Here is a 72,089-nt window from a genome sequence, read left to right as displayed (position 1 = left end):
TTCATGCTGTGGTTGCGCGTCAACATTGCTTGGCAACATGCCACAAGGGCAGCCATGTGGTCGTCCGTCAGCATTCGTGGCACCCACCTGGATGACACTTTTCGCATTTTCAGGTCGTCATGCAGGATTGTGTGCACAGAACCCACAGAAATGCCAACTCTGGAGGCGACCTGTTCAACAGTCACTAGGCGATCCCCCAAAACAATTCTCTCCACTTTCTCGATCATGTCGTCAGACCGGCTTGTGCGAGCCCGAGGTTGTTTCGGTTTGTTGTCACACGATGTTCTGCCTTCATTAAACTGTCGCACCCACGAACGCACCTTCGACACATCCATAACTCCATCACCACATGTCTCCTTCAACTGTCGATGAATTTCAATTGGTTTCACACCACGCAAATTCAGAAAACGAATGATTGCACGCTGTTCAAGTAAGGAAAACGTCGCTATTTTAAGTACTTAAAACAGTTTTCATTCTCACCGCTGACGGTAAAATTCCATCTGCCGTACGGTGCTGCCATCTCTGGGACGTACTGACAATGAACGCGGCCTCATTTTAAAACAATGCGCATGTTTCTATCTCTTTCCAGTCCGTAGAAAAAAAAATCGGAGGCCTTAGAACTTGAATGCACCTCATATACTGTATGTCTATTCAGGTACCAGTGATACTCGTGAGTTGACTACTGTATCTGACGCTTTTCAGGAAGACAGAGAACCATCCGCCACTAAACTTACATGCATCTGCACTAAAGGATGATGGAGAGTGGACAGGGTAATCGATTGAGATGGAGCTGTAACGAGGTACAATTTAATGGTAGCCTGATGATACATTCTAGAGGGGGAGAAATTGCTGTTGGTCAATTTTTCCACTGTTTTGTCAGGATACCATGTGTCACGTGATATAGCCTGCATTCGACTTGTATACAGCTACGTGTTCTGTATGTGATTTAAGGCACTGTCTACTTGCGATCGTTAACGGTAAACCTGTTGGTCATCAGAGGACTTTCATCTCATGTGTGATGAAACGTGACACATTCCTCAAAACGAACTATGATTTGTGTGATGTACTCCATCCCCAGTCGCATCTTGGGTGTAAAATCAAGACTTCAGCTTCATAACTAAGCTATCGATACGTGCTTGTGAGACACAGCAATCCCCGTGTACACATTTCCATGACAGATGTGCTGTTTACAGATTTAGTGACGAAGTGACTTGCAATTTTCACCTGTCATACGCTGCTGCTATGCGTTTATCTGTTTCCTTGTAAGAGGCATTCCCTGATACTAGCAATAATTTTATATAGGGCTGATTCAGGCATAATATACGAGGGCGGTTCAGAAAGTAACCTCCGATTGGTCACAGTGCGGGTTGTGGGGGGAGTAGCGACGCCATCTGTGCGTTCACGCACTCAACAGGTCAGTCGGCATCAAGCCGTGGTCGAGTGAACGTCGTACCTGCGCTAGTTTATTTTTTGTGGCAGTTTGAAATGTGTGCTGCAATAGAAAACCCCGCCAAATGTGAAGTGCGTGCTGTCATAAGGTTTTTTACAGCCAAAGGATATTCTGCAGCAGCTATTCATCGTGAGCTTTGTGCCGTGTACAGTCCAAGAGTTATGAGTGAAGGAGTTGTCCGTGAATGGGTACGTTTATTTAAAAGTTGACGAGAAAACGTTCATGATGAAGAGAGGAGTGGTAGACCATCATTGGTGACTGACGAACTCGTTCAGACAGTTGATGCAAAAGTTCGTGAAAATCGACGTTTCTCAATGTCGGAGTCGTCTACTGGTTTTCCACAGATTTCTAAGACTCTCTTGTACGAGATAGTGACAGCAAGATTGGGTTACCGTAAGTTCTATGCACGATGGGTGCCCAAAATTCTTACCGACCACCACAAAACTCAAAGAATGGCCTCTGCATTAAACTTTCTGTCACGTTATGTGGACGAAGGAGAACCATTGTTAAACAGAATCGTGACCGGTGACGAAACCTGGATTAAGTACGTGAACCCTGATACAAAAGAACAATCAAAGATGTGGGCACATTCAAATTCGCCTACCAAACCAAGAAAAGCCTCGCAAGATTTTTCTGCCAGAAAACTGATGGCAACGGTGTTTTGGGATGCCAAAGGGGTGTTGTTGGTTGAATTCATGGAACGTGGTACGACCATTAATCAAGACGTGTACTGTGAAACAATAAAAAAGTTACGACGGGCTATACAGAACAAACACCGTGGTATGCTGACTTCCGGTATCGTTTTTTTGCACGATAACGCCCGTCCTCACTCTGCTCGCAGAACAACGGCCCTTCTTGAGTCCTTCAAGTGGGACGTTATCAACCATCCACCTTACAGCCCAGACCTGGCGCCAAGTGATTATCACCTCTTCATGCATTTGAAGAAATGGCTCGGGTCATAGCGGTTTGATGACGACGAAGAGTTCAAAGATGCGGTCACAGGCTGGCTCCAGGCACAAGCGGGTGATTTTTATGCAGACGGAATTTCAAAGCTTGTGAAGAGATACGATAAGTGCCTCAATCGCTATGGAGACTATGTAGAAAAATAGTGCAAAGATGTAGTTGTAAGATGTATATATTAAAATATTTTTATTTAACTTGGTGTATTTTTTTAAATCAACCGGAGGTTACTTTCTGAACGGCCGTCGTAATTTCTGAAGCGTGATTGGATGTTAACATTGGACGATACACATCTCTGGAAAGCTATATTGTGCTCATATCACACAGAGCCAATATTTTAAGGAAGTAGTTTTTTCGTTTTACGGTTTGATAACATAGTTTATCGTAGAGAAACCGGGAAGAAGGATGTATGCCATGTGCATAAAATATATTTCTTACATTGGAATATTAACAGCGCTACGCTCCATACGACTGATAGGTCGGAAACGCAAGCGATCTAACATTATAACCCGTTTTAAATGCAGAACGTTGTAGCCTTGGAGTGCGTGTGTTTATGTTCTCTCTTACCAATACCTTCCAGATACTGATCCTAGATTCTGGAATAATACTTTAAAAATGATAGCTTGGTTTATTTATGTAAAAATGCTTCACACTCCATCCGTCTGGAGCTCCATCGTGCATGAAAATCACCTGTTTCTTGTCCTCCTTCACCATCTGCTATTACATTTCAACACTTTCAAATCTGTCACTATACATCGATAAGGAGTGCTAATCACCTCAATATGGGCGCATCTCAAGGAATCTTGTGCACTTGGATGGGTGAGGACTCAGCAAGTTCCATTCATTGCGAGGCGTGGAATGTAGCGATCTACTTCTGGTCAATTGCAGCTTAAATATGTAACAGTGATGCAGGGCAGGTTCGTCAATGACAGTGTGAGGGGAGATTTCAGTCTCTAATTTTACCTGAAGACTGTGAGAATGCTCTGTGACTACGATCAGAATAGAGATGGATCGTAAATTAGTTACTATGCTTGAAGTGTTAGAAATATATAGACCACTGTCTGATATACTTTGATGATGGATGTGTTCAAGAATTAACAATGATGGACGTACAGCACAGTCATCTATGTACATTCGCAATGATACTTGCAAAGTGGAGAGGTGGTGGTTTATCTATGATACTGAAATTGGAAACATGCTGTCACACCATTGGTCAGTGTTAAAATTACTGCGAAATTGTTAAAATTGTTCACACAATCAACTGTAATGCTTATTATTTCAGTACATTGGGGGTGTCTGTTCCATTCCATCTGTCCACTGGTATGGTGTTAGTTACCACATAATGATTGACTGACACTACTTGTTTGAGCTGGAGAAAGAGTTTTGGTGGAGGGACAACACCTTCTGGGGACAGGCAGCACCGAAACAGTGATCACATACATGACTGCAATATGAGGAATCAGTCGAAAAGGAATATGGAGCCATCAACTATTCCGTCACTGTGACAGATGAGTTTAAATGTAGAGGTCGTCTATCACTTTCGGACAGCAGTTTGGAAACTCTCCACAACGCCGCCAAACTCTTCCAGTTTCCTTATGTTGTAATGGTCTTTTATTTAAAATGTTATGGTAGGCGCAGTAACAACATGATTTACACTGTGCGACGTCTAGTTTTCTGCGAGAGGCAGTGGATCAGAACGTGTTAATGTCAGTTTAGAACCTGACACAGACCTCGAAGTCATGGCAGAAAAACAAAATATATGGCAGTGTACAAAGCGTGCTACAGCAGAAAAAAAAACAATGTTTCAAACAACGACACAGGGTCACAGGGAGTGTCTCTTGTGTACTATGTGAGATACGGTCATCCTCGTACAGTGTGGGTGATGAAGCTTTAAACTGCTCTGTCCAGTGGATCAATACCTGTATATTTAATAGGATCATAACATGTGGTCGAAGCCGGCACGCATGTGGTATTTCTTTTTTTGTATATGGGAGGAGATAGATGCAGTAAAATTCTTATCGTGTTCTCTATCGGGTGAGGAGCTTTTATAGTTTGTAGTTTTTCTCTGGTGGACGGAACAGAATAACAATGATAGAATGTTGGGGTGATAGACGTGAATGGGCCCTGAGGGATGTAGATCTGTAGTACCTGCTTGTAGTTCGGAGAAGCACCACAATACAGTAGCAAAATCCATGTCCTTCCCCCAGTTCCCATACTGTCTTTTATACTGCCTCGTGTTGCAGGAGCAGGCTTCGTTTCGAATAGTCAAAACACCGTTCTGTCGCAGTAACTCAACTTCACCTGTTTCTACACGGGTTGCAGTAGGTAGTAGTTACAGCTTTCTCCGACTTCTGCTCAGTTCTGAATTACATTGGAGCAATCACATGTGCAAAGCTGCAGGGACGGTAGTGCACTGTCTAAGGGGTAGTTGCAAGATGCATACGGGCTACCTAAAACCATGTTGGAATTTTAATGTAGCAGACGGGTTCAAGAAAGGGAAATATGATTCACTAGTGGCTGTAATAATTAAAGGACATCTCCATAGGATCCAACATAGGTAAGTGGTTGAATGGAAAGAATTGATTCCAAATCATAGACATCATTTCTACCAAAAGTGTAGCACTAGAGATCTGTAAAGCTAGTGCACATTTCTTATGACCTCAACCATCACACCATCTACTACTGTTTTTGATCCTTCTCAATCACTCATCACCTATAACTCAGTGCAAATATATCGCAGAACCTCTGACATGGCACTGAGACAGAATGCATTACAAATACTGGAGAAATATCCAATGGCAGCAGTGTGAGGGAGTTGCAAATGCAGGTTTCATACCACATTTCTTAGCCGAATCACTTTCAAAATTAGGTAATTTTATTACGAGGGTGCACCGTCAGCTACATGGAACTGCACTGCTGGTGTGATAATATACACTCCGGCGATCACCGTCTATATTAAGTGGCATGGTATTTGTCTGGAAAAACCACGTCATTCGTAGGTAATGCCAAATGTGGATTTAGAAAGATGGTATAGCTTTTAAGATGGATATTTGTGTGCACCTGTGGAAGCAAGACAGCTTGTGATGGTAACATGTTTGTGTTTTTCTTTTTTTAAGATATAGCGGTTTGTAAGATGATTACGTCTTTCTTTATAAGACACTGTGGTAGCACTTGCAAGAAAAACTTATGAGACATGCCCACCAATGGTTGATTTTCGGTCAGTATTATTTCACATCGCCAGGAATCGGTTATTGGCTCAAATGGCTCTGAGCACCATGCGACTTAACTTCTGAGGTCATCCGTTGCCTAGAACTTAGAATTAAACCTAACTAACCTAAGGACATCACAGACATCCATGCCCGAGGCAGGATTCGAACCTGCGACCGTAGTGGTCGCTCGGTTCCAGACTGTAGCGCAATCGTTTGTTGATGAAATATTATACTTAGTAGTAGGGGGTGCGTGATACGTTCGCCTTGAGCATCATACTCGTAAAGTGTCTGTTTGTGTTCCAACAAGTGCAAATGAAATGACTACGTCCAGTCGTAATGACCAGTGAAGGTATGGATATGACGTGGAGTACTGTGATAGCAGAGGGAGAAGTATGTCAGGTCATATGAATGTTACCGATACTTCTATTTCCAGAGCCACAGCCATCAGCAGGGTGTATTTCCGATACTTCGCTCATTGTTGAATGTCGTTCAACTGAGACCATAATCGTAACATTTAGTTGTAAATAAAGGGATAAAATATGTATGAGACCTTTTTTTTTTTCCTAGGACGATTCTGTATATGCGTACTTTGCGTGCAGCGCCAGTGGCCTGTGGTGGGAATGATTCACGTTTCCCGTTAACTGTAGGAGCTGTCTGAATGCAGAGGCCTGTTGGAGTCTAGGAACGTAGCTGAGTTAACTGTGTTGTCCTCTAGACGACCGAATAGCGAACTAATACTTAGTATGTGTTGGATAGCTTTCGTGATCACATGGAAATTATTGAGAAGATTCTATGCAGACGTGTGTTCATGCTGGACCATAATTCCCTCCCATGTAGATTGTCTGGTTGACTGTTTCTGCGCATTTCGCAACTTTATTTAGTTGAGGGAACATCGATTGTGGTGTGTGCATCTAGCAGGTGACTTACATGTTTCCAAACCGCAGAGAGCGATGTGCAAGAGAAATCCAACCTGCACAATCTGATTTTTTTATAAATAAACAATACAGACTTGAATTTCCTTTAATAAGACCCTTCCTCTCCACCACCAGACCAACATCTTAGGTTACATCACAGAATGGACGACAGCCCATCTGCTGGCAATACTGTGTACTAGACCTGAACCTCGTGGGAAACACACTGTTTCCCGCCATTTTCCTCCACCCCAGAACGCCATTACGTCATGGGATGGACGACAGTGCCCTCTGGTGGTAGTACTGTGTACTAGGTCAGTTGGACTCTAGACCTCATGGCAAATACACTGGCTGGTGGTAGTTCCTAAAATTGTTTAAATAAAGACTGGATGCAAAAATAGACTTATGTCCAGCACAGGCTGAGTCCTCTTCCTGCTATTTCCTAGGAAGAGGTGGCAGTTAGATGACTTAGGATAGAAGAGGTAGCCATGGTGTACTGCATTGTGCTGATGGAAGCTGAGCTATCTGCAATTTTCTGGGGGAGGAGAGGGGAGGGTTCAAATGGCTCTGAGCACTATGGGACTTAACATCTGGGGTCATCAGTCCCCTAGAACTTGGAATTACTTAAACCTAACTAACCTAAGGACATCACACACATCCATGCCCGAGGCAGGACTTGGACCTGTGACTGTAGCGGTCACACGGTTCCAGACTGAAGCGCCTAGAACCACTCTGCCACACCAGCCGCCAGACAGGAGGGGGATGTGAGGGGATTCACCTGTGGGTGAGAGTTTACTTAATTGATGAATTTAATTAAGTAGTCAGTCCAATTGATAAGAGTGAGAGAAGCTATTCCAATAACTCAGACCTGAAAGTGTACCTGTAGCAGCGAGGACTGGGGGGTGGAGGGGTGGGGGACCAATAGGTTAAGTGCCTGTCAATCAAAAGGAAGGATCCTTTTAGCAGAACAATAGGTTAAGTACCTGTCAATCAAAGGAGAACAATAGGTTTGCCTGTGAGCACATACCTGGCCATGATGTAGGCAACCCGCACTAACAAAATGCTCTGACCCCAACCTAGCTCAACTACTGATGTTTATATCCTTTTTGGACTTAGAGAAAGCTTTTGATGATGTTGACTGGAATAGACTCACTGAAATTCTGAAGGTACTAGGGGTAACATACAATGAGCGAGAAGTTACTTAGAACACGTACAGAAACCAAACATCAGTTATAAGAGTTGATGGGTCCAAACGGAAACACTTGTAGACAAGCGAGTGAGCCGCGATTGTATTCCACTTTGATGTTATTTAATCTGTGTAATGAGCAAGCAGTAACGAAAATTAAAGAGAATTTCGAGAAGGAACTAAGGTTCTGGGATAGACAATAAAAACTTTGAGGTTTGCCGATGACATTGTAATCCTGTCAGAGACAGCAAAGGACTCGGAAGAGCAGTTGAACGGAATGGATAGTGTTTTAGAAGGATATAAAAGACGGATATCAAGAAAAGCAAAACAAAGTGATGGAATCTAGTCGAATTAAATTAGGCGATGCTGAGGAAATCAGGTTAGGAAATAAGACCCTAAAAGTAATAGATGAGCTTTTCTATTTGGATAGTAAAATGGGTTATGATTTCCGAAATAGAGAGGATATAAAATGAAGACTGGCAATGGCAAGAAAAGCGTTTCTGAACAACATAAATCTGAAACTTCCTGGAAGATTAAAACTGTGTGCCGGACCGAGACTCGAACTCGGGACCTTTGCGTTTCGCGGGCAAGTTCTCTACCACTTGTCCGCGAAAGGCAAAGTTCTCGAGTTCGAGTCTCTGTCCGGCACACAGTTTTAATCTGCCAGGAAGTTTCATATCAGCGCACACTCCGCTGCAGAGTGAAAATACCATTCTGGAAACATCCCCCAGGCTGTGGCTAAGCCATGTCTCCGCAATATCCTTTCTTTCAGGAGTGCTAGTTCTGCAAGGTTCGCAGGAGAGCTTGTGTAAAGTTTGGAAGGTAGGAGACGAGGTACTGGCAGAAGTAAAGCTGTGAGGACGGGGCGTGAGTCGTGCTTGGGTAGCTCAGTTGGTAGAGCACTTGCCCGCGAAAGGCACACAGTTTTAATCTGCCAGGAAGTTTCGTATCAGCGAACACTCCGCTGCAGAGTGAAAATATCATTCTGGAAACATAAATATGTTAACATCGGATACAGATTAGAGTTTTAGGAAGTTCTTTGTAAAGACATTTGTCTGGAGCGTAGTCTTGCCTGGAAGTGAAATGTGGACGATAACCAGTTCAGAGAAGAAGAGAATAGAAGCTTTTGAAATGTCATACCACAGAAGAATGCTGGTTAGATCATTCAACTAACAGGACGCATTGTATAGAATTTGAGAGGAGAGAAATTTTTGACATAGCTTGAGTAAGAGAAGGCGTATGTTGATACGACACATTCTAACACATCAAAGCATCACCAGTTCAGTACTGGAGGGAGATGTAAAAATACACTCCTGGAAATGGAAAAAAGAACACATTGACACCGGTGTGTCAGACCCACCATACTTGCTCCGGACACTGCGAGAGGGCTGTACAAGCAATGATCACACGCACGGCACAGCGGACACACCAGGAACCGCGGTGTTGGCCGTCGAATGGCGCTAGCTGCGCAGCATTTGTGCAATGCCGCCGGCAGTTTCAGCCAGTTTGCCGTGGCATGCGGAGCTCCATCGCAGTCTTTAACACTGGTAGCATGCCGCGACAGCGTGGACGTGAACCGTATGTGCAGTTGACGGACTTTGAGCGAGGGCGTATAGTGGGCATGCGGGAAGCCGGGTGGACGTACCGCCGAATTGCTCAACACGTGGGGCGTGAGGTCTCCACAGTACATCGATGTTGTCGCCAGTGGTCGGCGGAAGGTGCACGTGCCCGTCGACCTGGGACCGGACCGCAGCGACGCACGGATGCACGCCAAGACCGTAGGATCCCACGCAGTGCCGTAGGGGACCGCACCGCCACTTCCCAGCAAATTAGGGACACTGTTGCTCCTGGGGTATCGGCGAGGACCATTCGCAACCGTCTCCATGAAGCTGGGCTACGGTCCCGCACACCGTTAGGCCGTCTTCCGCTCACGCCCCAACATCGTGCAGCCCGCCTCCAGTGGTGTCGCGACAGGCGTGAATGGAGGGACGAATGGAGACGCGTCGTCTTCAGCGATGAGAGTCGCTTCTGCCTTGGTGCCAATGATGGTCGTATGCGTGTTTGGCGCCGTGCAGGTGAGCGCCACAATCAGGACTGCATACGACCGAGGCACACAGGGCCAACACCCGGCATCATGGTGTGGGGAACGATCTCCTACACTGGCCGTACACCACTGGTGATCGTCGAGGGGACACTGAATAGTGCACGGTACATCCAAACCGTCATCGAACCCATCGTTCTACCATTCCTAGACCGGCAAGGGAACTTGCTGTTCCAACAGGACAATGCACGTCCGCATGTATCCCGTGCCACCCAACGTGCTCTAGAAGGTGTAAGTCAACTACCCTGGCCAGCAAGATCTCCGGATCTGTCCCCCATTGAGCATGTTTGGGACTGGATGAAGCGTCGTCTCACGCGGTCTGCACGTCCAGCACGAACGCTGGTCCAACTGAGGCGCCAGGTGGAAATGGCATGGCAAGCCGTTCCACAGGACTACATCCAGCATCTCTACGATCGTCTCCATGGGAGAATAGCAGCCTGCATTGCTGCGAAAGGTGGATATACACTGTACTAGTGCCGACATTGTGCATGCTCTGTTGCCTGTGTCTATGTGCCTGTGGTTCTGTCAGTGTGATCATGTGATGTATCTGCCCCCAGGAATGTGTCAATAAAGTTTCCCCTTCCTGGGACAATGAATTCACGGTGTTCTTATTTCAATTTCCAGGAGTGTAGTAGAGAGAGACGAAGAGATGAATACAGTAAGCAGGTTCAGAAGGATGTAAGTTGCAATACTTATTCGGAGATGAAGAGGCTTGCTGAAGATGGAGTAATACGGAGAGCTGCATCAAACCAGTCTTCAGAGTGAAGGCCACAACAACAACAACAACAACAACAAGGCCCCGTCAGAGTGTCCCTACTAGAAAGCAAGTCCCTACTAGAAAGCAAGTCTCTCGCCGTACTGCTTGGCAGGCACGAAACCACGTACCGTTTACATTGTCCACGTATCAGAACCCAATCTTGTGTGGCGAACCACAACTCGTTAGCAAAGGAAATGTAAGCAAAAAGTTAGTAGCGCCAATATGAGGATACAAATTAGGTTTGTTTTTAATACACGTTAGGACGGTCGTGTGTGCTAGCTGCCTTTGAGATTGGACGAGGTGAGTTGCCGTTAATCAATAATGCCTTTAAGGCAGCAAAGAGTCCATTAGCAACACCTCACTGACTATGAACGAGGTCGCGTAATACAGCTACGAAAAGCCGAATGTTCCTTCAGCGATACAGCAGGATGACTTGGCAGGAATGTAGCCACTGTACATCACAGCTGGCAGCAGCGGCCACGAGAATGTGCGGTCACAAGAACACGGGGCTCCGGACGTACAACTGGCACTGCCGAGAGGCAAGGCCATCGTATTTGGCGTACATATACATCAACACCTACATGGCTAATCACACGTAAGTGCCTGTAGCATCCAGAAGAAACTTTTCGTACAAGCTATGATTTCCTTTATTTTTTTATGATGATCGTTTCTCCCTGCGTAGATCGGCGTCAACAAAATATTTTCACCTTAGGAGGAGAAAGTTCGACACTGCAATTTCGTGAGAAGATCCTGCAGCAATGACAAATACTTTTGTTTTAATGATGTCCACCGTAATCCTGTATCATGTGTGTAACACTCTCTTCTCTGTTTCGCGATAATACGGAACGTGCTGGCCTTCTTTGAAGTTTCTCGATGTACTCCGTTAATGTGTTAAGAATCCCATACCGCGCAACGGGCAAGCGTAGTGTTTTCAGTCTTTCTGGGATGTGTCGCATCTTCCAGGTGTTCTGCCAACAAATCACAGTCTTCAGTTCGCCTTCGTTGCAATAACATCTATGTATTACTTCCAGTTTAAGTTGTTTGCATTGTCATTCCAAGGCATTTCATGGGCTTACGGTCTGATTTATCGTGTAACCGAGCTTAACGGATTCCTTTTAGCACTTATACGTATGACCTCACTCTTTTCATTATTTAGGGTCAATTGCCAGTTTATGCACGATGCAGAGGACTTTTCCAAATCGTTTTGCAATTTGTTTTGATCTTCTGATGACTTTACTAGACGACAAATAACAGCATCATCTGCAAACAACCTAAGACGGCTGCTCGGACTGCGTCCTATATCGTTTATATAGATAAGGAACAGCAGGAGGCCTATAACTCGAACTTGGGAAACGCCATAAATCATTTCTGTTTTACTCGATGACTTTCCGTCAATTACTACTCCTTGACAGGAAATCACGAATCCGGTCGCATGACTGAGATGCTGTTTGTAACGTGCCGGGACATGTCCTTATTTATTAGTGCAACTTAAAGTTCACCTCACAACCGGATGTACCGGTATCGAAACATTTCCTCACCCAGTAGATAGTGCGCAGTGTTCTCGACCTACCTTGCTTTGCTTATTCATTATCGTCTTCCCGGTAGCTGCGTCCGTCTCACCTAAATCACACTGAAATTAAGAAGCCAGGATCCTAGATTAAGTTTTCCAAAATCAAAAGTCAATATCGTATTCATTGTTGAAAATTTATGTCAACCACAGTGCGATTTATTTGTTACCACTCGCACACACAATATTCATGTGACCAGGCCTCTTACACTTAATCGTCACATTAGGTAGGTCAAAAACTTCCAGTCTTTAACAAAGCTCACAATTGTTATTTAAATAACATGAGTGAGCTGTATCAATTTAAATACGTGGAACTAACTTATGCAACCGCCGTGGTAATTCCCGACTTATAACCACGGCAGCCCTTTTGAACAATAATTTTTACATTTTCAAATTTACTTAATTAATTAATTCTTAATTAATGCACTTACAAAGTTGAGAATGGAGTTATTTTACGTAGAAAAATAAAAGTAGCAAAAGTATCGAAACAGATCTCGGAATTATTTGGTAGTTTGGTCACAATTGGCACTGAAAGTCATACAGGCTACAGATTTTAAGTCTTAATATCTATTTAACTAATAGACTTCAGGTTAATTTAAACACTTTGCTGGAATCAGTAAAATTTAGGCTTTCTTTTTGATGCAGTCTCATAGCTGAATTTGATGTATTAGCTCACTCGAATTTTACTTAATATGTATTGCACAATATACGTTATTGTCCATAACTATTAATAGTATGCATTTCCAATAAAACTGATTAGCTCATAACTTTCAGAATAGACATTAGAATGTACTGAAATAACAGATTTTATTAGGGGAATTTTATTTAAACTATTTTGAATTCTGTACTATGAGGCTGAAGGCCACAGAATCTGTAGTCGGAATCTGAGTAGTGAAAATGAAAAATAAATGAAAGTTCATTGCTTAACTAAGTTACTGGAGGAGTGTAAAACCAAAACAGGATAGCAGTGGGCAACCCTGCTTCGTTACATGTTCTATAAGCACGCAATCTGATTGTCCTTTAGTCGCACTGTCGTCGATAACATTGTCGTGCATCCACTGCCCTAATATGAAAAATCGTTATGCTTTGTTATGTTAAAAATGTTTTTTCCTTTGTAGTATTACTTGTGATGAATACTCCGCTACTTTAGGATTACTTACTATAAAATTATATTATGATCATGTATGTTCGAGGTAGTAGTAACGACAATTAATCAGGAGTACTGCTCCTTTATAATTCTCGCATCACTGCAAGGAGATGTCTCAGTGGTGGTGAGAAACATTTGAAACCGCTAAAATTTAACAGAACAATGCTTCAGTACACGATGATTTCCTTACCAGATTCTGCACTAGATTTCTGAGCTAGCCTCCTTTTAACAAGAATGTGTCATTGACCCAGTACATAAACTGTTGCTCAGTGGTTGCAACAAAGCACAGGTCACACGTGTGTACAAGTAGCATATCAGAAGTGATAATTAAAGCCCAATATCTTGATTCATTTGTTGTAGAATTTTAGAACATACACTCCACGACAAAGAAGAGCCACCACAAACCAATTATCCGAATGGGACGGAAATCGGTAAATGTGATGTACATGCACAGACAAACAAATGATTACAGTTTCAGAAAAATTGGATGATATATCCAAGAGAAACGTGTTTGTCCACCTCTGGCCCTTATGCAAGCAGTTACTCGGCTTGGCATTGATTGACAGAGTTGTTGGATGTCCTCCTGAGGGACGTCGTGCCAAATTCTGTCCAATTGGCACGTTAGATTGTCAAAGTCCAGAGGTGGTTGGAGGGCCCTGCCCATAATGCCCCAAACGTACTCAATTGGAGAGAGATCCAGCGACGTTGCTGATCAAGGTAGCGTACGGCAAGCACGAAGACAAATATTAGACACTCTGGCCGGGTGGGAGCGGGCATTATCTTGCTGAAATGTAAGCCCAGGATGGCTTGCCGCGAACGAGAACAAAGCTGGGCGTAGAATACCGTACTGTGCTGTCAGGGTGTCGCGGACGACGACCAGTGGGGTCCTGCTGTGTGCTGGAGTGGCACCCTGGACCGTCACTACTGATCGTCGGACTGCAAGGCCGGCTACAGGCTGGTTCGTATCCCACCAGTGTCCGCCAAAGGCGTGTTCGCTGGTCATCATAGCTCATTTCGAAGCGGGAGCCATTATTGAAGGCAGTTATACTCCAGTCAGTGAGATTCTGGGCTGAAGACCTCTCTGGAGATGTCCCGGACAGTGGCGGGATACCAACTTCTCTGTCGCAGCCATACGGCTCGACAACCAGGAGTGGTGGTCTGGAGTGCCATTTCTTTTCGCAGCGGGACCCCCTTGGTTGTCATGCGTGGCATCCTTCCAGCACAGCACAGCACGCCCATTTTGGTTCCCCTTCATGTCAAGCTATCCTGGGCTCACATTTCAGCAAGATAATGCCCGCCCGCATACGGCGTAATTTGCTACTGCTTTTCTTCGTGCTTTCATAACCTGGCTTGGCCAGCAACTTGGCCAAATCTCTCCTCAATTAAGAACGTTTGGAGCATTATGGGGAGGCCCCTCCAAGACTCCCAGGATTTTGAGGAAGTAACGTGCTAATTGGACAGAATTTGGCACGACATCGCTCAGGAGGACATCCATCAGCTCTATCATTCGACACTAAGCTGAGTAACGGCTTGCATAAGGCCCAGAGGTGGACGAACGTGTTATTGAGTTGTTCAATTTGTGACGCTCTTTCTCTTGAATAAATCATCCAATTTTTCTGGAATTGTTGACATGAGTTTGTCTGTGCATGTATATCACACCTACCTATTTCCATGCCATTCGGTTAATTCCTTCGTGGTCATTGGTGGTTTTTTTTCACTTCTTGTTCTTCTGCTCCTTAGAGTGTATTCTGAGCTCGAACGTTATGCGCTATCGCCTCCACGCGAAACAGCATGGATTCCAAAAACGTCGACGATGTGAAACGCAGCTTGCAGTTTTCTCCATGATCTCCTGAAAGATATAGATCAAGGCAGTCACGCTGATGCAGTATTTCTCCATTTCCGAAAATCCTTTGATTCCGTAATACTATATTTACTATCAAGAGTGCGATTGTATGAGATACGGAGCGAAAATTGTGGTTCGAGTGATGATTTTTCCGTACAGTGGACGCAGCACGTGATCTGGTCTGGAGATTCATCAACAGATGTAGAAGTAGCTTCTAATATCCTCCAGGGAATTAAGTTGAGACCTCTATTCTTAAAATTGTATAGTAATGACCTTAAGGACAATATTTTCGTTAACTTTAGGCTTTTCTTGTATGACTTAGTTATTTATAAGGAAGTAATGTCTGAAAAGAACTGGACAAATATCGGTTGGATCTTGGTAAGATTTCAAATTGGTGAGAAGATTGACAAGTTGCTTTAAATTTTAATGTATGTAAAATTGTGCACTTCAAACTACTAAAACAACGTGGAATCCTATGACCACAATATTAACGAATCACAACTGGCATCGGATGAATCGTGAGAATAGCAGGGTGTCGCACCTCGCAGGAATATGGAACAGAACTATCACGTAGGCTTAGTCGTAGGTAAAGCAGGGGCAGACTTCGGTTCATTGGCAGGATACTAAGAAAATGCAATCAGTATGCTAAGGAGACTCCATACAAAATACTTGTGAGGCCTATCCTAGAATGTTGCTCCAGTGTGTGAGACGTGAACCAAACGGGACTAACAGGGGATACTCTACGAAAAAGAGGAAGGCAGCATTATTGATTACAAGTTTGTTTGAGCAGGGGGACAGTGTCAGGAAGATGTAGGCGAAACTGAACTGCCAAATGCTTGAAGACGGAGGCAATCTATTCCGAGAAAGCCTGGTTAGTAAGTATCTAGAAGCGGCTTTAAATGATGAAGCTAGGAATATATTACAACCCCCTACGTACCAGTCCAGTAGCGATAGTAAGGACATTTTTAAGAATGCTTATAGCACCCACTGAGGTGCTTAATCGATCTTTCCGTCCGCGCTCTATTCGTGAATGGAATGGAAAAGGATCCCAATAAGCGGTATAGTGGGAAGTACCCTGTGCCATGCGCTTCACAGACATTTCCTCGGTATGGATGTAGGTGTAGACTTATTGTCGTAAAGAACTTTTCACGTTTCTCAGTCTCATGTGGATGACGTTCAGAAATAGCTTTAGGTGTGGGAGAAGAACCTCCATGCAACTCACGTCGCTTGTACAGGGTGAGCCAGGACTACATCGACGAAATTTCGGTGTCTGCTCAGGAATGCCTTCTGAGTACTTTGGTATAAGTCCCTCGGTCTCCGTTGGCTCGATAAAAAGTAACATGAAATCGTCACAACGTAACAACACGAAAGGATCAGGTTATTCATGGGCGCCTATATACAGATGCGAAACTACTGTTACGCGGCCTTCGTCGCTGCGGAAAGAGCTCAGCGTATCGTCGTCGTGTCGTTTTCCTGTTGTTCTCGTGTGTAACTGTGTTGACGTGTAACTAACACTGCTGGGAAAACCAGCCCGAGACTGGACCGAGCAGTACTGAACGCAAGCTAGAGGCCAAAGAGTAAAGTAGGCTGTACTATCGTCAACAGCAAGTTCCGTGAGGGAACGGAACGAATTTATTTCCAAACGAGGCGCACAGCGCGTAGCGTCGACAGTTGCGCTGCTGCGCAGATATTTTCAACACAGTGCGAATACAGGGGATAAGAAATCGAACGAAGTGTTCAATAATTACTCGGTAACGAACCACAGGAGACCGTGGTTTCCTTACGCCTACATTTCCCTGGACAACGTCCGAAACTATGTCGGTGAAGTTCTGCTTCACGCTGTATAAATCAAAAATGGCGTTTTCGTTAGGACAACTCGTCTTATACACAGAACATGCACCATATGCTGATGCACAGGTATATATATATACATATATATATATATATATATATATATATATATATATATATATATATATACTCCTGGAAATGGAAAAAAGAACACATTGACACCGGTGTGTCAGACCCACCATACTTGCTCCGGACACTGCGAGAGGGCTGTACAAGCAATGATCACACGCACGGCACAGCGGACACACCAGGAACCGCGGTGTTGGCCGTCGAATGGCGCTAGCTGCGCAGCATTTGTGCACCGCCGCCGTCAGTGTCAGCCAGTTTGCCGTGGCATACGGAGCTCCATCGCAGTCTTTAACACTGGTAGCATGCCGCGACAGCGTGGACGTGAACCGTATGTGCAGTTGACGGACTTTGTGCGAGGGCGTATAGTGGGCATGCGGGAGGCCGGGTGGACGTACCGCCGAATCGCTCAACACGTGGGGCGTGAGGTCTCCACAGTACATCGATGTTGCCGCCAGTGGTCGGCGGAAGGTGCACGTGCCCGTCGACCTGGGACCGGACCGCAGCGACGCACGGATGCACGCCAAGACCGTAGGATCCCACGCAGTGCCGTAGGGGACCGCACCGCCACTTCCCAGCAAATTAGGGACACTGTTGCTCCTGGGGTATCGGCGAGGACCATTCGCAACCGTCTCCATGAAGCTGGGCTACGGTCCCGCACACCGTTAGGCCGTCTTCCGCTCACGCCCCAACATCGTGCAGCCCGCCTCCAGTGGTGTCGCGACAGGCGTGAATGGAGGGACGAATGGAGACGTGTCGTCTTCAGCGATGAGAGTCGCTTCTGCCTTGGTGCCAATGATGGTCGTATGCGTGTTTGGCGCCGTGCAGGTGAGCGCCACAATCAGGACTGCATACGACCGAGGCACACAGGGCCAACACCCGGCATCATGGTGTGGGGAACGATCTCCTACACTGGCCGTACACCACTGGTGATCGTCGAGGGGACACTGAATAGTGCACGGTACATCCAAACCGTCATCGAACCCATCGTTCTACCATTCCTAGACCGGCAAGGGAACTTGCTGTTCCAAAAGGACAATGCACGTCCGCATGTATCCCGTGCCACCTAACGTGCTCTAGAAGGTGTAAGTCAACTACCCTGGCCAGCAAGATCTCCGGATCTGTCCCTCATTGAGCATGTTTGGGACTGGATGAAGCGTCGTCTCACGCGGTCTGTACGTCCAGCACGAACGCTGGTTCAACTGAGGCGCCAGGTGGAAATGGCGTGGCAAGCCGTTCCTCAGGACTACATCCAGCATCTCTACGATCGTCTCCATGGGAGAATAGCAGCCTGCATTGCTGCGAAAGGTGGATATACACTGTACTAGTGCCGACATTGTGCATGCTCTGTTGCCTGTGTCTATGTGCCTGTGGTTCTGTCAGTGTGATCATGTGATGTATCTGACCCCAGGAATGTGTCAATAAAGTTTCCCCTTCCTGGGACAATGAATTCACGGTGTTCTTATTTCAATTTCCAGGAGTGTATATATATTTTTTTTCTTTTTGAAGCGTTCTTTGTCCAGTATAAGAAAGTCCGTTTTAATGATTTCCATTTTATTTTATGAAGATCTGCTAGTAAGTAAAAAACGTTATTATTGCGTCTGAAATAAAACAAAAAAACTTCTAATCACTTCATATTGCGGAAGTTTGGGCACTGCAGTCCTAGTTCGAACTACCACGTGAAAGCTCCCATTCACAGTGCCAGTGGCCCGCCGACGTGTTCACCTAGGCGTCCACTGTGTGTGGCCAGCGACGACGGCTGCTCGCCGAGGACCGCACCTGTCTGCGCTAATGGGTTAGGGCGGCCCGGCACAGGCCCTCGGTGGCTTTTCCACACAAGTCGCGGCGTTGGGACGAGGGAATTAGTGGACCCTTCTCGACGTTTTCTACCCGCAAATTTCACAGCAGGTTGCAGGGCACCGAACAAGACAGTGTGAGTCGTCAGAATGATTGACGACCGAGACGTAAACAGCATAAGGTAAGCAGGATTTCTATCCATGTGACCTACAAGATAAAAGATTTAAATCTAATGTTCTATTTACACTCACCTTCTGTGTTGACTACCAATTGTTTGCGTTCATACAGTAGTACTTTTTATACAGGGTGTTACAAGAAGGTACGGCCAAACTTTCAGGAAACATTCCTCACACACAAAGAAAGAAAATATGTTATGTGGACATGTGTCCGGAAACGCTTACTTTCCATGTTAGAGCTCATTTTATTACTTCTCTGCAAATCACATTAATCATGGAATGGAAACACACAGCAACAGAACGTACCAGCGTGACTTCAAACACTTTGTTACAGGAAATGTTCAAAATGTCCTCCGTTAGCGAGGATACATGCATCCACCCTCCGTCACATGGAATCCCTGGTGCGCTGATGCAGCCCTGGAGAATGGCGTATTGCTGATGCAGCCCTGGAGAATGGCGTATTGTATCACAGCCGTCCACAATACGAGCACGAAGAGTCTCTACATTTGGTATCGGGGTTGGGTAGACAAGAGCTTTCAAATGCCCCCATAAATGAAAGTCAAGAGGGTTGAGGTCAGGAGAGCGTGGAGGCCCTGCAATTGGTCCGCCTCTACCAATCCATCGGTCACCGAATCTGTTGTTGAGAAGCGTACGAACTCTACGACTGAAATGTGCAGGAGCTCCATCGTGCATGAACCACATGTTGTAAAGGCACATGTTCTAGCAGCACAGGTAGAGTATCCCGTATGAAATCATGATAACGTGCTCCATTGACCGTAGGCTGAAGAAACTAAAATGAGCTCTAACATGGAAATTAAGCGTTTCCGGACACATGTCCACATAACATATTTTCTTCCTTTGTGTGTGAGGAATGTTTCCTGAAAGTTTGGCCGTACCTTTTTGTAACACCCTCTATTATAAAGTCCAAACGGTCAGCCACAAGCCACAAACGTCGAACACCACCGGATGTCAGTACTCACGAGAAACAGCGGATGGAACTTTGGAGACATCCTGCGAGGTTGCCGATAACAGGAGACCCATAACTTCGGCAAGTTTTAATATGATAAACGAACGTTGTTCATTGTGTAAGTCATTAGGCGTTTTGACCCTGCATGGTGAATTTTTTAGTAACTGAAAGTGAATGTCTGGAAGAAATGTTACGTACAGTAATTCTCATGACTTGTACTTTAAGTAGCAGTGCGTGTGACATTATCAATTTTTTCCGTAACAGTAACTATTACAGAAAATTCAGTACACAGTTTTGAAGTCAGCAAAACGTACAACAGGTCTGTAAGGCTTTTGTGTTTATTTTGTGTTAGCTTTAAAGCTTTTGCATTATGTTCAAATAGACGGAAGTGAGAGGATAGCCACATTACATTCAACTTGAAAAAAATTTCTTTTGTTTTCCGATAAATTCAACAGATGTCTACCGCAGAGGAAATGGCAGATAAAGAGCAGTAACGTTTAGTAGAGCAAGAACCCAAAGAACAGCAAAGCTTGGCAGAGAAAGAACGTAAAAAAGAAGAGCAAAGCTTGGCGGAGAAAGAACTTAAACTACAGCAACTCTTGGTGAAAAGGAAAGCAAAAGAAAGGAACGTTTAATTGAGGCAGGACGCGAAATGCAGGATCAGCTGATCAGAGCACGGAAAAGACAGAAATATATGAAAGTTTTGAATTACGAAAGAACGAACTGATGAGCGGATCCAGATTTTTATTCAATGAGATTCAGAATGTTACTGAAATTGTTTGTGAACAAATGTTGGCGAAGTCAGCAAGTGAAGCCGACGGATCTCTCAAGGGCTGTATTCAGTTAACGTAAAATTTGTATGAGATATTTCAGATGTTCTGGCATGGAACGTATGGAAAATAAGTAAATGTTAATCAAGGGTTGACAGCGTGTGCATAAACAATTTAGAAAAACATGATCCACGCCGTCATGAAAAACAGCCAACACACGACACTACGGATGAAAATAAAAGGTGAGCTGAAAATGACAAATAAATATACTAACCTTGCAGAGGGGTGAGGTATTGTCGGGAGGGAGCGGCGGCTACCATTAAATAGTACGGTGAGTAACGACAAAAATGACGGCGAATTCTGGGACGATTATCTTTTCGAATTCAGTACAGGGGAACCTCAGAAATTTACGAAATTTAATTATAGTGGCAAAACTTAACCAGTCATACTTCTAAAATCTTTTAAGATGAAAATCGAAAAATAAGATTTGTGGTGATGTGTTCGGAGACCTCTGTGCTTCATCCGGGGCTTGATCACGCTCACATTTTGAGCAACATTTTAAATCTAAATTTTGATTACAAGTAGCACAAAGAGTTCTTAGATTAAAACTGTTTATACCCGAACCTTAATGAAGCAGTTGAAATGGTCTCAAGGATTTTGAATGGAATTTTGACGAATCGAAACATCTGGATGATACTGTACCTGACGAACACCTTTTTGAAATATTAATGCATTTACTGCCAACCGGGATGTATTAAAGTATAAGCACTACATTTGTGGTTGGACGCCCAAACGTTTTTTGATCTGCTAGATAATCTAGATTCTTTCAACATCCCTCACGATGGACCACAGAGCAGACGGGAGTGTGGGTGTCAGTCACACGGCGCCAGTCACGGTGGGAACAAGGTCCACAGACAAACGTTCAGCCTTCATTATGGGCAAGTCGTGTCGAAAGAGAACTGAATCCACCAACCGAATGAAAGAAATAGCAGCCGTTGCAAATGCGGTTTTCAGCACTGTTAACACTTTGCTGTCCGCACGTCTCGTACAAATTTATTCGCTTGGCGCCGGCAGCGCTAATTCGGATTACTTGGCTTGTCGCCGGCCGCTTGTCACGTTTCCGTTGATGACAAACTTCAAACTCATTGACTTTAACGCCCTTTAATTTTCCGGAAATCCTCTATTTTGCCGTATCGTTCCACAAACTCGAATTTTCTTTTCAGGTAACTTCTCTACAAGTTCTACACTGTTATAACAATTATCCGTGGAGAGGTCATGCCATTTTCCATCAGAAGGTGTCAGTAGTTCCATCACTGTTTTTGCTAAAGGCTGTCCAGCGCCGGAATATAGCTTGAATGAGGAAATATATCCCGTACTCGAATCACACAGCATCCGAATGAGTATTCCATATTTCGTAATTTTCGACGGATTGTAAACTTTAAAATTTAACCGTCCACGCCACTGTATCATTCCTTCATCAATTGATAAGTTTTGACGTAGATTAAACGTTTTTTTTAACTTTTTGGAAAAATAATCAATTAAGAATTGCACTTTTGACAAGCCGGTCGGCATTATCCGGTTTATTGTTGCTGTCGGAAAAATATAAAAATCATAATATTTGTCTGAATCGGTTCCGGGACATCGTTTTGCGAAATATCGGTGTGTCTATAAACGGATTCGATGACTAATAATCACCGATCCTTGCTTTTTTTACGATTGCCAAAACCATTTTCAGAGTTCGGGTCCCGTAACATCGACAAATTTAGCATCTTTTTAAATCCAATTTCCTTCTATTGCAATTTTTACTGTAGTACTTGTTGGTTTAGTTGCTAATATATTCAAATAGATTGTTCCCAGTATATAATTCTACGATATCTTCGACGCTCTGTGTATCCTTGGGAAGTATGTTTCGACCCGGATATCCTTCAAATTTATTATCGGTCCTCGGTAAATCAAAGTCTGACGACTACGACTACGTCTGATTCAGCCGAATCAGTTGGCAACCGTACTGTTTGCCGAATTCTTCTTGGACGTATTTCACTATCTTCCTACGATTCTGCTTCACTTTCATTTTTTTGATACCCAATGTCTTCTTCCCAATCGGCCAAGTCGTCCGGAACGTCAGACAAGGTGTCCCCGCATTCATCGTAAATAACCTTATTCTCTCTTCCGTGCCCCATGAGGAAAGGGCACAAGTACTTATAAAAACAAGAAACTTGTTGACGTGTGTAACTTATTGTTACCGAAACAAAACACCAACAGAATGCAAAAGATACTAAAGTGCTGTCGCCGGCCACTGCGTGATACTATGCTCACGACACCAGTGTGCTGTCGCCGGCCACTGAGCGATGCTATGCAGACGACGCCACTGTGGTGTCGCCGGACGGCACAGTGTTAGTAGCCTATGAGTGTCCGGAAGAAAACAAATCATGTATCAGCTATCGAATAGTCAGAAACACAAGAAAAGTAAGCACTCATTTATATTCAGAATCAGGGTGCAGTGACAAATGTACGCCAGCGTTTGTCATTTTCAGACATGGAGAGATGGTGGAGGGAAGTTTATTGAAGGAAGAAGAGAAAGGAATAAAAGTACTGATACAACCAACACTAAACTCATCCATAGCTTTTTTAAACACGGTTTTAAGAAATGTCAGCGGTCATAAAATACTATTAAAAATATAATAATAAAGTGTAGACTGCGTAAAATGTATTTTTTAAAAGAACTGTGAACAGTGTGAGCGTGTGGGTGGTATTCTGTCGTTCTGCGCAACGGATTAATCTGAGATGTACCTGCCGGCCGCGGTGGCCGTGCGGTTCTGGCGCTGCAGTCCGGAACCGCAGGACTGCTACGGTCGCAGGTTCGAATCCTGCCTCGGGCATGGATGTGTATGATGTCCTTAGGTTAGTTAGGTTTAAGTAGTTCTAAGTTCTAGGGGACTGATGACCTGAGATGTTGAGTCTCATAGTGCTCAGAGCCATTTGAACCATTTGAGATGTACCCTTTACCCTGTGGCTCCTGCAAGATGCAATTTCCACCCCCACACTACTACAGAAGTCAAACAGATGCTCCTAACGTTCTAAAGAGAAATGCCTGAAAAACTCTCTGCAGTAAATATCTTCTGGAGTCGTCTGCTGTAAGGAAATGACACAAAATTTCACAAAATTTCTTACGTAACTAGTGGGATACTTGGGTACTGGAGTAGTGCTAGTTAGTGTAATAAAAACATGAAACTAACGAAAATTATTATTTATTTTGCTAAAATTCTGAGAACTCACAATGGCACCTTTAGTTATGAACTGAACAAGTTATTTTTGGGTTCTTTTCGGAATGTGAAGTTACCTCTCAAGGATAGGATTCGCTAATGAAATTTCTATACAAAGTTTAAGATTGTTATTGACTTGGCAGAATGGCTGAGAGCCGCGCCTACTCAACTTGAATAATTATCCGTTAGAATGTTGCTAGGTACGGTCGAGGCTGTCGCATGTGAAATGCAATGAAGTGTACTGTTGTGGAGGAAATATGGGGCTCGCAAGAGCTGTAGCGCATAATACCGTAAGCTGCGATGACTGCTGTCTGCGCCACTTGCTGCTGACAAATAAGATAACTCTAGTTCTATCTGGATTTACCTTCGCCAGTCAAACTCTCCCTACGCCTTGATGAAGTCAAGGACTGCTATTTGCCCCTAGTCTAACTATTGGCGTAGTACACCGGGCAGATAACCAGTCCACTACGATGCTACTCAAAATTTGCTTGCAGTCTTTTAACTATAACTCTGTCTGTTCACACCACACAATAAGTGTGTCATCCAACACAGTGAACAACGCTTAATTGCAAGGACTCAGTATAGAGTCACACCTCGATTCGCTCTTGACAGAGGTGCTCTCCCAGTGAAGTACTGAGGAGAGACTTGTTCCTCGCTCTTTGAGTTCACGCACAAGCGCATACGCTCTCGTTACGTGTTCTCGCTCCAAGAGCGACAACTGAACAGCCCCCATCCACGCCAGATGTGAAGGGGTATATCTTTCGGTCTCTTCCATTACTCCTTCAGCTAAAGGTGTCAGAAATATCATCTACCAATCAGCATTGCCCTTCTAAAATGGGAGAATGACGTTTCATTTAAGGCGACCAATCCGGAAATATGTAGCATCGGCGTTTGGCGTTTGCTGTCTCCCTGTGAAAATCTCTGAAACTGCATGCTATATTTGTAAAGAATGCGTAGGCTGGGCGCTGCCACACAATGTAGCGGAATTTGCTTTTAAGCTAAACATGGGGTCGTTCTTCCTTTCACTCTGGCAAACGCAGTCTGCTCCATGGGTGGTCGAGGTTGACTCGTCCTCTGAAGCGACCGGCGTCCCGTTGTGTGGTTTGCGTGTCCCGAACTAAAAGCCCCTGTGACTGTCGTGTCTTGAATGTGTGTGTGTACACCAGCCTCGAGTATTTCAATCTCGGAGCGCATTTGTGATTTACTAGTTATTTGCATATCGTTTACATGAATTCATACACCATTTACTTTATCTTATCGAGTTTGGGTTCGAATGAAGTGTCTTGATGTGCGAAATATGATTGTGAAGGCAGAATATGTAAACAATGAAGGTCAGGAGACCACGACGTCTTACAACGGTTTCGACCAATATCTGATCATCCTCAGACCGTTACAAACTCTGTAAATGGAGTAACGTAAAGCTGTTAGAAGACACCTGAAGACAAACGCGACAGTAAAAAATTACATAACTACAATATAAGTAAAAAAGGAGACTCCCACTGATTGCTGGAGCAGGTTGCATGGAGCACTGACATGTTTAAGCTGGTGTAAAGACCATATGCTGCATCACGTGCATCTGCTGATGCGTAACCAGCGAAAACTGCGCCCAACGCCTCCAGTATTACGTCAGTGATTGCCAATGTTCGTCAACTACGAATAAAATCAGTAAAAATACAACTATAGTGTGAAAAATTTGGAACACGACCACAGTCACGTAATTATGAAAATAGGCTGTAGTATAATATAATAAAAGAACGTGTACAAGAAGCTCAACAAATAAATAAACCATCGACATTCGAACTAGACCCAAAATGCCCTCTATGGGGATTTGGGCGTAATATATGTATCAACAGATAACATACAAGGACGCCACCAGTAGCCATAGTAATGGAATGAAGATCGATATGTTCCGATTTCCAGTCAAATATACAGAAATGTAGCTTACAGTTTTCGACTACGAACCCGTAATCATCAATACATACAAAAGAGGTAATAAGTACCGTTGTGACTTGGCAAGACAGCCAAGTCACTATGAGGTGAAGCCGAAATGCACGCATTTAAGCTCACGCATGCTGGCGTGAGATCTGGAACAGTTAAAGGATTTGAGTCTAGCAAATAAAGAACGTAGCTGCTGGAATACTTAACTTTAATCCATAATTGGTGAACATCGGTCTGACGGTACATGCATCACAAGATAAATAGCAAATGATAATGGCACTTTGCTAGGTCGTAGCAAATGACGTAGCTGAAGGCTATGCTAAATATCGTCTCGACAAATGAGAGCGTAATTTGTCAGTGAACCATCGCTAGCAAAGTCGGCTGTACAACTGGGGCGAGTGCTAGGAAGTCTTTCTAGACCTGCCATGTGGCGACGCTCGGTCTGCAATCACTGATAGTGGCGACACGCGGGTCCGACGTATACTACCGGACCGCGGCCGATTTAAAGGCTACCACCTAGCAAGTGTGGTGTCTGGCGGTGACACCACATTCCTCCCCCGCAAATCGGCGGACGGTTGTGGTATAAGGCTTCCGCCCGCCTTGGAGAGGACCCCATGTTGACGTATGCGACGAGGTGGGGAGCCTAACAACAGGCGAGGCTGTGCCACCCGCACCCTGCCATTCGGTCCGAGGGGAGCTAGGAAACGCCTGAAAACTTAGTCCAGGGTGCACGCCAACATGCGGTGTATGCGCCCGTAAAGAGACTGGAGGGGCTGAAGGGTCGACCTCCATCTGGTCGGGGCACCCGACGGGCGAAGACGCCATGTGGTCCGGAGCTGGCAAGAAGTCCATGGCTGAGGACAACGGGTCACGGGAAGCGATCGGCGGCGCGTGACCCAGGGAGGCGCATGGCGTTTACAGCGACGCGTCCACTGCGGGCGTCGCCGGCGGGAGAACAGGCGGCGGCGGCAGCGCGTCGCCATGGGGCAAAATGGAAGGCAGCGTCGGTAACACCTGGGGCTGAGACGAGCCAGTAGACGCTGACCGGACGGCACCGTCGCTGAAAGCACACGGGGAGCGGCAGAGCCCGTGCGACGACAGAGGCGCGGCTGATTGAGATGCCGACGCACCTCACCAGAGGCCCCCAAAACCAGATACATAGCGCGGCCGAGGCAACGAAGAATGCGCACTGCGAGCCAACGCCGTGAACCTCGATAGTGGCGGTAGTAGACAACGTCGCCAGGGGCAAAAGCAGGTGTCTGCCGCTGCACAGGAACCTGATGCGGCGGATGTAGCAAAGACATCAAGGTGCGATGAGGGCGACCGTGCAACAACTCAGCCGGCGAGCGACCATCTCTGAGCTGAGAGCGATACGTGGACAAAAAGAGCAATTACGCGTCCTCCCGAGAATGAGACTCTTTCAACTTCAACATCTGTGACTTGAAAGTCATGACCAAACGTTCAGCGGCACCGTTTGACTGCGGCGAAAACGGCGCGGACGTCAGATGTTGAATACCATTGGCCTTGCAGAATGACTGAAATTCTGCGGACATGAATTGTGGGCCATTGTCGGAAGCAATAGTCTGTGGAAGACCTTCAATGCAAAAGATAGCGGATAACGCTTGGATGGTTGCAGATGACGTCGTAGAGGACATCCAAACAACAAAAGGAAAATTACTGAATGAATCTACCACAACCAACCATCGAGCATTCCAGAATGGACCAGCAAAATCGATGTGTAAGCGTTGCCAAGGGGAAGTAGCTTTTGGCCATGCAAAGAATTTCCGCGGTGGTGCCGATTGTTGTTCGGCACACGCCATGCAAGAAGAGCACATATGCGTAATCGCAGCATCGATTCCGAACCAAGTACAGTGCTGACGAGAAAGTTGTTTCGTTCTCACTATACCCCAATGTCCTTGGTGGAGAAGCCGTAAGACAGAGGACTGTAACGATCCTGGACTGATCGTTATCAGAACGCAACAGCAAAACACCACGTCGAACAAAAAGTCTCTCCTTGTGAGCAAAAAAGCGGCGAACCAACGGATCCTCGATCCGTGACTTTGACAAGAGCCATTGCGTAGCAACAAAACGCAGAACGGTAGCAAGGACAGGGTCAGCCGGTGTGGCTGTAGCTACACGACGAAAATCAATCGGAAACGATTCGACCACGTCATCGGTTTCCGCATCAATGAACATGCAAGCAAGTTCAGAAGAATCGAATGCTCTATCCTCAGCAACAGGCAAACGGGACAATGCATCGGCGTTTCCGTGCTTAGCAGTGGACCGATACAAGATATCGTAGAGGTACTGCGAGAGGAAAATAGACCAGCGAATGAATTTCTGCGCTGTACGTGGAGGTACAGGCTTGTTCGGATGAAAAAGCGATGTCAAATGATTGTGGTCTGTGATGATGGTAAAGTGACGACCATACAAGAAATCACGGAGCTTAGTAACACCAAATACGAGAGCCAAAGCTTCCTTCTCGATCTGTGAATAATTTCTTTGCGCAGACGAGAGCAATTTGGACGCAAAGGCAATAGGGCGATCGTGCGATCCATCTTTGTGCGCAAGCACAGCACCGATCCCGAAATCCGATGCATCTACCATCAACAAAAGGGGCTTCCGGGGATCGAATGGCGTAAGGCAAGTATTGGAAAGCAACGCCGATTTCAACTGGCGAAAGGCGTGTTCGCATTCCGTCGTCCAGATGAACGGAACACTTTTACGGCGTAAGCGATGAAGCGGGGCTGAAATGGAAGAAGCGTGGCGCACATAGCGATGATAATAATTAATTTTTCCCAGCACACTCTGTAACTGCTTCAAATTCTGCGGCGAAGGCAAGTCTTGTATGGCACGGAGGTGCTCTGGACTCGGATTTATGCCTTGGGCATTGAGTACATGGCCCAGGTAGGGTAAGTCCCGAGCAAAAAACACACATTTGTCCTTCCGCAAGTGAAGACCATTTTGTCGCAAGACCTGAAATAATGTTCTGAGATTGGCTAAATGTTCTTCTTCCGTCTGTCCGGAGATCACTATGTCGTGAAGATAGTTGGCTGCAGTAGGGACCGACGCACAAACAGTTTGCAGATATTGCTGAAACAATGCAGGGGCGGATGCACACCCGAATGGCAGTCGTTTGAATCGGTACAAACCAAGATGCGTGTTAACCACCAAAACGCGCTGGGATTCTTCGTCCACTGGTATTTGCAAGTACGCATCTGCAAGGTCCAACTTCGAAAAATATTTACCCGGGCACAGTTTGTCAAAAAGATCTTCCGGGCGGGGTAAAGGAAAAGTTGCAGTCACTAGTTGGGGATTCACTGTTGCCTTGAAGTCCACACAAAGTCTCAATTTTCCGGAAGGTTTTTGCAAAATTACTAAGAGTGACGCCCAGAGAGAAGCCTGCACATGTTCAATTACACCTTTTGATTCCAAATCGTTTAATGTTCTTGCGACCTCATCACGCAATGCGTGGGGAACATTGCATGCTCTGAAAAATTTCGGTTGCACGTTTACTTTCAGTTCCAAATGTGCTTTATAGTTCTTAGCGCGACCGAAGCCCGGTGCAAAAATGTCTGCAAATTCTTCACATAGACGAGAAACACTGGCGGAAGGCACAGTCTGGTGCACTGAGAGGACCTGATTTACGATAGACAAGTTAAACAACTGAAACAAATCGAAACCAAACAAGTTCACTGCAGAAGAAGAACGAAGGACGTAAAATGACACAAGTTTTGTTTGTCCCTTGTATGTTGCAAGAAGGCTGCACTGTCCTAACACAGGGATTGCTTGTCCTGAATAACTACTGAGCTTAATATTTGCGGCACACAATGGAGGTGTGCCCAGCTGTTTGTACGTGTCTTTATTGATCAATGAATCTGCAGCTCCGGTATCGAGCTGGAATGGTATCACGTGGCCAAGAATGTCCAAGTCTACAAAAAGTTTATTGTCCTGCTGACGACAAGAGCGACTGTCTCGTGCAACGTGAACTGACACAGGGACATAATCACTTGCGACTTGACGGGATTTCCGGCGATGTCGACGCACACTATTTGTGGGACGAACACAGTCACTGTTAGAGTGACACTGGGCGAAGTGGAATGAAGTGCATGAATTTCCATGGGCGAATTTTCACAAGCCTGAGTGTTCTGGGTTCGATTCCGATTCCGGCGCGAAGCAAAGGGCCTGGAATGGTTGTGAGTGTCCGATCGGAGCTTTTTCTGGCAAACACTTTGAACATGTCCTCTTTTATTACAGAAAAAGCAAATAGCTTGGCGTGTCGGGCAATTCTCACGCGAATGTCTAGTAGCACACCGCGGGCTTGATTTTAGCACTGCATTTGCTTGCTTGCATGGCACACGTGGCTGAGGTTTGGCGGCTTTGGCGCGGCCGGGCGCGAGGACTGTTTACTGTTCCGTGCAGCTCGCCCGGCAGGCCGGTTAATGTGACACACGGCTGGTGAAGTTTCAAATGATTCCTGAGCAAAGTCAAGTGTGTCTTGCTGATCCAATATGTCCATCACTTGTTGAAGGGAGGGATTGACTAGTTTCAAAATTTGTTCCCATATACGAACATCAGAAACGTTCTGTGCAATTGCATCACGTACCATAGTATCTGAATAAGGGAGTCCACATTGACACACAAAAGCACAATCCCTAGTAAGGCCTCGCAAGGTTGCAACCCACTCCCTATTAGTCTGACCGGCCGTACGTTTTGTATGAATGAACGTATACCTTTTTGCAACTACATTGACTGATTCTTTGAAATATGCATCTAATGCAGACAAAATTTCATCATAGGACAGAGTTGCTACGTCGCGTCGGGGAAATAATTTCACTATCACACGGTACATCTGGACGCCTACGGCGGAAAGGAGAAAAGGCTGCCGCTCATTACCTTGAATTCTGTAGGCGGCGAGATGGAATCCAAATTGGCGTGACCACTCCATCCAGCTTTCCAGTGCCGCATCAAAAGGAGGAAAAGATGGTGCAACTGCGTGTTTGGCTGCGTGAGCGGTGAAGCGGCGGCTGCCACATCATTTTGCATTGCACGTTGACCCTGGACGAGCTGTCCAAGGGCATCCAATAAGGCCTGCGTCTGCTGATACTGCAAGCGATAAAATTCGGACAGTACATCTGGAGATTGTGGCGAAGCCATGACAAGTAAATTAGGGCAATAATACGAACACAAAATCCTCGTCGTCAATTGTTGTGGCTTGGCAAGACAGCCAAGCCACTACGAGGTGAAGCCGAAAGGCATGCGTTTAAGCTCACGCAGGCTGGCGTGAGGTCTGGAACAGTTAAAGGATTTGAGTCTAGCAAATAAAGTACGTAGCTGCTGGAATACTTAACTTTAATCTATAATTGGTGAACATCGGTCTGACGGTACATGCATCACAAGATAAATAGCAAATGATAATGGCACTTTGCTAGGTCGTAGCAAATGACGTAGCTGAAGGCTATGCTAAATATCGTCTCGACAAATGAGAGCGTAATTTGTCAGTGAACCATCGCTAGCAAAGTCGGCTGTACAACTGGGGCGAGTGCTAGGAAGTCTTTCTAGACCTGCCATGTGGCGACGCTCGGTCTGCAATCACTGATAGTGGCGACACGCGGGTCCGACGTATACTACCGGACCACGGCCGATTTAAAGGCTACCACCTAGCAAGTGTGGTGTCTGGCGGTGACACCACAAGTACATTACCAATTACGCTTAAAATGTAAATGAAGTACTAAAGATAGTAAAGCAATAACCACATACATTAAAATTAGACCAAGTACAAATGACACTAAAAATATATAAAGCAAGTACCAGAAACAATGAAGCACTAAAAATAGTACGAGGTGTCTGATCTGTGTGTGGCTCGCGTTCGTGACATCTCTCTCATTTTACATTCTGTTTTTACTGTTCTGCCACCTCGTTTTGTTAATTCAATCACTGGTGTCACTGAATTGCTGCCTTGCCTGCCCGTGAGCGGCAGCAACAGCGCTTATCGATATATGCCCCGCCGTATATCTTTGCTGGACTGCTATTACTTCCAAGTTGGTGTGTCATAAAGGGGTTGGTATTTGGAGTTGAGTTGCAACGCGCCAGGAGTGGAGTTCGGACCTGGCAGTCGGGCAGTTGGGACGTGGCAGGAGTCGGTAGGGTTGGAGCGGCAGTGAGGTTCGGATAGCCATGACTCACCCGACCGCTGCCGGCACACATGGTTCCGGCAGGGACCGCCTTGGTCGGTTGGTCGTCTTACTGGACGACGTGATTGCTCGCCGATCGTTAATGGGTTGGCGATGTGTGTGTCTCGACTCGTCGTTCGTCCTCGTCACTGCATAGTCACTGCTTTTACCATTGGTCGCGTTCCTCGTCCAAGTGTTCGTGATATTGTGTGTAGCTTGTGCTGTCGGATGCCCAGTTATTTTAGTGGTGTTCCCATGCTGATGCGTAGCAATTGGTCGGGTGGCGCAGTCGTGACGTAGCACCAGTGGGGCATGCAGCGTCAGGAAGATACAGATAGCCACCACTTGCCTGACTATTGCCGACACACATGTTTAGCGTGGGGACGACTTTGGTTGACCGTCGGTCGGTCGTCTTGTTAGACGACGTGAGTTGGGCCGGCGATTGCTTATGGGTTGGCTGTGTGCGCCGACTCGTGGTTCGTCCTCGTTATTGCACAGTCACTGCCGTGAGCATCGTCTACTGCTCGTGCAAATGTTCGTGGAGCTGTGTGTAGTTTATGCGATTTTCACTGACAAGTTTATTTAAGTGTTGCTGGCGTACTGCCTCTGAGTTGGTCTGGAACCGCGGGACCGCCACGGTCGCAGGTTCGAATCCTGCCTCGGGCATGGATGTTTGTGATGTCCTTAGGTTAGGTAGGTTTAGGTAGTCCTAAGTTCTAGGGGACTGTTGACCTCAGAAGTTAAGTCCCATAGTGCTCGGAGCCATTTGCCTCTGAGTTAGTCGGTCGTTTCAATAAAACGACTTGGGTTTTAGGGTCGTCCACCCCTTATGGGTTGCCTTTGATCCGTTCTTGTTTGGTTCCATAGTCTCTGCCGTCAGCGCCGTTAGAATTTTTGCGCAAGTGCAGAGCGGAACTTTGGTGCAAGTATGGAGCATTGGTCTGTTGGCGGTCTGTCGGGTGGGTTGCCGTCGGATTGAGCATGGTTTTTCCGACTGCCTGTCTCACCTAAGTGAACGTTAGCATTTCAAGTGCTGGCCGACCCCTCCGAAACATCTGAGCGCCGTCACTTGCACTGCGTTTTCTTATTTTCTGTTGTGCGTATTTATATGGCTCATAGCCGATGTTTTGAATTAAAGTTAGATTGTTTTTAGTTGTGTTTTAAGTCATAGGCCTTCAGCCACTTTAAAATAAAAATTTCCTTGCTTGTCAAGTGTTAAATTGTTTGGGGCGTTCAGCCTAATTTAAGATAAGGCTTTGTTGTTTAAATTTATTTTACTTAGAGTAAGTCATGGGGCTTTCAGTCGTTATTAAATTAAAGTTCTTGTCTTTCGAGCATCATCAGACTGCTTGGGCCTTCAGCCTAATTGAAAATAAGACTTTCTCTTGTGTTTTTTTTAATTTAATTGTACCTTGAGTCTTAAATCATGGGCCTTCAGCCATCTTTAAATTAAAGTTGTTTGCTTTTCAAGTGTTAGATTTGTTGGGCCTTCAACAAAGTTACAGAACTTACTTACGTGAGGCCTTCTTCCTTCTAAATATTCTGTTTTGGGGCTGAATCTTAAGTTAATCGTTTTTAGCCGTTTTTAAATTTAACTGGTTGTGCCATTAAGGCATAAGCTAGTGTGGCCTATTCAGCTAATAACTAAGTTCAAAAATTTGTGCTGTAATGTTTAGTCAAATAATGAAGTTATATGTGTTCGAGTGTAACTGATAGCCGCCCATTTTTGGCCCCTTTCCACAATTCCAAGTACCTGTTCTGTCGTGCGGGCTTAGCAGGGCGTTTCAGTGTCCTTCAATGGGACTTGCACGTAAAATCTGTAGATCAAAGACGGCTTAAGAGCACACCACCAGTAATCTCATTAATGGTATGAAGATCGATATGTTCCGATTTCCAATTAAAGGTACGGTAGTGTGACTTACAGTTTTCGACTCGAAATGTTGTCATCATTAGATACAAGAGGTAACATGTACATTAAGTAGGAACAGTACCACTGACGGTAAATAAGAGAAAGGAAGTACACGACAACGCGGGGTCATAATGCCTAATTTTAATGTCAGTAGCATATTGTTTTACTGCTCTTGACTACCTGCATTTTATTTTTTGTGTCACTGATCTGTTCCTATTGTACATCGTTACGATTACGTTCTGAGTAAAGCCACTACATTTTTCTATGTTTGACTTGAAATCTTCACACCGTTACTGTGGTTACAGGTGGTATACTTTTAATCCACCTTTAATCTACAGATGTTACAAGCAAATCCCCATAAAGGGCACCTTGTGTCTAATTCATGTGCTTTATTGTTATATTTTTAGTGTTACTGATTCTGTTCCTGTTGTATCTAATGTACATATTGCCTTCCGTACGTAATGATTAATACGTTCCGAGTCAAAAATTGTAAGCTACAATTCCGTATCTTTGACTGGAAATTGTAAAGTATCGATCTTCATACCGCTACCAAGGTTACTGTGCCGTTCTTGCAAGTAATCTTTTTATACAGATGTTAAGCACATCCCCATAGAGGGCATTTTTGGTATAGTTCTCATGAAAATGGTTTATTTCTTTATTGCGCTTCTTTTACATATTATTTTATTATCTTTTACTCATGGCTATTTTTATAATTGCGTAATTCTGGTCGCGGTCCGAATATTTCGTACCATAATTGTATTTTTACTGATTTTATTCGTAGTTGACGAACATACGCAATCACTGACGTACTGCTGCAGACGGTGGTTGGCTGCAGCTCTCTCTATTTACGCGACGGCAGATGCACCTCATCCAGCAGTGGCTCTTCGCACCAGTCAACAACTGTCCGGTAGAAGTCAGGTAATGGGCGAGGACTGTTTCCAATTGGAGCACATTTCAGTAGAATGTAATGCCTGTGTGGCTATGGCCAGACTATTACATTCAAGTCTGCAAGCAGTGACTAAGAATATAAAAAGAGAAACAGTCGGTGGGCTGCACATTTCACACACAATATTGAGCACGGTAGTGCGAGTTGTCGTAGGTTTTGGGAAAAAGCAGTTTATCTGTAAGGGGAATCCCATACAAGAAGCTAGTGCGACCAGTTCTAGAGTATTATTTGAATGGTTGGAGTCCTTATCAGGTAGGCCTGCCCACAGACATCGAATTCAGTGACTCGCTGTTAATATCGTAAGCAGGTAGGTATAACTCAAACGAAAAAGTGTAACACAAAAGCGCGAGGAACTTAAATGGGAATCTTTGGAAGAAAAACGACGCAGCTCCCGCAAAACGCTGTTGAGTAAATTTAGAGAATCTATATTCGAAGAAGATGTGCGGCCATCACGCTTCCATAAACCTATTTGTTTCATTCGAATGATGATAATAAGAGAGAGTAGTGTACGGTCAGAGGTGTTTGGGGTGTAATTTTTCCCTGGATCAATACGGGAATGGAATAGGGCAGGCAATGGTTGAAATGATGACGAAATACCCTCTGCTATGAATTGTGTAGTCGCTTGCGAAGCATACAGGGTGTACAGAAAATAACGATACATCTTCATTAAACACATGTTTAATGCAGAAAACATCCACTGCCTGAGGAAAAGAACTAAAGCACGCAGAATACGTCGTCGAATGTGAGTGTAACTTCGCACACATGCGCATCGTCGGCGAGTATGTAAGTGATGAATGTTTCAGTCCTTTGCGTTAGGCATATTTGTGATAGTTTCTTCGTGTTTAGTGTCGTCACGACGTCTGATAGAGTGTATAAGGGGTTTATGTAAATTCCGTTTATATATCCAGTCTTAATTTATTAACTATTTTTCATATGTATCAATTCCTTTCTAGGATTTTTGAAAATAACAACTAATGATATAGTTTTTAAGTTACTGAAAGTATTAGTAAACTTCAGATTACAATGACATTTTGGGTGAGTACCGATAGCATCACTATCAAAATATAAATGGTAACATATGTTTAGTCTAATATTATAATAGCATTGTAAAATAATAATAAATGATAAAGTTCTGTTTTATTAGACTTTGCTCTCATTTATTTGATAATTTCATAGTGCAACATCGCGGTATATCAATCTATCCATATACACTGAAGAGCCAAAGCAACCGGTACACCTGCCTAGTATCGTCTAGGGCCCCCGCGAGCAGGCAGAAGTGCCGCGACACGACGTCGCATGGACTCGACCAATGTCTGAAGTAGTGCCGGAGGGAATGAATCCTGCAGGGCTGTCCATAAATCCGTAAGAGTATGACGGGGTGCAGATCCCTTCTGAATAGCGCGTTACAAGGCATCCCAGATATGCTCAATAATCTTCATGTATGGGGACTTTGTTGGCCGGCGGAAGTGTTTAAGCTCAGAAGAGAGTTCCTGCAGCCAGTCTGCAGCAATTCTGGGCGTTAGGGTGTCCCAAGTCCGTTGGAAGGCACAATGGACATTAATGGATGCAAGTGTTCAGACAGGATGCTTACGTATGTGTCACCTGTCAGACTCTTATCTAGACGTATCATGGGTCCCATATCCCTCCAACTGCACACGCCCCACACCATTATAGAGCCTCCTCCAACTTGAACAGTCCCCTGTAGAAATGGAGGGTACATGGGTTCATGAGTTCATACCCGTATTCGTTCATCCGCTCGATACAACTTGAAACGAGACTTGTGCGACCAGGCAACATGTTTCCAGCCATCAACAGTCCACTGTCGGTGCTGACGGACCCAGGCGAGGCCTAAAGGTTTGAGTCGTGCAGTCATCAAAGGTACACAAGTGGGCGTTTGGCTCCGAAAGCCCATATCGATGTCGTTTCGTTGAATGGTTCGCACGCTGACATTTGTTGATGACCCAGAACTGAAATTTGCAACAATATGTGGAAGGGTTCCACTTCTGTCAAGTTGAACGATTCTCTTCGATCGTCGTTGGTCGCTATCTTGCAGGATCTCTTTTCGGCAGCAGCGATGTCGATGTTTTACCGGATTCCTGATATTCACGGTTCACTCGTGACATTATCGTACGGGGAAAAATCCCCATTTCATGAATACCTGGAGAGTGCTGTGTCCCATCGCTCTTGCGCCGACTGTAAGACCAAGTTGAAACTCACTTAAATCATTATATCCTGCCGTTTTAGCAGCAGCAACCGATCTAACAACTGCTCCAGACACTTGTTGTCATATATAGGCGTTATAGACCGCAACGAAGTATTCTGCCTGTTTACATATCTCTGTGTTTGAATTCGCATGCCTGTATTAGTTTCTTTGGCGCCTCAGCGTATAAACGAAAATTTGTATCTGTCGCAAAATTGCTCCCGAGGGCTACAAAACCTTATGAACATTCGCAATCACGGACTACATAATTTATAATTAAAAATGAGTTCAGATATGGCCGGAATTTAGATGGTATCGCACATTTCTCTAACCGAGAAAAATTTCTCTAGACTTGATCTATTACAGTATCCAACACCTGCTTCACCCACTACTGAGGCTCCGTGATCACTGAATTTCATACTCCCACAAATTATTTAGACCCTTAATTAGACTGTGCAATTTTTTTTCCTTTTTTATGTAGTGCTGACTTCAGGAAATAAAATAATTTGTTTTCTTGGGATAACCATTTTCCTGGACCGGCAGCTTTCACTCCCAAGTCCTCGCTCTCAGCCTTTCAAACCCATTCACAGATTTCTTGGGTACTGCTTATGGTCGTTCTGAAACGTTGCTTTCGTCGGTTCTTCGTGGCCTCCGCTGAGTCGCTCGGAGTCACACTGGTGACCGCTGTGCGGCGCGAGACACTTATTACGCAACCTGCTACTCCAGGATGTTAACTGGAAACGTTTTTTGGCAGAGCCGTATTACTTATGCGCTGGTAGTTAACCAAACCAATACAAGAAAGGGGTTCCAGCCCCGTTTTGACCTGCAAGGCAGACTTAAACTTCACATCACAAAAGTTAATAATGAGAAGCCCTGTAGCTACTTAACAACGTCCCGGAAAGTTTAAGAGGTCTGACGGCTAGACTGAAATATGTTCGTCGCTAACAGCTGAGTTCAGCACTTTCCACTAATAACAACAGCCGTTGGTAATTACGGCAATAACAAAGTAGGAAAACAGTTCGAAGGAAACACGCAGAAGCTCTCGGAGAAGCACTACTTTAAATTTGCACGGTAATAAACGAAGTTTATTGACATGATTTGACAGCAGCCAATTTCGTCACCTTTATTTGACAACAACTACAGCTAGCTGATGGCTTCATGCTCAGTTCAGAGGCCACTTTTAACCGCAACAGCCCACGCTCGTTAATGCACAAGTCTCGCTGAGAAAAACAGGAAAGTATCTAAGCGAAATCAACGATCGCGCATGGAAACGCATTTTAAAATGGTCCATAAACTTTCCGCACCGGAAAAGTAATTTCGTTCATCACAGAGGATCATTAAATCCAGAACTCCGAAACGACCACCACTTTAACACATAAACTCCGTCCTCGATGCCTTGATGTTTCAACCTCATGAGGGCTAGTGGTCCATTTCTCAACCTCACGAGCTTCAAACTGCTTGATGAAATTATTTAGGGTACAGGCCTTCCAGCCAGTCAGAAAATGGATCAGAGTGCAGGCCTTTTTATCTGCCATTTCCTACTCGTGCCTCAGGAAAATGGTTCAAATGGCTCTGAGCACTGTGGGACTTAACTTCTGAGGTCATCAGTTCCCGTGCCTCAGGACTCCTCTAATGTGCTGTCTGCTGGCAGGACAATAAGAACTTTCTCCACAACTGCTGTTGGGAACGCCGATCGTCATGGAGAAAAAAACGCCCTTAAAATCCACCTTGTGGACTCCAGTCACAAGCCATTTACGTGGTGGAGTGTACGACTTTGTGGGCTTCAGTGTCGTGCAGCAACTGTCATCGTAGGAAAGCTGCACAGGAGCGGAAATGGTTGGCGACGAAGTTAGCTCAACAAACGAAAGATTTACTTAATTTGTATTTCTACAAGTGTTCAAAGATTCATTTTAAGTGATGTAACAAGAAATAGAGTCCAGCTGTAACAGTGTCAACACGGATGAAGCGCGAACAAAGTGGCTCCAAACGCAGCTGAGCTGTCACTGCCGCCGGCCGTCCCTTGTCGTGGTAGCAGCGCTCGTGGTACTGAGCCGCTGGAGGCATGGCTCAGCAGGCCTGCGACATTGGGTCCTCCAGATTATGAATGGCCGCTACCGGCTTTGGACGGAAATTTTGCTGTTCCATTGCCAGCCCTCATACTCCATGGGGTGGTATCGATACGTGATACCACAGGAGAATTAGCGGGATGTCGCAGAAGTGGCATCAGATAAAAAATGGGTTCGACCAGGCCGCTGAACTCCCTGGAGGGGTACTCCGGGCGAACAGTGCCGTACATATATCTCATCACAACCCCGCTGAATGGCCAGGAATTGAAATGCTACAGTTTTTTCGTTGGTAAATGTTGGTGCGGTACTGAGTCAAATTAGTAACCTTTGAAACCATTTTTATGGAAAGTAAACACCGATGTCAATGGAATATTGTAAAATTAAAATTAAAACAGTATTGATCACAACAGAACATTTTAAAAATAGCAACCGGTGTAGGTGGAAAAGTGGCGATCTTTAGATCATATGCACTGAAATGTGGGTACAATACAGCTTTAGAGGGAAATCTAGTAAAATGTGTTTATGTGAAATATGAAAATACGACCAAAATTGCAGTTTGTTTGTTTGTTTGTTTGTTTGTTGTTTTTGGTTTAGGGTACAAAAAACAAATAGGCTCATACGCGCCCTTGTCAAACCTGTAGAACACTAAGACAATGAGAGGAGTTAAAAACGACTACACGTCAATCACAAACGACGGAAGAGAAGACAACTAAAAATAGGGACGTGGAGAAATATCTATAAATTACGTGATAGAGAAACGGAAGTCCAGAACTAAAAATGTGATGTCCTTTTGAGTACGACCAATAAAAAGAAAAACGCGGTCGACAGCTCGCGCGTCCTTCGCTAAATCGGCCGATAACTCAGACAGCAAACACAAACGGGAACGTAAGCCATTAAAAAAAGGACATTCCGTCAGGAAATGGCGGACTGTCAAAAGTTGAGCGCAATGTGCACAAAGTGGTGGCGATGGCTAAAAAGGCGGCTCCCAAAACGTATCCTGGCTAAAAAGGTGGTTCCCAAAACGTATCCTGGCTAAAAAGGCGGTTCCCAAAACGTATCCTGGCTAAAAAGGTGGTTCCCAAAACGTATCCTGGCTAAAAAGGCGGGTCCCAAAACGTATCCTGGCTAAAAAGGTGGTTCCCAAAACGTATCCTGGCTAAAAAGGTGGTTCCCAAAACGTATCCTGGCTAAAAAGGCGGTTCCCAAAACGTATCCTGGCTAAAAAGGCGGTTCCCAAAACGTATCCTGGCTAAAAAGGTGGTTCCCAAAACGTATCCTGGCTAAAAAGGCGGTTCCCAAAACGTATCCTGGCTAAAAAGGTGGTTCCCAAAACGTATCCTGGCTAAAAAGGCGGTTCCCAAAACGTATCCTGGCTAAAAAGGTGGTTCCCAAAACGTATCCTGGCTAAAAAGGTGGTTCCCAAAACGTATCCTGGCTAAAAAGGTGGTTCCCAAAACGTATCCTGGCTAAAAAGGCGGTTCCCAAAACGTATCCTGGCTAAAAAGGCGGTTCCCAAAACGTATCCTGGCTAAAAAGGTGGTTCCCAAAACGTATCCTGGCTAAAAAGGCGGTTCCCAAAACGTATCCTGGCTAAAAAGGTGGTTCCCAAAACGTATCCTGGCTAAAAAGGCGGTTCCCAAAACGTATCCTGGCTAAAAATGCGGTTCCCAAAACGTATCCTGGCTAAAAAGGCGGTTCCCAAAACGTATCCTGGCTAAAAAGGTGGTTCCCAAAACGTATCCTGGCTAAAAAGGCGGTTCCCAAAACGTATCCTGGCTAAAAAGGCGGTTCCCAAAACGTATCCTGGCTAAAAAGGTGGTTCCCAAAACGTATCCTGGCTAAAAAGGCGGTTCCCAAAACGTATCCTGGCTAAAAAGGTCGTTCCCAAAACGTATCCTGGCTAAAAAGGTGGTTCCCAAAACGTATCCTGGCTAAAAAGGCGGTTCCCAAAACGTATCCTGGCTAAAAAGGCGGTTCCCAAAACGTATCCTGGCTAAAAAGGTGGTTCCCAAAACGTATCCTGGCTAAAAAGGCGGTTCCCAAAACGTATCCTGGCTAAAAAGGTCGTTCCCAAAACGTATCCTGGCTAAAAAGGTGGTTCCCAAAACGTATCCTGGCTAAAAAGGCGGTTCCCAAAACGTATCCTGGCTAAAAAGGCGGTTCCCAAAACGTATCCTGGCTAAAAAGGCGGTTCCCAAAACGTATCCTGGCTAAAAAGGCGGTTCCCAAAAGGTATCCTGGCTAAAAAGGCGGTTCCCAAAACGTATCCTGGCTAAAAAGGCGGTTCCCAAAACGTATCCTGGCTAAAAAGGCGGTTCCCAAAACGTATCCTGGCTAAAAAGGTGGTTCCCAAAACGTATCCTGGCTAAAAAGGCGGTTCCCAAAACGTATCCTGGCTAAAAAGGCGGTTCCCAAAACGTATCCTGGCTAAAAAGGTGGTTCCCAAAACGTATCCTGGCTAAAAAGGTGGTTCCCAAAACGTATCCTGGCTAAAAAGGCGGTTCCCAAAACGTATCCTGGCTAAAAAGGCGGTTCCCAAAACGTATCCTGGCTAAAAAGGTGGTTCCCAAAACGTATCCTGGCTAAAAAGGCGGTTCCCAAAACGTATCCTGGCTAAAAAGGTGGTTCCCAAAACGTATCCTGGCTAAAAAGGCGGTTCCCAAAAGGTATCCTGGCTAAAAAGGCGGTTCCCAAAACGTATCCTGGCTAAAAAGGCGGTTCCCAAAACGTATCCTGGCTAAAAAGGCGGTTCCCAAAACGTATCCTGGCTAAAAAGGTGGATCCCAAAACGTATCCTGGCTAAAAAGGTGGTTCCAAAAACGTATCCTGGCTAAAAAGGCGGTTCCCAAAACGTATCCTGGCTAAAAAGGCAGTTCCCAAAACGTATCCTGGCTAAAATGACCTCCTCGCGCGAAAGGGCCGTGAGGAGGTCGTCGAAGCCTCTGGGACAGGCCTACTTAATAACCCGGAGCTTGTCCCCATGAAGGGAGGACTGGTTGTGACTCACCTGCTGACACACGGCAACACACAGATTTTCTGAGGGAGTGGAAGAACTAGCGGGCTGAGGTACGAGGACTGCAGCCTTGGCAGGAGCGTCAGCGGCCTCGTTTCTTGTCAGACTGACGTCACCAGAAACCCACAGAAACATCACAGTGGCTCCATCAACAGTGAGCAAGTGAAAGCTTTCCTGGACCTGTTGCACTAGGGGATGGACGGTGTGCAGCGCACAGAGGCTTAGAAGGGCGCTGAGAAAGTATGAGCAGATGACGCAATTGGAAAGCCTGAGCCTCTTGGTGTACTGCATGGCCTGATACGGGTCGAAGAGCTCTGCTGTTAATACTGAGCAGTGTTCCGGAAGCCGATACCGAAAATCCTCGACGCCAGTGACGCCTCACACCTCGGTCAGTCCAAGAGCCACCAGTGTACGCAAAGCTACTATCGCGAAGTCCCATGCGAGGCTGGAATAGTGTCCTTAGCAACCGAATGAAGACCAAGGTTAACACGGGCCGCCGCACGAAGCCGACGTGGTGAAGGGTTCACACCCATCGTGGCAGGTAGCGTGAAGTTAAGCTGCCGGAGCAAGAGCCGAAAGCGAACCCCAGGAGGTAACAGAGAAGAGGGACGCGCCACATACTTGTATGTTATGCCCGTGATGGCAGGTGGTAGCCGTGAAAGCAGCAGGTAAGTATCATTGCTGCACGAACGTCACCTGCTGCTTACGATAGAGGGGCTATGCGTCAAGTATTGCATGCTCTGCCCATCGCTTATCGCATTACATCAGTAATAGCCAATCACGTATACAGCACTCAAAAAGTGTTGTGACAAGTAATGTACAGATAAAACAATTCTACAAAGATTAATAAAAATGTTACAGTCATCATGACGGTTACTTCAGAACGTTCTTAGCGGTTCATACACATCATCTGTTTTCTTTGTCTGCAAGCTGGCACACTGTGGCGGCTAGTTGCTGACGCATCCTTGATATCGTTCTCCACCAGCCTCGATGGTCCATATCGATACCTTCACGCCATCTCTGTGGAAACCAATGGCGTCACATAGCTCCAAATGTGTCCAAATGTGTGTGAAATCTTATGGGACTTAACTGCTAAGGTCATCAGTCCCTAAGCTTACACACTACTTAACCTAAATTATCCTAAGGACAAACACACATACCCATGCCCGAGGGAGGACTCGAACCTTCGCCGGGACCAACCGCACTAGGTCGACAGTTTGTCCTGGAGGAACAAATTCTTTATGCACTACACCCCTAGCGTCAACAAAGCATATAACCATTGTTTTCATCTGTGATTTCGAGTGCCGGCCGATGCAGCCGAGCGGTTCTAGGCACTACAGTCTGGAACCGCGTGACTGCTACGGTCGCAGGTTCGAATCCTGCCTCGGGCATGGATATGTGTGATGTCCTTAGGTTAGTTAGGTGTAAGTAGTTCTAGGGGACTGATGACCTCAGATGTTAAGTCCCATAGTGCTCAGAGCCATTTTTGTGATTTCGACTTTTGAGCTTTCTCCGATCGAGGAGATGTCTCAGCCTGCCACTCCTTACTTTGCCGCTTTATCGCAGAATTGTACTCAAAACTCCAGGATTCCTCATCTATGATCACTCTGCTGAAGCATTTGTGATCATTGGTGGCCCTTTCAAGAATGTAAATGCACATCTTTCTTCGACTCTTCTTCTGCTCACTACTGAGGTTTTTCGACACAAAAGTTCAGCATGTGCAAAACATCGGTCAAAATTTGGTGTACGGTGGAAGTGCTTGCGTTTAACAGGTCGCCCATCATTCTTATTGTCAAACGTCGGTGTGGTCTCACAAGAGCACGCACACGTTCGTGTCCGTTTAGGAAGCTGAAGGTCTCCTTGAGCGGAGTTCAGCTTCAACGTGTTCTCGGTTTGCTAAAAATGATTTTTGCCATCGAAAAACTTGTGCTCTTTATAAGAAGTGTTGCCCTTTGTAACACATAACAAAACCACAACTTCAGTAATGGCACTGTCAACAATCACTTGTTGCTGTACGGAGCTGAAACTGGAGCTGAGAGTATCTGGAAGAGATGAACACACCAGTGTGCACAACCAGGACAACACAGCGTTGCCAGATCGCTCGCAACGTTGTCACTCTCATTATTTTTCTCACACATGTCGTATGTTCCATATATGTATCCAGTTATTACGTGTTTGTGCAGTGTGCTGGATTAATCTCACACTGAAAACATCGATGGAAGTGGGAAGAGTGACCGAAATCAGGGAGTACACGTAGAAGACATACTCTCTATTCCTAATGAAGATTAGGAAATGAGACACTTAAAGTAGTAAGTCAGTTTTGCTATTTGGGGAGCAAAATAACTGATGATGGTCGAAGTAGAGACGATATAAAATGTAGACTGGCAATGGCAGGAAAAACGTTTCTGAAGAAGAGAAATTTGTTAACATCGAGTATAGATTTAAGTGTCAGGAACTCATTTCTGAAAGTATTTGTATGGAGTGTAGCCATGTAAGGAAGTGAAAAAAAAAAATGGTTCAAATGGCTCTGAGCACTATGGGACTTAACATCTATGGTCATCAGTACCCTAGAACTTAGAATTACTTAAACCTAACTAACCTAAGGATAGCACACAACACCCAGTCATCACGAGGGAGAGAAAATCCCTGACCCCGCCGGGAATCTAACCCGGGAACCCGGGCGTCGGAAGCGAGAACGCTACCGCACGACCACGAGCTGCGGACATGGAAGTGAAACATGGACGATAAATAGTTTGGACAAGAAGAGAATAGAAGCTTTCGAAATGTGGTGCTACAGAAGAATGCTGAAGATTTGATGGGTAGACCACATAACTAATGAGGAGGTATTGGATAGGATTGGGGACAAGAGAAGTTTGTGGCACAACTTGACTAGAAGAAGGCATTGGTTGGTAGGACATGTTCTGAAGCATCAGGGGATCACAAATTTAGCATTGGAGGGCAGTGTGGAGGGTAAAAGTCGTAGAGGGAGACCAAGAAATGAATACACTAAGCAGATTCAGAAGGATGTAGGTTGCAGTAGGTACTGGGAGACGAAGAAGCTTGCACAGGATAGAGTAGCATGGAGAGCTGCATCAAACCAGTCTCAGGACTGAAGACCACAACAACAACAACAATGAATATTCTGGTAAAGCAACATCTAGTTATCAGTTATCAGTGCTAGTAGCATAAATAATGTTAAAGCGATTCGTATGTCTTGATGCCTGATGATGAGCACCGGTGCCTCAAAACGTCTTCCTACTATACAAATGTCTTAAGAGAAACAATCTTAAACTTTGCGACTGTTAGCAGTACATACATATACCCCTTTTGACACCAAGTATGAACAGGTCTTCTGGGGTATAATGGAAATTCGTATGACGTTGACGGAAACGCTACACTGACGTGAGTGAAACCCACTACACTGTGCCAGCTAGAGTCCTCTCGCTTTCCAGGCGGCTGGACAGAGGGAGTGAGGCGGCGCCTGGCCTCGGACACCGCGGCCGGTCTCCGGAGTCAAACGTTTTAATGTTGCGCTCGCCGGCCGTGAGGTCAGCCGAGTCAAGAGGAATGACCTACCGCCAGCAGGCTGGGTGTGGGGGGAGGGGGCGGGGCGGGGGCAGCAGCTGGACTGTGGCTGGACGCGGCCGCCAGCCACTGTGCGGGCCCCACCACCTCACGTCACGCCTTTAGCCCAAGGATGGCCGTTGAACCTCGGGAGCGGCGCCGGAGCTTCGGTCCTATTCCGCCCGCCGCTGAGCTCCTGTAGCACGGCTGCGACAGACGCTCGGCTCAAAAACTCGGACTCGGCCACCGAGGCGTTGAGACGACTTTCCAGAGGCACTGGAAATTTGCACGTACATACCCCCACTATCGCTCTTGGCAGGCAGCTTTGCTGTGGCAACGCCCAGTTCCTCGCTGCCGTGCCGTGTCGTACGACAGTCTGTGTGTGTGGCGCTACTTTCATTCTGCTTCCGTTCGACAGCACAGGATTTAGTGACTCGCATTGATCAAATAAAGATTAAATTTCTTTTAATGGTATTTAAGATTCTCAACTTAAGACTTCCGGGCTGATAGGCCGTGGTCGAAGCATAAAGCTCTCTCCTGACGTTTCGTCTCCGACTGCGTGAGACATCCTCGGAGGTACAGCGGCGAAGATTGCCTCTAATCCCCAGCGCTACAGTTCCGCTTCACTAAGGTTATGTTCGTTTTATACAGGATGTTTCACAATTCAACAATTCATGTTACCCACTTGTAGAGTGGACTTAGTAGATTAAGTTTTACATACGAACACAGGTCCGGAAACGTCATCCACCGACGCTCGAAAGCGTCAAAGTTCTAGCCGCCGGCGCCTGTGAATGTTTGTATATACACAGGATCTCTTCACGATGACGTCATAATCTTTCTAGGATGATAAAGAAATATAAATGTATCAGTTTGAGATAAGAGTCCCTGTATCGAAAACGAAAGAGTCGAAAGTTATACGCGAAAACCATTCTGCTATCTCTGACCGTGGTATACATGTTGTTGCTAAGATTGCAGGGTATGCAACTTTCAGACGTGGTAGTATAGACCAAGGCGAGGAAAAATATGCAGTAAACGTAAGCTCTACAATGCATATCTTAATAGTTATGAGCACTTGTTCATCTTCGCTACTGCGAAACACATCTCCTCTGTAGAAAAACCGTTCGTAACCCTTGAGGTATGCATTTTAGACACCATGTCTACTGGATATTTTTCCTTGTTTTCGTCCGTACAATTACCTCTGAAAATAGCAGACCCAACATCCTTAGCAACAACAGTAGCGCTACGCGTATTCCACTGTCAGAGCTATCACAATGATTTTCTGCCAGCCGGTGTGGCCGAGCGGTTCTAGGCGCTTCAGTCTGGAAACGCGCGACCGCTACGGTCGCAGGTTCGAATCCTGCATCGGGCATGGATGTGTGTGATGTCCTTAGGTTAGTCTGGTTTAAGTAGTTCTAAGTTATAGGCGACTGATGACCGCAGACATTAAGTCCCATAGTGCTCAGAGCCATTTTTGAACAATGATTTTCTCTTATAGCTTTAGACTCGTTCGTTGCCGATACTGGAACTCATACCTCAAATTGATATGTTTATATTTCTCCATAATCCTAGAAAGTTTCTTACATCATTGTGGAATGTTCCTGTTTATATACATACACTGAAGAAACAAAGAAACTGGTATACACATGCGTATTCAAGCACGGAGCTATGTAAATAAGGCTGAATACGACGCTGCGGTTGGCAACTCCTATATAAGACAGCAAGTGTCTGGCGCAGTTGTTGGATTGGTTTCTGTTGCTACAATGGTGGTTTATCAAGATTTAAGTGAGTCTGAACGTGGTGGTATAGTCGGCACACGAGTGAAGGGACACAGCATCTCCGAGGTAGCAATGAAGTCGGGATTTTCTCGTATGACCATTTCTCGAGTGTACCGTGAATATCAGGAAGCCGCTAAAACATAAAATCTCCGATAACCCTGCGGTCGGAAAAAGATCCTGCAAGAACGGGATCAATGACGTCTGAAGAGAATCTTCCATCGTGAGAAGAGTGCAACCCTTCCAGAAATTGCTGCAGATTTCAATGCTGGAGCTTCAACAAGTGTCAGCGTGCGAACCATTCAACGGTACATCATCGATATGGGGTTCTGGAGCCGAAGGTCCGCTCGTGTAACCTTAACCACTGCACGACACAAAGCTTTGAACCTTGCCTGGGCCCGTCAGTACCAACATTGGAGTGTTGATGACTGGGAACATGTTCCCTAGTAGGGCGAGTCTCGTTTCAAATTGTATCTAGGGGATGGACGTGTACGGGTATGGAGACAACCTCATGAGTCCATGGACCCTGCATGTCAGCAGGGGTCTGTCAAGCTGGCGGAGGCTCTGTAATGGTGTGGGGCGTGTGCAGTTGGAGTGATATGGGGCCCCTGATACGTCTAGACACGTACGTAAGTCTCCTGTCTGATCACCTGCATCCATTCAAGTCCGTTATGCATTCCAACAGACTCGGGTAAGTCCAGGAGGACAATGCGGCACCACATACGTTCTGAATTGCTAGGGAGTGGCTCCAAGAAGACTCTTCTGAGTTTAAACGCTTCCGTTGGTCACCAAACTTCTCAGACATGAACATTATTAAACATATTTGAGATGCCTTGCAAAGTGCTCTTCAGAAAAGATCTCCACCCCCTCGTACTCTTACGGATTTATGGGCAGCCGTGCAGGATTCATGGTGTCATTTCCCTCCAGGACTACTTCAGACATTAACCTAGTCCATGTCATGTCGTGTTGCAGCACTTCTGCGTGCTCGCGGGGGCCCTACTCGATATTAGGCAGGTGTACCAGTTTCTTTGGCTCTTCAGAGTACATTCACAGGAACCGGCGCCCACAACTTTGACGCTCTGGGTTCCTGTCTAAAACGTGATCTACTAAGTCCTCTCTATAACTTATAGAAGTGTGTAACATGAATTGTGAAACTTACTGTATGCTCGCCGGCTTAACCGCCACAATGTGTCTAATAGTGTATTTTAAATACGAGAGTATGCCACCTTAGGCACTGTATAACACTTAAAACACCTGATAGTGGCACTTTGTAGCCGAAATCATGATCATGCAAGTGTAAATGTAACACTGCAAGTAAACAACAGTCTAATGTTGGTACTGGCTTTAAGAAAAATATATATCATGACTGTGACCCGCATTATGAAAAGATTATTAGAGAAAATATATGTAAAACACTTAACAGAAGAATGGACAGGGCGACAGGACATGTGGTAAGATACCAGACAATAACATCGATAATCATTTTGCGGCGGTTGGGAGTTTCTGTTGACGTTATTTTCCATATTCCCGAATTAAATGTTGTATTTTTTAATTCCAAAGCACGCAATAGTTCAATTTCTTTTTTCAATTTATCCAAACATATTTCGATTAAAAACATCGAAGTTTTGCTATTGATTATAATCCGCCATTGGTGTTGATGTTGTGACATCGATAATGAAATTGATGTCAAAATCGATGTATTGCCTGCATTGCACGTGCTAAGTTTCAAGATATCCAACCCTGGTCGAGACACAGCAATACCTATAGATGAACATTTAGCACTACTCCATTATCTACCAAACTGAAATGCGTCAGTCTTGCGCAAACATTAGTCACTGCCTCTTTCCAAGCGCTCAAGACTTCTATTGGTCTCAAATACTCGAATTTAGTAGCTTTATCCAAATGTAGTCCCACAAAGTGTTTGCTGGGATGCGAATGGGAGTCTTCCTATCGATTACCTATTAAAACAAAAATTGGCGACCTCAACGTAAGTCACCTTGTGAACTGGAAATAAGAAAGCGAAGGTGAAACCTCAGTAACAAAAGACAAAAAAGTCAGTCTCAGAATACTATCTCCACAGCGGTACTTTAGCACTGGAAGAACTGACATATTTGAGACCTCAGCTTAATTCACGCCAGTAAGCAGGATCGGTTATCACGCCTCCGAGGTTTCATGGGACGGATTATCTTGCCCGTTTAGTGTAGGAACCGTTGGGCACATTAGGGTGTAAGTTCACGAGGTCACTTCCAAATATGAGAAACAGCACGGGACCTTAGACGACATCAAGTAACAGCTACATATTACTGGAAGCCTTTTTTCGAGTCCAACATCTTTCGATTCCCTCTCTCCGGTGCACTGTTTTCTTTCCTCTGACCACCTGCCATGCCGTGCAGTTCATCATGGAAGCCTTTACGGCTGTCGCTGAGCTGTACTTTGTCCAATCTGAAACGTGTCCTCGATTTAACCCAACCTTCACTATCCTTTCTCACCTGGCAGAACCATTTGTCAGAAACTGTAGGGTTCTGTTGTCAAATATCTAACAGGTCTGGTTTTTCAGCCTCTTCCCATCCATTGTAAATAGGTGTCCATTAAGTTTTAGTCCCCTTTTTTCTATTTGACTTCATTAATCTTTCATCTTCCTAGTGCGTTTCTTCCCTGTCTCTTAATCCATACAATCCATCCATGATCTTTGGACCCATTATTTGGCGAAGGATCCTTCTCTCGTATTTCTCGGCTTCTCTAGTTCTGACATTCCTCACATTCAGAGGCGCTCTTTCGCATGCAGACTGATTGTACTAGAAACGAGAACAAAGTTTCTGGCTTACTGTTATCTGTGCAGTTACACGACCTGTATCAGGGACAGTCGTTGTACAGTCATTAGAACGGAGAACTTCGTCACATTGGACAGTTATGTGCACAGAAGTCAACTAAGGGCTAACCTCACGGGGTACCTAAATCAAGTTCTGAACTCAGAGGGGGTAATACAGGGCAGAACGCTTATACGTCCTCATAGAACAATAAGAACAGATGCAGAACAACGAAAACTACGAGCAATAAGATCAGTAAATACACAAAGGGATTCTCCTAAAGCGCTCAAAAAGTGATCCATTGCGACCTTGACAGAATAAGATCTCTCGGTAGCCATCACAAACCAAGATTAGAGTTTAACGGTCCGTCATTACAGATGTAACAATTGCTCAGCTTCATAATTGTTACCTTTTGCATATTTTAATGACAACTGGTTTTTCCTGTCGTTTTCAATAGTGGTTTCACTTGAAACATCACTTTCATTATTCGCTTTTTTTCGGCGTGTGATTCTTGACTGTACGTCATTTTAATCTCGTACAACTTTGTGTCGCAAGTCAATCAACAGAAACTCTACAGAAACCAGGTCAAGCTTATTCTTTTTGTAACCGGTTGGCTGTTTTATGCAAGTCGCCAACCTCTACTGAAGCTGTATTTGTAACCCTTTCAGCTCAGCGTTGAGTGTTCATTTGTAATTCTTGAGTTTTGAGGGCTTTTTCAACAAAATGATTGCAGCGTTTATAAGGACGCATTCACAGTGGGTTCTTGTTTATCACCGATTTCATTACGGCCGCCCACAACCGTATACTTAAAACGAGGGTTTATAACCGTGGAAGGAAAAAAATGGTTCAAATGGCTCTGAGCACTGTGGGACTTAACATCTGTGGTCATCAGTCCCCTAGAACTTAGAACTACTTAAACCTAACTAACCTAAGGACATCACACACATCCATGCCCGAGGCAGGATTCGAACCTGCGACCGTAGCAGTCACGCGGTTCCAGACTGAAGCGCCTAGAACCGCACGGCCACACCGGCCGGCCGTGGAAAGAAGAAAGGAAAAAATGGGAGGGTACAAACACCTCAAGAACTTGTCACCCCAGGAGACGGATACGACAAGCAGCATATGGTACCAACGTAAGTGTGGTAACGCCGTAGCTTCCTCTGTCAGTTCCACAGGACAGGCGTCATGGACTCCACAGCTTCCTCGTGGAGTTCTGCGTGACGAGGAGACTGAAGTCAACCGTTCTCTTCGTGTGAGCGATATCGCGCACAGCAAGTCACCTTGTGCAAAGTACTAGGCGAACTACATCACCAGTTTCTCAGTTGTACCATCACGACACACGCATTAGGAAATCCGAGAACTTCCTTATGGACTTTTCTAGACATTATGACCTACACTTATAATTGAATGTGTATTTCCCGGAGAGCTTCTGTCCGTTTGCCGGGTAGTAATCCCATACCTTTGTAGTGCTTAAACTTAACATCATGAGACCGAATGAATCGCGAGAATATTAAGTAGCAATTTAATTAATGTAAAATTAATATATTTTTACTATTATTTACCTTTTCCTTCACAGTAACCTAAAAATTGTATTTGTTGTTATTTACCGTGATATGCAACTATGATCTATTATCAGCTATAATGTGCTGCCTGTGTCTTTACTCAATTATTTTTCTAATTTTCGCATTTACCACTTACGTAATAAGATCCTCGTTGAGTGGTACATATACCAAACTCCACTAAAAAAATGTGAATTAATGTTGTTATATAGACTCATTCTTTCAACATACACTGAAGCTGAAAGAAACTGGTATAGGCATGCGTATTCAAATAGATAGGCATGTAAACACGCAGAATACGGCGCTACGGTCAGCAACGCCTGAGTTTGAACGTGGTTTTATAGTCGGCACACGAGTTACGAGTTATGGGACACAGCTTGTCAGACGTAGCGAAGACGACGGAATTTTAACGTACGACCATTTCACGAGTGTATCGTGAATATCAGGAATCCGGTAAAACATCAAATCTCCGACATCGCTGCGGTCGGAAAAAGATTCCGCAAGAACTGGACCAACGACGCCTGAAGATAATTGTTCAACGTGACAGAAGTGCAACCCTTCCGCAAATTGCTGCAGATTTCAATGCTGGTCCATCAACAATGTCAGTGTGCGAAGCATTTAACGAAACATCATCGGTATGGGCTTTCGGAGCCGAAGGCCCACTCGTGTACATTTGATGACTGCACGACACAAAGCTTTACACCTTGCCTGGGCTCTTCAATACAAACATTGGAGTGTTGATGACTGGGAACTGGCGAGTGTCGTTTCAAATTGTATCCAGGGGATGGACGTGTACGGGTATGGAGACAATCTCACTAATCCATGGACCCTGCATGTCAGCAGGGGACTCTTCAAACTGGTAAAGCCTCAGTAATGGTGTTGGACGTGTGCAGTTGGTTCAAATGGTTCAAATGGCTCTGAGCACTGTGCGTCTTAACTTCTGAGGTCATCAGTCGCTTAGAACTAATTAAACCTAACTAACCTAAGGACATCACACACATCCATGCCCGAGGCAGGATTCGAAGCTGCGACCGTAGCGGTCGCTCGGCTCCAGACTGTAGTGCCTAGAACCGCACGGCCACTCCGGCCGGCGTGTGCAGTTGGAATGATACGGCTAGATAGACTCCGATAGGTGACACGTACGTAAGCATCCTGTCTGATCACCTGCATCCATTCATGTCAATTGTGCATTCCGATGACTTCGGCAATTCCAACAGGACAATGCGACACCCCATACGTCCAGAAATTCTACAGAGTGGCTCTAGGAACACTCTTCTGAGTTTAAACACTTCCGTTGGCCACAAAATCCCCAGACATGAACATTATTCAGCACATCTGGGATGCCTTGCAACGTGCTATTCAAAAGAGACTTCCATTTAGGGACAGCTTTGAATTATTACTGGTGTCAATTCCCTCCAGCACCACTTCAGACATTAGCCGAGTCCATGCCACGTCGTGTATTCAGCACATCTGGGACGCCTTGCAACGTACTGTTCAGAACATAATTGGAGATCTCTGCTGAACAGCATGAGTGTTTTGGTGCGAGTGCGAAATTCAGATCTGCAGTGACTTTTTCGGCTGTCGTCCTCTTAATTTTCGCCACAATACTCTTCAAGGACTGTCTCTCTCACAATCACGCAGCACACATTCCCCCGCGCGTTGTGGCTTAGCAGACGACGTTTTTCCGCTATAAATCTTGGACTACGATTCCTCTCGACACACAAAACACTTGGGCCGACTTGGTTATGGGAGCGCCCACTGTACGAGCACCAGCAATTTGCGAACGTCCGATTTCATTTGTCTCCGACGTAATGGTCTCGCAATTACACAGGTCGCTGCTCTGACCACGGGTGACAATTGCAAGCTATTGAGGAGATTGCACAGGTGCCGTTCGCAGCGCAACCTGTAAGTTTGGATAGCATCTGCGTTTGTGATCAAGCACGCATTTCTCACGGTGTTTCTACACTGTGTTTCCGTAAGAGAGTGCAAAAATGTAACAGGACATAGAGAATGCTCCACTGAACAATTTGAGGTAGGGGATCTGGGGTCGAAGAAGCCAACTAAGGAGACATGGAAGAAACGTGTCTACCGCTTTGCCTAACATTACTGTTTTCCAGCTCATTTACAACTAACATGCATACAGGCTTGCACGCACTATGCTGTACCTTAACATGCACATTCTTTATTTCCTGCAAGAAGGAAACAAGTAGGACGAGCCTGGTTACTAGGAAGCCTACCTGCCCGCCTGAATTGCCACCTGTACTTGAGGTTCGTGCAAAGAGTTCTACCAGAGTTGTTGGAGAACGTACCCTTGCCTGTTCGTGAGAAGATGTGGATACAACGTGACGGTCCATCGCCTCACTTCAATGTGGTTGTCCGCAACAACCTGAAAGCTATATTTTCTTGTCGCTGAATTGGAAGGGGATGTCCTATTGGACGACCTGCGAGGTCACCTGACCTGAATCAAAAAATGGTTCAAATGGCTCTGAGCACTATGGGACTTAACATCTGAGGTCACCAGTCCCCTAGAACTTAGAACTACTTAAACCTAACTAACCCAAGGACATCACACACATCCATGCCCGAGGCAGGATTCGAACCTGCGACCGTAGCGGTCGCGCGGTTCCAGACTGAAGCGCCTAGAACCGCTCGGCCACACCGGCCGGCTGACCTGAATCCGCTTGATGATTTTCTATGGGGATATTTAAAGTCACTTCTGTATGAGACCCCAGTGGATACAGAGATGGAATTAGTTGGGACAACTGTAGCTGCCTGTGATATGATTAAAAAAAACCAGGAATATTTTTCGGGGTGCGTCAGGATCTCGTTAGGGGATGTCATGCTTGCGTTGAAACCGATGGCCGTCAGTTCCAGCAGTTTTGTGAGATACAGTACAAATGTTAATGGTGTTAGGACAGCAAGCAGCCAGAAATATCTGGTTGCTGTCCTAACACCATCAACATTTGTCTTCAAACAACGGCCACGGTCTCCATCATCTCATCATATGGCAAAATTGCATACAGTACAAATATTACGTTCATTGCGTCAGTGATGGTATTCGCAGTTAACTAATTTAAATAAAAAAGTACACAGTAATGGCCGCGTGGGATTAGCCGAGCGGGTCGGCACGGTAACTCAGCGTGTTCGGTCAGAGGATTAGCTGCTCTCTGTAATAAAAAAACTGAGTTAATGGATCAACGACGAACTGAAACGGGTGTCTTGCGACGTCCGGCCCGAGGAGATACGACGAACGAGAACGAACAAAAAATGAGATTTAAAAAAAAAAGCAGTCTAAGGCGCTGCAGTCATAGACTGTCCGGCTGGTCCTGGTGGAGGTTCGAGTCCTCCCTCGGGCATGGATGTGTGTGTGTTTGTCCTTAGGAAAATTTAGGTTAACTAGTGTGTAAGCTTAGGGACTGATGACCTTAGCAGTTAAGTCCCGTAAGATTTCACACTCATTTGAACATTTGTATAACACAGTAATTTGATTTTATTCTTATTATCTCTTTAAGCCGCCTTATCGACCCCAGGTTCCCTACCATAATTTGTTCAGTAGGGCATCCTCTATGTCCTGTCAAGTTTTTGCACGCTCTTACGGAAGCACCGCGCCTATTTTTACCCAACCCTTGTATGTGCTTCCATTGTCACCTTTCTAGGAGAGTGACGAGATACGGTTAGGCAACACAAGGCTGAGAGCGGCTGCCGGCCGTGCTCCGCGCTGTTACTGCCGGCAGCTGGGGAGCCCTGTGGAGGTTTCCAGGCAGGCAGTCTGTGAGGTGGGCGGCTGCTGCTGGTCACAGCGCATTCCAGCCGCCGTGATAAAGCAGCTGCGCGCACCTCACTCTCTAGCCTCTCCTCAGCTCCGGATGCGGTCGCCAGGCAACAAGTGCAGCGCCCGCCACGACGTTCAGCTGTCAGCGCGGCCTGCCCCACTGCGTTTTGCGTGCGGGCTGGCGCCTGTGAGACGCAGCTCTCTGCAAACGATACACCCCCGTGCCCGAGTACAGAAGGAACGCTACAGAGCTCTGATTTTTCGGTAGTGGACGTGAATGCAGATGCTGCAGAGCACACGTTCGTGATTTCTGGAGCGGCTTTCCTTGCCATTGCCAGTCTACATTTTATATCCTCTCTACTTCGACCATCATCAGTTATTTTGCTCCCCAAATAGCAAAACTCCTTTACTACTTTAAGTGTCTCACTTCCTAATCTAATTCCGTCAGCATCACCCGACTTAATTCTACTACATTCCATTACCCTCGTTTTGATTTTGTTGATGTTATATCCTCCTTTCAAGACACTTTCCCTTCCTTTCAACTGCTCTTCCAAGTCCTTTGCTGTCTCTGACAGAATTGCAATGTCATCGGCGAACCTCAAAGTTTTTATTTCTTCTCCATGGATTTTAATACCTACTCCGAATTTTTCTTGTGTTTCCTTTACTGCTTGCTCAATATACAGATTGAATAACATTGGGGAGAGGCTACAACCCTGTCTCACAAAATTAATAAAAGTACGAAACAGATAAAGCATTTTTAAACTTGTGGTTTCTAGAGTTCAAAAACAAAGTAGAATGGAGAGTTATGGTTTTTTAATTTTTTATTTTAGAGTGTGTCGTCCTCTGTTACGGTTTGCTGAAAACCTGTCTGGATATTTGCAGATGTAGGCGTGGATGGCTGCTGCTGTGATTGTGGATTTGAAGTCGCATGCACTATATCCCACATGCCCATCAGCGCACGATTGATAGGATCCATTGTGCCCTTTCCTCGGCCCCCACCCCAGTCGAATCAAGGTTATTATAAGGGTATTAAATGCATTCGCAATATCGGATAAGGACAATCATCAGCCGTAGAGTGGAATGATGACCTTGAAAATTTGTGTCCGACCGGTACTCGAACCCTGATTTCCAGCTTATCGCTAGCTGTCGCCTTACATTTTTTTTTTTCTCGAACTTGGAAAACCATTTGGCTATCCCTGCACAACTGATGGCCACACCCAAACTTCCATACGCCGTCAAACATGCGTCTACCGCCTGTACGCGCACATCCATTATGTAAATTCCTTACAGGTCACACGTTGTACTTGGAAGTGGCTTACCCGGTATCGGCAGGTAAATACTATATTGCAGTGCCTGTATTAGTCTGATTACGATGCAAAGTTCCCTTGGATATTAATGTATGTCCAAAGGAACACGCACTTCGGCGGCTGCAGCCGTTATGAAATACATTAAATGTGTATCGCAATAGTGAATAAGGACAGCAATCAGCTGTAGAATAGGTTGGACATGCATGCATGCCCAGAGGAACTTTGCATCGTTATCAGAATAATACAGGCACTTAAGTATCGTAATTATCGTAAAGAGTCGAAGGAACATATCAATTAAACTTTGTAGCCATGTTTACAAACACACCACAGGCATCAAATAGCTGTATCGATGCCAGCGGTCCAAGCGATTACATTTCAGACTGAGAAACTATTTCTTTGACAAAAGGTGCGCTTTGACAAAGTTCCCTATTAAACTATCAAATTTCTTTGACATAAATATTTGTCATACCAACTTTAACAAAGAAGTATCAGAATGCAATACCGGTCTAAGAGAGTAGAGTGTTACCTCCATCACCAGCCTTAAGGCTGCCTGTGAGATTAGATTAGATTAGATTAGATTAGTACTGGTTCCATAGATCATGAATGCAGCACTTCGTAATGATGTGGAACGTGTTAGGTTAATAAAAGGTGTCTATACAAGATATTACATGACACTTAATATTTTACTTTTTTTGGGGAGGGGGGGGGGGGAAATTACCCAAAAAAATTACCCAAAAATTACCCAAAAATTCATCTAATGAGTAGGAGTTGCCATTAAGAAATCTTTTAATTTACTTTTAAATGCTATATGGCTATCTGTCCGACTTTTGATGCTATTAGGTAAGTGACCCAAGACTTACGTGGCAGCATAATTTTCCACCTTCTGAGCCAAAGTTAGTTTTAACCTTCAGTAGTGAAGATCATCCTTTCTCCTAGTGCTGTAGCCATGTACACTGCCATTACTTTTGAATTCGTTCGGATTGTTAATAACAAATTTCATAAGTGAATATATATATATATATATATATATATATATATATATATATATATATATATTGTGAGGCTACAGTGAAGATCTCTAGCTCTTTAAATAAGTGTCTGCAGGATGATCTTGCAGTCCGCATCTCGTGGTCGTGCGGTAGCGTTCTCGCTTCCCACGCCCGGTTTCCCGGGTTCGATTCCCGGCGGGGTCAGGGATTTTCTCTGCCTGGTGATGGCTGGGTGTTGTGTGCTGTCCTTAGGTTAGTTAGGTTTAAGTAGTTCTAAGTTCTAGGGGACTTATGACCACAGCAGTTGAGTCCCATAGTGCTCAGAGCCATTTGAACCATTTTGATGATCTTGCATGAGCTCCAGCAATTATTCTGATTACACGCTTTTGTCCAATGAGCACTCTTTTACTCAATGGTGAGTTACCCCAGAATATGATGCCATACGAAAGCAGAAAATGAAAATAGGCGTGGTAAGCTGATTTACTGAGATGTATATCGCCAAAATTTGCAAAGACCCTAATAGCGTAAGTAGCTGAACTCAAACGTTTCAGCAGATCCTCAGTGTTTTTTTTTCCAGTTCAACCCCTCATCAATGCATACACCTAGAAATTTTGAATATTCTACCTTAGCTACCGATTTCTGATCGAAGTCTATATTTATTTATGGTGTCATTCCATTTACTGTGTGGAACTGTATATACTGCGTTTTGTCAAAGTTTAATGAGAGCCCATTTGCAGAAAACCACTTAATGATTTTCTGAAAAACATCGTTTACAATTTCACCGGTTAATTCTTGTCTGTTGGGTGTGATAGCTATACTTGTATCATCGGCAAAAAGTACCAGCTTTGCATCTTCGTGAATATAGAATGGCAAGTCATTAATATACAGCGTGTTACAAAAAGGAACGGTCAAACTTTCAGGAAACATTCCTCACACACAAAGAAAGAAAATATGTTATGTTGTCATGTGTCCGGAAACGCTTACTTTCCATGTTAGAGCTCATTTTATTACTTCTCTTCAAATCACATTAATCATGGAATGGAAACACACAGCAACAGAACGTACCAGCGTGACTTCAAACACTTTGTTACAGGAAATGTTCAAAATGTCCTCCGTTAGCGATTATACATCCGTCGCATGGAATCCCTGATGCGCTGATGCAGCCCTGGAGAATGGCATATTGTATCACAGGCGCCCACAATACGAGCACGAAGAGTCTCTACATTTGGCACCAGGGTTGCGTAGACAAGAGCTTTGAAATGCCCCCATAAATGAAAGTCAAGAGGGTTGAGGTCAGGAGAGCGTGGAGGCCACGGAATTGGTCCGCCTCTACCAATCCATCGGTCACCGACTCTGTTGTTGAGAAGCGTACGAACACTTCGACTGAAATGTGCAGGAGCTCCATCGTGCATGAACCACATGTTGTGTCGTACTTGTAAAGGCACATGTTCTAGCAGCACAGGTAGAGTATCCCGTATGAAATCATGATAATGTGCTCCATTGAGCGTAGGTGGAAGAACATGGGGCCCAATCAAGACATCACCAACAATGCCTGCCCAAACGTTCACAGAAAATCTGTGTTGATGACGTGATTGCACAATTGCGTGCGGGTTCTCGTCAGCCCACACATGTTGATTGTGAAAATTTACAATTTGATCACGTTGGAATGAAGCCTCATCCGCAAAGAGAACATTTGCACTGAAATGAGGATTGACACGTTGTTGGATGAACCATTCGCAGAAGTGTACCCGTGGAGGCCAATCAGCTGCTGATAGTGCCTGCACACGCTGTACGTGGTACGGAAACAACGGGTTCTCCCGTAGCACTCTCCATACAGTGACGTGTTCAACGTTACCTTGTACAGCAGCAACTTCTCTGACGCTGAAATTAGGGTTATCGTCTACTGCACGAAGAATTGCCTCGCCCATTGCAGGTGTCCTCGTCGTTGTGGGTCTTCCCCAGTCGCGAGTCATAGGCTGGAATGTTCCGTGCTCCCTAAGACGCAAATCAATTGCTTCGAACGACTTCCTGTCGGGACATCATCGTTCTGGAAATCTGTCTCGATACAAACGTACCGCGCCACGGCTATTGCCCCGTGCTAATCCATACATCAAATGGGCATCTGCCAACTCCGCATTTGTAAACATTGCACTGACTGCAAAACCACGTTCGTGCTGAACACTAACCTGTTGATGCTACGTACTGATGTGCTTGACGCTAGTACTGTAGAGCAATGAGTCGCATGTGAACACAAGCACCGAAGGAAACTAAAATGAGCTCTAACATGGAAATTAAGCGTTTCCGGACACATGTCCACATAACATCTTTTCCTTATTTGTGTGTGAGGAATGTTTCCTGAAAGTTTGGCCGTACCTTTTTGTAACACCCTGTACATTAAGAACAGCAGAGGACCCAATACCGAACCTTGCGGCAACCCATTCTTGATTGCTCCCCAGTTTGAGAAATCACCAGTTTTTTGCATATTATGTGAACTGCTTATTTCAACTTTCTGCACTCTTCCAGTTAGGTATGATTTAAACCATTTGAGCACTGTCCCATTCATACCACAGTACATGAGCTTATCTAGAAGTATTCCAAAAGCTTTTGATAGATCACAAAAAATCCCAACGGCTGACTTCCGGTTACTCAGAGCATTTAATGTTTCATTGGTGAAAGTATATATAGCATTTTCCGTTGAAATGTCCTTCACTCCTGTCACTTACTGGCCGTCCTCCTCATTTCAGTACAATTTGTGAACCCAAAGCCGTCGACGGTCAGTGTCACATGCGCCAGTTCTCACAAGCGGACCATCAGACTTGTTATTCACAGACTGTCGTGACGCATGGGTACCTTGTAGAGGCATCTGTCCTCATCACCCGGCTAACGTCGTTTCATGCGGCGTTTCCGAGAAAACTGCTGTCGAAGTTTTTGCATGCGTAGCTGCTGTACCTCCAACGTTAGACATGCTCAGGAGGAAGGGAACATAGCGCAGCGTCTGAGGTTCAGCGCTATCTCGTTGACGGTACAATTTCAAATCCAGGCCGTGTATCTTTTTCTCAGTTTCATATTACGATATCATTAATTAGTACACGTCATGCAATATTGTTTAACATATAGTCATTTTAGCCATAATACTTTCATTACTAAATCCGTCATTACTGCAGACTTTCTTCAAATATGTACTCCCTTGTTACAGATTGCTTGCATCGCTCGGTGTGGTGGAACAGAATTGCAGATGGTATCAATCGTAGAAGCAACCGAAACACAAATTCGTAGAGTATCATGCACGTTTAATGAAAGCTACTCCCTTGCTTGCACACCCATTTTCCAGGAGTGATACCAGAAAACACCGTTCGTTTAAGTTAAAAAAGACTTTTCTTTCTTGGATCAACGTCGATGCTAGCCACGCGTATTTGATCATCCCTGTGAAATCAAGTGCATTGAACAGATGCATAATTAAATAAGGTATTTTTAAGGAGTCTTACTTCGAAGCAAATTTGGGAGCAATTTGAATTTTTTTCGTGAAAGTTTTAATCTGCTCGTGAAACTAAGCATCACAGAATTGGCCAAGTGGAGCATATTTAGGTGAGCCAAGTTTTACGGCGCAAGTGCTTCATTTTCTTTCGTCTACAAAGATTTGATCCTCACGGATCAGGCGAACGTTATACAAATATTTGTCACTTTAACCACGAATTATAAACGGAATAGACATTTGAATAAAATTTACTGTAATGATTGATATGTTACCGAAATTACTGCTGCGAAAATGGCTATGTTTTAAAAATATTGCATGACATTTACTATTTGGTGATATTCTGTGTGATGAAATGAGAAAACAATTACACGCGTAGGATCTGAACCTTTAACATCAGCGTGGCAGCCACGAACCTTAAGGGACTGCTCCCATAGTACTCAGAGCCTTAGGGACTGCGTTACTTTCGCTTGGCCGAAAGATGACCGATGTTGGAGATATAGGAGATACTCGTTAAACTCCAACATCGGATTTCTCGGAACCTGGGGGCTGTCGCGTGAAAACTCGCTTGCCAGGCACTGAGGACAGGTCCTCCACAAGATAGCTACGACTCACGAAAATCCGTGATTAACAGGTCACATATGCAGGACATCCAGAAAGGTACTTTACAACTTCGGTGTCGTATATCTCGAGTTGTAATTAACTTAGTGGAAAAATAGTAAAGTCTGTCTGATGTACCAACCCAAAAAAGCTTTTTTTGTGTAAGGTGATGAATAAATATTTTGCTTTTCCAGGTGACAAGCGCAACATAACTGAAGAAAATGTTTTTCCTTGTTGTTGCAGTGTGGTAGATGCACCACAAATGACTTAGTCAGCCCTGTGTGCTGAGTAAATGCAGCTTCTTTCGGTTTGTCGTCTGGTTCGACTTCCTGTAATAATCACAGACTGTACGGTAACAGATGAAGGCGCTTTCGGGGTACCCGGTGGACTGTCATACGAGCGATATGCAGTTCTTTTCATGCCTTACAAACACCGTTCTATGGCGAGTGCTGGACAACCTGCCGGATTCTTTCCCGATCTTGGCCACCTCTCCGAAGTCAACGATAAAATCCGCTACAGTTGTAAAAACTGTAAACGTGGGCTTCTGCGGTCGTTGCCACAGTCAATATAATTCTTCTGGGTTTGAGGCCGCATTGTCAACTGTTAAATTCCGACGTTTCGGTGACTATTGCAAAACGCCTTCCTCAGGGTGTATTGCTCAGTCAGCAATACACCCTGAGGAACAGTCAACTCTTAAATTCCGACGTTTCGGTGACTATTGCAAAACGCCTTCCTCAGTGTGTATTGCTCAGTCAGCAACACACCTTAAGGAAGGCGTTTGGCAATAGTCGCCGAAACGTCGGAATTTAACAGTTGACAAATCGGCCTCAAATGCAGAAGAATTTTATTGACAGTTGTAAAAATTATTTATTTCTAAAAAAGAAAACGGTACCAGGTTTCAGTTCATATGACCCATCTTCAGGTGCATCCGCAAAATTTTTAAAAGAATAGTAATACCTTCCTACATACTTAACGCAATCGAAGCTGAACTGCAAATACACTTCTCGAGTTTGCCGCCGAATCGCTTTGTGTAAATCCCACAATATTTCATCGATGCAGCTGCCCGACATTTTCAGGTGGTGGTAGTTCCCGCTGTCACTGCTGCAAGGCGCGACAGATGGCAATCGAGTCGCGGCGTCGAAATTTATGAGGCCGGGAGCAGGCAATCGGCGCGCGCGGGAAGAAAGCAGTGCTCATAGTGCCCTCTCTGCAGGGAGCCCGGAAAGTCCTTCGGCGCAGTGGAGTAGTGAATTTTATCTTTGACAATGAATAACAGTTGTGGATGTCCCGTGAACAGAAACGTACTTACTTTTCCGGGGGTTCGCTGCACCTTGCTTCTTACTCGCACTAGCTTTTTTTCCCCAGTGCCAGTTTGCTGTGGATGGCCGAGAGGACGGCGATTTCCCGTACCGCGTTCTGAAACTTCGCTGAACTTGGGTATCTGACTTCGTTTGAATAAGCCAAGGCACACACTCTGCCTTTTGCTGTGCAGACTCAGTTCTTCGATTCATTTATGGTGCTCCTACCACTTTGCTATAACTCACAGAAACTTCTTTCATGTTCATCTATCTACATATACATACATACTCCGCAATCCACCATACGGTGCGTGGCGGAGGGTACCTCGTACCACAACTAGCATCTTCTCTCCCTGTTCCACTCCCAAACAGAATGGGAGAAAAATGACTGCCTATATGCCTCTGTACAAGACCTAATTTTATCTTACCTTTGTGGTCTTTCCGCGAAATATAAGTTGGCGGCAGTAAAATTGTACTGCAGTCAGCCTCAAACGCTGGTTCTCTAAGTTTCCTCAGTAGCGATTCACGAAAAGAACGCCTCCTTTCCTCTAGAGACTCCCACCCGAGTTCCTGAAGCATTTCCGTAACACTCGCGTGATGATCAAACCTACCAGTAACAAATCGAGCAGCGCACCTCTGAATTGCTTCTATGTCTTCCCTCAATCCGACCTGATAGGAATAACAAACGCTCGAGCAGTACTCAGGAATGGGTCGTATTAGTGTTTCATAAGCGGTCTCCTTTACAGATGAACCACATCTTCCCAAAATTCTACCAATGAACTGAAGACGACTATCCGCCTTCCCCACAACTGCCATTACATGCTTGTCCCACTTCATATCGCTCTGCAGTGTTACGCCCAAATGTTTAATCGACGTGACTGTGTCAAGCGCTACACTACTAATGGAGTATTCAAACTTTACGGGATTCTTTTTCCTATTCATCTGCATTAATTTACATTTATCTATATTTAGAGTTAGCTGCCATTCTTTACAAATCCTGTCCAACTCATCTTGTATCCTCCTACAGTCACTCAACGACGACACCTTCCCGTAAACCACAGAATCATTAGCAAACAGCCGCACATTGCTATCCACCCTACCCAAAAGGTCATTTATGTAGATAGAAAACAACAGCGGACCTACCACACTTCCCTGGGGCACTCCAGATGATAACCTCACCTCCGATGAACACTCACCATCGAGGACAACGAACTGGGTTCTATTACTTAAGAAGTCTTCAAGTCACTCACATACTTGGGAACCAATCCCTTATGCTCGTACCTTATTTAGGAGTCTGAATCTTCCGTCGTTCTTGGTACAGCAACGTTATAATAAATGAAAAGCGCTAGTTTGCTTTTGTTCTACAGTATTACTTTCATTGTGTTAACTGGTTTTCGGCTTGCAACACCATCTTCACACATTTACTGAGTATTGTCGCTAAAGAAGCTGTACAAATATTGGAACTTCTTTGGCGACATGTCTTGGAATGCATCGTGTTGCCGCCAAGTTCGTCTCAAGGTTCATGACTCGAGACCAGAAAGATCTTCGCCTCGCAATCTGTGGAAGAGCTTTTTGACACCAGAAATGAGAACGAGATGTCCCTTAAGAGAATCGTAAATGGTGATGAGACGTGGGTCTACGGTTACGATGTTGAGACCAAGGTTCAGTCCTTAGAATGGGTCGGGAATGGTTCTCCAAGCCAAAAAGAAAAAAAAAATCCGTAGTACTATCGGGAGGTGTTGCGACGCCTGCGAGGAAATGTGAGAAGGAAACGACCTGAAATGTGGCGAGATTGTTAATGGCTCCTGCATCACGATAACGCACCCGCGCATTCATCCCTCTGGGTGCGTAACTAGTGAACATAAAAAGAAATCACTCTGCTCATACTCCATGCTCTCCTGGCCTGGCCCCTGTGGACTTCTTTTATTTCCAAAGTTGAAAATCCCGTTGAAAGGACGAAGATCTGCATCAACAGATGAGATAAAAGAAAACTCGGAGACGGCGCTTCGCGCGATCCACCAAGGGGATTAACAAGACTGCTTCCGGAAGAGGAAATGGCGTTGAAAGCGGTGTATCAACTGTGGAGGAGAGTATTTCGAAGGAGACTATACACAATGAGCAAAAGGTAACCGCAGAAAAATTCTGTGAACAAATTTCCGGAAGTTTTTGAACAGACCTCGTATTTTCAACATTGTCACCAAGTCTGCGTACGTCTCCTGGAACGTTCTAGCAATCGCTCAGTGAAGTGAAGTGCAAACGACGCGAAAAGAGGGAAAGAAAAAAAAGAACGAAATATAGAGCAGGCTGAAGGGGAAACCATGTTTTCTCGACTTCAACCTGAACCAACAATGAGGGCAGTACCTTTCAGCGTCACAACATGAAGATACTTTGTAAACAAAATGCATCTAGTGCAAAAAAACTCTTAAATTGCAGTACGCTAAGACACACAGAGAGAGAAATAATAACAATCTTAGGCAACTGTTTAAGGAGTCACGTAACTTGACTACCGCTTCACAGTACATGTATTTTCTCTCAGAGTTCTTTTGTAAGCAGTTCTAGGCGCTTCAGTCTGGAACCGCGCGACCGCTACGGTCGCAGTTTCCAATCCTGCCTCGGGCATGGATGTGTGTGATGTCCTTAGGTTAGTTAGGTTTAAGTAGTTCTAAGTTCTAGGGGACTGATGACCTCAGATGTTAAGTCCCATAGTACTCGGAGCCATTTTCTTTTTCTTTTTTTTTTTTTTTTTTTTTTTTTTTTTTTGTAAGCATTAATGTACAATAGAAACTGTGATGTTCATAACTAGAAAGCAGTAGAAAAAATTCGCATACATTACTGCACATTAAGGTTGACTTTAAACCGAAAAGGAGAGCTCAGATCCGTTACCACAATTTCTGATCTCCTCAATTTTAGATCACCTACCCAGTGGTATAGGATGCCTGGCAGAGAGTAAAGTTAAACTTGAAAACAAGCTGAGAAAAGTTTCCCCTTGACAACTCCTCGTATTCCGTAGAAGACTTCATATTATACGTAAGAGGTAATGGGTACTAATTTAGACTTGCATTTAAATAAAAAACTTGTACTCATTTTCACTTTTGAGTCTATAATATGAATGTAAAAGAACTCGTCATTAATGGTACAAATCATCCATCTACTACGAAACTATTTTATTTTATAAAAATATGTTTTCCCCAAATTTTTGTCATAAAATTAAGTACTGCTTACTGCTTCGAAATATTTGAAGTTTCAGAGCTACCTGGCCTGAATAAAAGATGATGTAAGCCCATTCAAAAATGGCTTGAAGGATACCATCACAATCTTGTCAACAAGCATAACACCGCCGAGTGACACAGTGTACTGCAGCACGAACATCAAGTCTTAGCCACCATTTCACATTTATGATTGAAATTAAACTGAAATAAAACCACTATCCGTGAGTGGTCGAGCCGAAAGTGTGGCGTGTCACAACATTAACTTTGTGAGAAGCTGGGAAATCTTCGAAAACTTCGAAGGGCGTTATTGAAGTGAGGGTCGAAATGCAGGGCTCTTGTTAACGACTGCAATACACTGTCCAGCCACATTAATGAGACCGCCTGTCGAAAGTCCGACCAACCAACTTTCGCAGCGTGGACCACTGCGAGCCGTTCAGGATGAGAGTCAGTGAGTTTGCGGAACACACCTGCAGGCATGTGGAGCCATGGCGACTCCACGGCCGTGAGCAGCTGTGCTAGGATTCTCGGTTGAAGAACCATCGCACGAACAGCCCAATCGATGTGGTCCCACTTGGGTTTAGATCCGAGGACTTTGGTAGCCAGTGGAGTACGGTAAAGTTCTCCTGGTGCTCTTCGAAGCATGCATGTATTTTGCGAGCTGCCTGACATGTTGCATTGCCATCTTGGTAGATGCCGTGGTACCGAAGGGAAACAAATTTTATGTAGGGGTGGGCATGGTTTCCAAAGACACATACCTCGCAGAATGACGAGGTCAAACAGAGAAAGCCACGAAAACATTCCCCAGTCCATCACTTTCCGACGACTGTTGCAAGGTGTTTGCTATCAGGCGGTTCACATCGTACACTGCAAAAGCCATCTGTAACCTGAAAAGCCCACCTGTCGCCAGTGTACGTCCAGTTACGGTACTAGCGTGCAAATTCGACCCTTTGTCGCTGATAAAGCAGCAGTCAGCATCGGTGCCTTAAACCGAGAGCCTGCTGCAGATATCCTTACGGAGCAACCTTCTCTGAATGGAACAGTTGTAACCCTCTTAGTTCATCTAGGCGGTCAGCTGCGCAACAGGTGCTTGTCTGTTCGCCCTTACACACCTACGCAGTCGTCGTTCACTCCGGTTTTGGATAGCGCCAGTTTTCCATGCGCGGCGGCATGCGAACAGTTTACAAACTTAGCCCTTTCGGGAGCCAGTGATGTCAGATAAATCGCTCCGCCCACGTGCTGGGGCAATAATTCCACTGTTATTCCAAAGCGCCCAGATACGCTCTATATACCCTCCACTGCTAGTGCTGCCATCTGCCGTTATTGTACTTTGACGTCGAACATAGGTGGTGGTCATATTAACATGACTGAACCGTGTTTGTCACGAATGGAACTACAGGTAGTTCGGCAAAAGGCATGGCAATGGGTTTTGAACCAAACAGCTGTTGTAAACCGGTAATCGTACCGAACGAGGTGGCGCAGTGGTTAGCATGCTGGACTCGCATTCGGGACGACGACGGCCGTTCTGATTCCTACAGGTAGTTCGGCAAAAGGCATGGCAATGGGTTTTGAACCAAACAGCTGTTGTAAACCGGTAATCGTACCGAACGAGGTGGCGCAGTGGTTAGCATGCTGGACTCGCATTCGGGACGACGACGGCCGTTCTGATTTAGGTTTTCCGTAATTTCCCTAACTCGCTTCAGGCAAATACCGGGACGGTTCCTTTGAAAGGGCACGGCTGACTTCCTTCCCCAGCCTTTCGTAATCCGATGGGGCCGATGACCTCACTGTTTGGTCCCCTCCCCCAAATCAGCCAGCCAACCGGTATTCGTCACATACTTTCTATTCTGAGAGCTGGGAAACGAAAGGCAGGGTGCGCAAACTCGTAAGTTCTCACATTTTGTGCAGTCATTATAAATATTATCGCAGAGTAATGTATTAAGAGCGGAAAAGATTTCCCGTCGTTTAATAACAAAATTCGGAAAACGCTGAGAAAAGAAAGATTGTTGCCCTCTCGGTTCGAAAAACAACTCGGAAATTGGGGATGGGCAGAAGCTAGTGCTGGAACGTGATGAAAAGTAATACCTACGGATTTTTATTCTGTTCGCGGTATTGGTTAAGATATTACATGCCATGCGTGTTACTCAGTCGACTTTTCCTCTTCTCTGACGCAGGTTGTAGTGTGTAATATGCCAGTCTGTAACGTAACTATGTCGCTGCGTGAGAAACAGCGTGTTGCAATCGAGTTTCAACTCAAAGAGTTCGTCCACACATGGAGCGCCCTCTCTTTCAGCACAACAATGCAGACGGCGCATGAGCGCTGCGGTATCTACAACAATCTGACGCCTTGGCTTCGCTGTCCTCGACCATCCTCCATACAGTCCCCACTTGGTACCATCCGATTTTCATCTGTTTCCAAAACTTCAGTGACACCTTCGAGACTCCGCAAGCAGAGGTGACGCTGCGACTCCGTCGACAAAATCAGACACTACAGTGAGGGTACCAACAAACTGGCCTCTGGTCGGAAATGTGTTCTTCGACAGGGTGACTGTGTTGATTAGTAAATATGAGGGGAGATCAAAAATTTTCCGCTCAAAAGCCGTACAGTTACAGCCTTGGCTCAGTATTGGGAGTAATGTGATGCATTTGGGATTTAAACGCACGAAAGTTTTGTATATTGTTTCTGTGGTGTCACCGCCATACTTGCTAGGTGGTAGCCTTTAAATCGGCCGCGGTCCGTTAGCATACGTCGGACCCGCGTGTCGCCACTATCAATGATTGCAGACCGAGAGCCGCCACACGGCAGGTCTAGTCTAGAGAGGCTCCCTAGCACTCGCCCCAGTTGTACAGCCGACCTTGCTAGCGATAGTTCACTGTCTACATACGCTCTCATTTGCAGAGACGACAGTTTAGCATAGCCTCCAGCTACGTCATTTGCTACGACCTAGCAAGGCGCCATATTCAGTTACTACGAATGTATTCTGAACAGATAATATTGTGAATCATGTACCGTCAAGAGCGAAGTTCATCATTAATGGATTAAAGTTAAGTATCAAACTAATTACGTCCGCTTTCTGAATTCTCATTCCTTGTCATGTTCCAGACCTCACGTCAGTATAGTTCTTCCCTCCTCACGCCAGCCTGCGTGAGCTAAAACGAGTGCATTTCGGCCTCCACTCGTACTACTAAAACAGTTTTCCTGCAGCTAATTGCAGAAAACGATATTATGAGCGAGAATTAGTCTTTGAACCCTTTCAGCATTTTTCCATCCAGTTATGTCAACAAGAAAAGGCACGCATCATAGATCGATGACGCTGTGTGTCATGGATAGACACAGTTTTGTGAACAAATATTCCCAAATCCGTGATATGAAAATTCAGAACTGGATCCATGTTGAACCATTGTCAAAAGAAAATGCTGTTCTTCTTGAGGAAAGTCAGCTCAAGTTATAACGATAAAACACAATTAAGAGATTATTTAGCGTAGAATTTGTTTCAAAGTTTTGTAGCGCTATTGGAAGCATGAGAAGTCGACATTCACCGAGAGTATACGACATTCATAATAAAGTTAAAATCTTCTGGGTTGTTAGGCCGCATCATATATACTTCTAAAATAATCGACGTGTCGACCCCTGTGCTGGAATTTTCTTCAGGATGTTTCGGTGTCCACTATCGCTAGAACACTCTTTCTTGATAACTGCTTAATTACTTTCACTCTCCAAATTAGTTACGGTAGCGCCAACATTGAAATTTAAACCTTGCAATTCAGTCGGAGTAATTCACACGGATCTCCTGTACTGTTACTAATGTTTTCCTGCATTATTTTTGGTCTGTGTTGCAAATGGACAGCGGCGTTTGTTTCGCCACGTAAACATTTAGTAACTCCTGAGCTACCCAGGATGGAGCCACAAGTAAAGACATCAGCCTGTGAACAGTTGCGCAGAAGTATACAACCTAAATAAGTAATAGCTGTAAAATTTGCTACGAAAGTCATGGAAAGAAAATAAAACTTCCCCAAGCAGTTGATTTCCCGTAACAACATTCTACAAATATCTATTTTTTAAGTTCGCAAATTACGGAAACCAATAAACTATATCCATATCATATCGTCTTTTCTGCAAACTGATACACGCCAATTCTTTCCTGTTTACGATCGCGGCTCGTGCAGAATCTGCCTTCCTGTTGGTTGCGGTGTACCTCTTCTGGTCGCTGTTTGCTTGCTTCATGTCCGGGAAGCAAAATTAACCGACCCAATTCCGCACTATCTGAGTCGGCGCAGCTGCAACGTTTCAAAACAGCGCCCCTCCGCTGCGGTTTTACTTACCTTGCAGGAACAGAAGAGCGTAATCTTTTTCTTGTCCACGCGTTCGCTACAACTGAGGAAGTTCGTTCTGAGACCTCTTAGTCGCATGCTCCAAATACCATATTCACGATAAACGTCATTATGTCGAACATGTCAAACAAAAGCTGCATACATTAAAAAATATGTACCTGCAGTGCGCTGAATTTTTTTTTTTTCCTTCTTTCATTCTGGCTTGACTACACTCACTAGTTGTATTTCGATAGTAACCGATTTCAGCTGGGACGTACAGCCATCTTCAGATCAGTGTTGCGGCATATGAAGGCCATTAACACAGAAATGCACGCGGCGTCATTGCAACACATGCCATTGTAGAAATAAAGCAAGTGGCTGATGTTACGTACAATAAAAGAAAGAAAGTCAAACATTTTTTTTATTATGACTTCCCAAAATCGAAAATTGTGTTTACTTCACAAACTACATGCTGACAATTGAGAGGTATGTAATTTATTATCTACGTGAGTCACTAACCGGCTAAAATTGCAACCCGGTCGCTAATCTCAGTTGCGGGTGGCCTATATCACGGCTTCCAGGGGTGACAAAAATTTGAACTTGTATATCATACCAGGTGTGCGTCCGTGCTTAGCAACGTAAGTTATTGGACGACCTTTCCATACCGTCGCTTTTTAGCGTTCCATACCTCAGTTGGTTAAAACGGAATCCTTATAGGATCATTTTGTTGGTAAATTCGTTTTTCAAGGCAAGAAGTCAAATATAAGTGAAACATATGACAAGAAGCAAAGCAGTTTCGTTAAGGTTTTAAGACACAAAATCCGTATAACCTCTTCAGTCCCGTGGTGCCATATATGATACCTCCACGTTTGTTTATTTATTTATTTGTTTTTTTTTTGTTTTTTTTTCCTTCTCAGGCGTGTAGACAGTATGACCATGTCTGGCCTCTGGTATTATGTACGATTTATGTACGATACACACCACTCTTGTTCATCCTTCTACCGAGCGCCACGAAGCGTCAGCATTGATCGCAAACTTCGAATTCTGCAACTGGACACGTCTCGGAGACATAAAGGTGAAGACATATCTTTTCTCTAATTACAATTGTTTCGACATGCTTTAGTAACTTACTAAAGCTGTAGAGACATGCCTCTGTTAATAGCTAA

The sequence above is a fragment of the Schistocerca piceifrons genome, chromosome 1 (genome assembly GCF_021461385.2).
Source record: "Schistocerca piceifrons isolate TAMUIC-IGC-003096 chromosome 1, iqSchPice1.1, whole genome shotgun sequence".
Taxonomy (NCBI): Eukaryota; Metazoa; Arthropoda; class Insecta; order Orthoptera; family Acrididae; genus Schistocerca; species Schistocerca piceifrons.
The sequence above is the reverse complement of the archived record's forward strand: the minus strand, read 5'-3'. Positions refer to the sequence as shown.